Raw genomic sequence first — 72,089 nt, 5'->3', positions numbered from 1 at the left:
CCATTCATTTTATTGAAGTTTTAAGAGTTTGTGAAATTACCCTTCCTTGGTTCAAATTATACATTAACCTCCCTGAAATTTGAAAAAGAAAAATTATCATTTTACTACGCTTAAATTACTCCTTATTTGGTTTAAAGTTTTGGTTATATGATTATATATATTTGTTAAAATTATGCACAAAATTTATTAAATCGTTTTACTAAAATTTAATGAAGCATTTTGCTTCCTTGAAAATCATACAATACAAATATCCATGGTGATGGTATCAAACTTTCAAATAACTGGTTAAACGACCAGGGTAAAATAATTATAAAATTTTTTAAATGATCTACATATACAAAATATTATATTTTTATTTTGAAAATCAAAGGAGTAATTTTTTTCATATAGTGGAAATTATACGAAGGATTTTTTTTTTTTTCATAAATGAAATAAGTCATTCACAATTGCAAAAAGAAAGAAAAAATGTACATTTTCTGTTTAAAACATCAGAAAATGCCAAATGAATTATAAGACTTTTTTTTTTTTTTTAAGAAACAAAATCAAAAAAGAATTATGAGCCTCTTGGCTTAACTAAAAGAGTATTCAATGAATACAAAACAAAAATACACAAATTGCAAACACAACAATAAAAGCTAAATACTCAATTTTTTCTAAGAATAGACATTGGCGCCCTCATATATGGAAAGAATATATTTCTTCCCTCTTTTTAGAGAAAAGTAGAGACGAGTCAAACATACAAGACGTAAGTGTACGAATAAGTGCCATTGAGCTAGAAAACCGTTAGAGAATTTTACTTCTCGTCGCAGATATGCAACGTCTTACTTCTTAATCTACGGTATTGGAGAATTCGTCGAAACATATAGAGACAAAACCCGTATTTACAATGATTAAAACAATCTTAAAATAAAAGATTTTGGTTAATCCATTAAATAAAAAATTATCTGTTAATTTTAATTTCAAACAATTTTTTAAGTTCTTATTTTTTTTCCTAAGTAAATCTATATTTTTATATGTTTATTATTTAAACAATTTTTTTTTAAAGAAGATCATTATTCAAACAACATGAAATGAAAGTAAGCTCATCCAAATTTTGAATCTGGTAAAATAAAATATATAGATTTTGAAAAAAAATTAATGTATAATATTCGAAATAAATAGAAAAAATGTCATATAAAAACTCATACACAAAAATCAGTAATCTGTAAAATATTTTAGTGTTCTGATTTTTTTTTTTTCAATTTAATATTCTGAGTTTGGAAACAATATAATATATATTTTGAGATAATATTATAAAATAAAATGTGGGCCCTATTTTTGTTATCCGGCTTTTTTTTTCCTTTATCGGATTTTTCACATTTGCTGGCCAGCTAAAACTAATTCTCTCGCCCATCAAAAAAAAAAAAAAAACTAATTCTCTCTGTGAAAAAATAATAAATAAGAAAAAGAAACTCTCTCTCTCTGTTTTGTGTGTCTGTGTTTGTCACGTTCCGTCGTGGTTGGGTGGCTCTGTTTGTATCTGCTTCAAAGTGTGACACTGTGTTTTACAAAAACATTGTGCTTTGCCCTTTTTATTAACTCAGACCTACCCCTCACTTTCACATGTTCAAATAAATAATTGTTCATTTCATTTCGTTTCTACTCTCTCTCTCTCTCTCTCTCTCTCAAAGTTTCAGAAAGGACACAAAAAAGTATTACATTTTGTGTCATATAAAATCTCTCTCTCTCTCTCTCTTCTCTCCAGTCTGGCAGAATTCAGAACAGTAAAAAGAACAAGGAATAGCCATTAGATGTTTTAAACAGAAAATGTACATTTTTTTTTTCTTTTTGCAATTGTGAATGACTTATTTCATTTATGAAAAAAAAAAAATCCTTCGTATAATTTCCACTATATGAAAAAAATTACTCCTTTGATTTTCAAAATAAAAATATAATATTTTGTATATGTAGATCATTTAAAAAATTTTATAATTATTTTACCCTGGTCGTTTAACCAGTTATTTGAAAGTTTGATACCATCACCATGGATATTTGTATTGTATGATTTTCAAGGAAGCAAAATGCTTCATTAAATTTTAGTAAAACGATTTAATAAATTTTGTGCATAATTTTAACAAATATATATAATCATATAACCAAAACTTTAAACCAAATAAGGAGTAATTTAAGCGTAGTAAAATGATAATTTTTCTTTTTCAAATTTCAGGGAGGTTAATGTATAATTTGAACCAAGGAAGGGTAATTTCACAAACTCTTAAAACTTCAATAAAATGAATGGAAGCACAATCTTGCCGTTTGTTCTTCTTGCATAACAAATATTGTTATTAAAAAGAAGAAAAAAAAAATTCTTACTTTGTATAAAAAGAATTAATAGTTGTTTAAATTTATTACAAACTAGATAAGATCAAAGTGATGTTTCGATGGTTACCAAAAAAAAAAAAAGTGATGTTTCAATAAACTAATTAAGGTATTATTAATGGGTATTTAATTCTTTATTACAGTGACATGACAAAATATAGAGGATGAGGATCATCTGCATGTACCAGAAGTCTCTGAACTGAAACTATAAGTGATTCCGTAACTGTTGGGAAAAATTAAACAGGTTATTAGTTGAGGTGGCAAACTTTGCCTCATCTGAACTGAACTATTTATTAGCCATTAACAATTCAGTACAGGTGTCTTTAATCTTTAGCCATGCATGCATATATAAAAACAAAAGTAGTGATGAGAATGGTTGCAAGTTCTGGATTTTTGGTTTCACAATTCTACATGCAACTCCACATAAACATGCAGGTTGCATGTTATACATGTGTATGGAAGATGATAATTAAGAAATATACAACTTTCCTTTTCGGTTTTGGATAAGGAAGGAATTAGTGGCAACCAAAACTTTTTATCTACTTATCCTATTTCTCAATATTCCATCATTTTTGTTATACTTTTGAAGGATAGAGCACGGGAGCTATTTTAGTTAATAGAGTAGAAAAAGAAAAAGAAAAAAAAAAGGCTATGCAACCTTATGCTACTTTCCTTTATCAACCAAATTAGATTTCGGTTTTAGATTTTTTTTTCCCCCAAGGTGGATGAGAAAATAAATTATTTTGGGTTTTAGTATCACAGATTGGACAGAAGGCCTAAGTTGGTAATAATAATAATAATAATAATAATTGAAAACATAATCCTAGTTGAGACAAGTTGTTGTTTAGGAAGTTCATAATCCAAATAATTTTTTTAGTCTTTCCTTTTTTTGGGTGAGATAAGGGACTATAACGTGCTAAATTAGGCTTTACCAAATAGAGTATTTGAAATGTATCCGTATTGTATTTTCAACAATATTATTTATTATGTGAAGAAAATGTATCTTATGAGACAGTTTCATGAAATATCTCTTTTACAACATGTGAGATTATATGTGTGGGGCTTACACGTATTATGAGAGAGATGTCTTATAAAATCATCTCATAAAATAATTTTTTGTAATATAGTGAAGTTAATTTGTTTTGATTTAGAGTTTTTACTCTTGATCCACTAACTAAGCATTTCTTATATGCTAGATATTTGAGTAAAAGTCATAAATTTAACAACTATTTTTATGAAAAAAATAATTGTTATTTTTTTCTCATATCCATAATATATTTACCGTACAAGTATAATAAATATAGATTACTTTACTTCACTAATTCAAGCAAAACTGGAAAATGATCCACTCTTATGCTTTATTAATTTATTTGAGCTATTTAAAAGTATAAAAAAAAATGGTATTATACATTAAAAAAAGGGTATATGATATCCCATCAAACTCCATCTATCATAGTTTCTCCGATTGACTATATAGTATTAGTTGGGTTGTTAGAGGAGCTTTCACTATAACTCAATAGGGTTGCTGAACAGCTGAAGGAAAGGTTTCGGTTAAGCTAGGTTGGAGAACGAGACCTAAATAGGTTCTTGCACTGTTAATTGCAGTTATCTACCATAAATTATGAAGGCATTTATAATCTGCACGTATTTGTACATCATAAAGTACAAAATTTTACTAATACCACTCTTATTAGATATTAGTGGATAGATTAATATTAATTTAGTGTAGTGGCTATATAATTTTTGTAATTTTTGACTTATGTTACAATAAAGATCGTAATTTAGGATGAATATCTATTCACATATGATAGTTAATATATAGGTTAAAATGCAGAACTGACCCTCTAAATTTCATATTTTGTTATTTCAGTCTTTTAAGTTTGAGTTTTGTCATTTCAGTTCTCTAAGTTTTATGTTAGTCTTCCATTAAATGCTCTCGTTAACTTATCAAAATGATGTCGTTTTGAATTTTTTTTTTTTTTTTTTTAATTTCAAAAAACTGAAAAACGTTATTTTAAATTTATTAAAATAAATAAAAAACCTAAAGAGCTCAGGGGAACGCCGTCGTTCCCCTAGCCCACTGAATATAAAAATCATCCCCAACCCCATAGTTTTCACAAATTTCAATTTTTATCTATTTTTAGGCCCTAACGTATAGCAGCAATATCCTTTCCCAAGAAAATTAATTTGCAACATAGTGCTTACAGAGACAGCTAGCATCTTCAATTCATACATTGATAATAATGCTAACTAAAAGAAGGAACAGCAAAGCAATACAGAAGAAAAAAAGAATCGGTGGAATGTTGACTGAGTTTTATTTTTTGGAGACTTGATTTTCTCGTCTCTTTCCTATGGCTTGGATGGCCTGCACATTCTGACGTCGTTCACTGAGCCTTTTTTTTTTTTTTTTTTAATAACGCTTTTCAATTTTTTAAAATTAAAAAAAAAAAAAAAATTTCTAAACAGAGTTTTGGTAAGTTAACGGTAGCACTTGACAGAAAACTAATGGAGGACTGAATTGATAATACTTGAAACTTAAATGATTGAAATAACAAAACTCAAACTTAGAAGACTAAAATGACAAAATGTAAAACTTAGAGGATCAGTTTTGCATTTTGGCCTAATTTATACAATGATTTGGATGATGGGGTACGTGGGTATTCACACACACCTCCATCGTCCAAATCCATTCTTCTTGATGTAGTGACTGTGACTACTTAGTTTTTTTTTTTTTAATTAATGATTATGGAAATTGCCCCCATAATTAATTTTCTTCTCTTTAGTAGTCTCTTGTAATTTTTTATAAAAAAAATACAAAAATAAAATTTTACTAATTAACTTGCTCAAAAAAAAAAAAAATTTCTAACTCCACCATTGATTACATAATAGATATGATTTTTTTTAAACCATTGAATTCCGTAATTGTTGCAAAACTAAATCAAATCATCAAAATGACCAAAACTTTATACAATGAATGGAGTCCAACTAGAAAAATTTTGAACCTTTAACAATCACATGTATTTGACTAATGGAAGCCATCAGCTCAATGGTTGATTTTCCTAATACTTAATTTTGCCTCCATCCTAATCTTTAATTTGAAGAAGAGATTAAGCATTAGTTATGGACCGAATTTGAGTTGGTGAAAGCCTCCATTCTTCAAGCTATTTAATATTCAAACATTAAATCTTTTGTAGTGCATAACAAGTCAAGGTCACAACTCACAATTCATTTATGCACCAATTAAGCAAAGCTTGATGACGCATTCCAAACAATGTTTAGAAAACCTTTCTAATCCTACAGTCTCTTACCTTTTGTGTTTGGTTAACATCAAGAATACTAGGTTAGAAAAATATTGTGATTTCCAAAAGAAGATTCAACTTTTGATGCCATACCATAAAAGAAGTGGAAAAAGAGGATGCCCTATGCCCTAGCCCCTAAGCCCTAAGAGTTCAGACATTGTGGTGCATAAGATGGAAACTTTTTTGAAATTGTTTTCACAGTAAAAGGGGAAAAATGTAAAACCCCAAATTGAGCATTAGTCAAATACATTAATTTGATATCAGTTTCAGGAAAACCTTTTACAATTCTTTTTTTAATCTGAAATTTTATAATATTATATTATATGCAAGGAAACATTGGGTTACTTCAAATAATTACAAAAGACATACGAGAAAATTCCCATAAAATTACAATGGCTAGTCAAATCTATTTAAGACCTTATATTAATTATATAATATCTAAAGTTGAAAAGCTTTCTACTAATTACGTTTACTTACGTCAATTATTTCTAGAGGACACTGTTGATGAAAAGGGGAAAGGCTTGCAATAATCTAAATTAATATGGCCGCGTCATGTATCCTTTATCTAGCTAGTAGGTAGGAAAATTTTGATAACCCAAAAACCAAAAAATAAAAAATAAATCACCTAGAACTTTACTGCCCAATAGTCCTCCTCTAGGCAAAAAAGTATCCAAAGACCAATCACCAACATTAATTGAAAAAACAAAACACCTTTATTGCATAAACCAAAAACAAACCAAATTACAAAAAGAGTATCTTCGAAGATATTGCAAGAAAAACTTGAAAGGCAATGACTAAAAACTCTAAAATAAACTGTTTTAGAGATCATTTAACAAGGTCATGAATACAAATATAAATACACGTGTACAAATATGTTACGGAAAATAATACATTTGACCAATTTTGATTAATCTGTGTTATGGATTTTGGATTAAAATTTCGATGTTATAGTTATATATTCATGTGTATATAAATGCGCCCATATATACGTGTACGGCATTCAATAGATGTATGTCCTTTTTTTTTCCCGTTTGTCCTTTGTGAGATGCTCCTGGTCCATCCTCATATGTATACTGATGCTTCACGAATTGGATACTAAATGGCACAATTTGCTAAAACAATTTATGTTTAATGATTTAATTGAAATTTTAATGGTATCTTTATCACTTATCAGTGTGTAGACGAGTTTTTGATGGAGAGCATGAGTGCATGACCATTTATCTTTTAAATTTTTTTTTTTAAATTTACTTTTTACCTTTTTTTTAATGGCTAAGAATCAATAAGATAAAAGAGGTTAGATTAATTTCCTTGTTTGAGAATCTCCTCCCTTCTTCTATTTCACCTCCAAAAAAAAAAATCTCGGAGAATAAGAAATGAACAAATAGCCATATATTTCTCCAAAAAAAAAAAAAAAACAAATAGCCATATGAGACTTTATGGATAAAATAAGTGGTGGCTCAAGTCAATGTCGTACCACAAGATATATGGTTTAAGTGATAGCCGAGGCCATTTTAGTGTGGGGGGATACACTACCAAAAGGTAGGATGGGTACCACATGCAAAATAGCAACTTCTTCTAATTACAAAATTATTAATGAATTCGGCTTTCATAACCACACTATAATAACACTATAATAGCAACAATAGGAATAGGTATCATCATTTCAAGTATTTTCTTTATAGGGTTTTATTAACGGGTGTCATTAAAATATTTGTTAACTAATCATTTTTAAAAAAATTTAATATTACTTGTAGGGACTAAGTTTGAGCGCTTCTTCTATTGAATGAGTGAATTCAAGCCCAACTAACCCAATACAATAAATTTATAGAGAATGGGTTTAAGAACTAGGCCTTAGTGAGAGTTGCAACAACTAGACATGGCTATGAGTTGATTGAATAACAAGGACATGGACTAAAGTATGAAATTCTGTCCTCGGCCCTCATCTGAGGAGCTTGTTGTTCTTAATATCTTTTTAGTGCTTGGTTACAAAGGTTTCAAAGATAATACAGATTGCTATCGTATTCTTTTTCCTGGAGGATTTCTTACATTATATACCCTATTTCCGTTGATCTTGGCCCTCCATTTATTAATCATGCAGGTTACTACTTGAGTGTTTGTCCCATCAGCCGCCTTCCTAAGCCTTTTGTAAGTTGCAGCAACTAAGGCAGCACTGTTTATGGGTCATTTCCTCATTAATGCGGCCAAAACGTTAGTTGTGGGCATTTAATGCGAAGATGACAGTTTCTCCTTGAATTGCTCATCCACCGTGCTCCTATGGCTGACCCATTGTACTTGTCATTTTTCTTGGGATGCTCTGGGAAGCTACCTTTGATGGCGTGTCGTTCTTCCCTTCTATGATCTCAGTTGGCCAAGAATAGGATCGTCCTCGGCAATGTTTCTTGGCAATTTGGATTTTCTTCGTTCGTTCTCGGACATTTCTTCCTCCTCGGCGTAGGCCTTGGGCTTAGTATAAAATGGGTCGGGACTGCCAAATTCTTTGACCCCACATTACTTTTATGAAATAAAAAACCGTTAAAAAAATCAATATTTTTTTTATTTTATTAAAAAAATTTATAAACCAATTAATGATCTTAGTCAAGTATTTGTTGACTCTTTCTTCTTTTCTTTTTAAATACATAAAAAAATCAATTAAAGTTCATTTTTTTTTGGTGAATCATCCATGAAAGTTTGAACCTAAAACCAAGCAACACCATCCCATCATTAAAAAAAAAAAAGACGAGTGCAAAAGGATAAAGGGGTTTATTCGAAGCATACAAAGTTTACACTTCATAGACCCATGTTCATGTGAGTTCTGTCAAAATTTTAAAAGATGGTAAGATAACCCCATGTGGGAATCCATAATCCATTAACCATAAAAAAAGACATCATATCATTTCTGTTCTCAATATATGGGCTTTGCTTTCTTGAACCTTGGAGGCCATCTATTATGGTTCGTTTGGATAGAGGGGGAGAGAAGGAGAGTAGAGTAGAGTAAATTTAGCATAAAATTAATTTATTTTTAACCTACTTTACTTTACTCCCATCTACTCTCCTTCCTTCCCCCCTCTATTCAAGGAAAATTATTAGGTACTTTTGGAGTATCATAAATGTATACTCTCTCCTCTCATGTACACAATAATTTTCCTCTATTCAAACATACCATAAATTTATGTTTCTTATTAGGATTAATTTTTTTTTTTTAAATGTAAGAACATTTCCAATAGAGAAGCTAAACCCAAAATTCTCTCTAAAATAGAGAATGAAACCTAAAAAAAGCTCTTCAGTGGATTCTCTAAATCCTGATTTTTTTTTTTTTTTTTTGGGCTTATGAATAGTATCTCATCAAATCTAATGGGCTACTGTACATTAGCAATTGAATTTTTTTGAGTAAAAAATCATACAAGCTACTATTATATCAATTCTTTCTCTCTTCTCTGGATTTCTTTTTTTCTCTCACACTTTCTCTCAGTTGCTTCTCAGTGTTCTCACATCACAGAACAAGCAAATGAAAAAAAAAAAAAAAGAACAAGCAAGCCGATTTGACCAGCTTGGTGGTGGGGAGGAGGACAAGTGAGGGTGGGGCGGCGAACGTGGTAGTGCTGCACCGGCTTTGTCCTCTCAGCGACCTCTCTCTCTCTCTCTGATGTCTGGAATGTTCTTGAGGAGAAAAAGAAAATAAAAGAAGGAGGTAGAGATAGGACATTGGACAGTGGACATGTGGAGGAGAAAAACAAGTAAAAAAGAAGAAGAAGAAATGAACATACGGATGAAAATGAAATGAAAGAAAGAAAAATAATATAAAGAATAAAAAATCCTAATTGAGAAATTTTGCTACAATATTTTCACAATAAATTTTAAATAATAGATTGTTATTAGTTAATATTAGCGAGTAAAAAAATAATTTCAATGGTAGGTTCAAATTAGAACTAGTAACAACTTTCTACATAAATTTTTTTATGAAAGTATTGCATAAAATGTTGTGGACATAACACTTCTAATTGAAAAATATAGTTGTTAAAAAAAGAATAAAGAATGAATGAAGAAATAATATTTAAATGAGATAGAGAAAATCAGAAAATGATAGAGAATCTGTTGGAAAGTGTATTTAGAAAAATAAGCAAGTAAAAGTTAAATGTCACTGTTTATTTTCCAAACAGTACAAAAATTTGATGAATTTGTTGAAAATGATATAAAGGAGGTAGGTTATTAGGATTAAATTATTACCATTATGATTGTTGCAAGTAATTAATAACACTAACTCCAAGGACGTTTAAGTCATTAAGATCGGGAAGTAATCGACACCCCCTGTGGTGATGAAAGGAGAGCACGTGGATGGTCAGGAAAAAAGTTTTTGACCTTGTAAGTATCTTTTTATATTTTTATTGATTATATAAAAAAATATTTTTATTCTTGGGTCTAGGCACTTACATTAGTTAATAGGTCATTTTATGAAAATTTTAATATAATTTTAATGAAAAATGTAAAAAACCATAAAAAAAAATCAATTATTTTTTTTTCATAAAAATTTTCAAAAAATAATGGTTAAATTAATGCCCTTAGGCACGTATTAACTTTTTCATTTTATTTTTTTACGAGATTTTAATGTCTAAGTCCTTCTGCCACCAACTTTTGAATTATAGATTTATAAAAAAATACTAAATATTTATTAAAGAATAATAAATATTCAAATATGAAGGATGATGCACTCTTTTTGTAAAGAAAAATATATTTTTTAATAATTTTTTACTTGGGTTTGCTCTTATGAATAATTGGTGCATCAGGGATTTGAATCCTTGAAATATCTGTAAAAAAGTAGAAAGTAAAAACACAAAAAAAATATCGGTTAAGTTAGAAGACACTTGGCTACAATTATTTAGATCTTTCACGGATATTTATGTATCCTTCCCATGTGAGCATAAATGTTGGTGACTTTTATTTTTTTAATAAAAATTCAGGAATCGATAAAGTTGAAAATAGAGTAAAAAGTCCTTGAACCTACACTAGTAATAAACTTATTATTATAATTGTGGAAAAGTGAGAACGGGGTGCAAATGCAATTTGACTGTGATCGAAAACTATATTATATAAAAGTGGTCAGTTGGTATGACGTTGCTTTTGCCTCGAAAATTAGACAAAGAGGTATAATTGACCATAAATAGAAAGAAAACTATTGGCGTGTTTGGAAGTTATTAACTTCGTGAGATTCTACTAGAAAACTCCGAAAAGATTTCGTACTTTGCATTTAGAATTTTAGATCTCCAATGGGAATATAATTAGATATTTGTGCAATTTCTTTCCCAAAAAAATTATAAAAAAAAAAATCTTCAAGGGGCAAAAAAATATAAAAAATATATAATATACATCTTATCGTGTTAAAAATTATGAGTTATGCTTAGGAAAATAATATAATTGTTAATATAAACTGTTGTGGTTGAAGTAATATTATTTTCAGCTAAGTTCACAATTAATATGATTTTTATTATCTACCAATTATAACAGATTATTTCTATGATATAGTTATGAATAAAAGTTTGCGAATTATTAGCAAAAGAATTGAAAAATGGTTTGTGAAAATTGTTGCCTTTCTATTCTTATTGAAATTTTTTTATTTATTTCCTTGACTATATTAGAGTTTCCTATAAGCAGATGGATTTTGAAGAAACACCCAATTTGAGATTTTAACAAAAACTTTACTTTGGCACAAAACAATTTCTTGTTTTATTCTTACCCATGAAAACAATAAAAAAGAAAAAGAAAAATGGTGCTTCTTCTAAGAAAAAGAAAATGATCAATGGAAGTGGGGACGTACGATTTTTTGAACACATTAAATTTGAGTTGGGATGGGACCATTAATAAAGAGGCAAGAAATAGACTAAGGAGTTAATTGGCCCTATGTGTAGCTTGCGAGGATAGGGCACACTCAGGTTGTACATCCATGCACGGATATATACCATTGCTTCATGAATCATTGTCTGGTCTTTTCAAAACTATAGACTCCTTCAATAACTTTTGTATAAGGTATTGTTTTGTGGGGTATAAGATAAGCTTTGGTTGCTTTTCAAATGTAAAGTGATGATAACGATATTAAACCAGCTAATAATGCTTATCTCTAATGGCTTCCAAAAATAAATAAATAAATAAAAGTAATGGATATATATGGCTTATAGAAGTTCTGAAAGGACAATTAATTAATGTGGCATTTTTATTGATTGAAAATTTTTTATTTAAAAAATATATGTATAATGTGGCGCTAGATATTTTTTTTTTCTTCTTTCTCTCCAATACAAAATAAGCTCCCAAAAAAATTACAAAAATAATGTTCAATTTAAAAAAAAAAATTTAATTCAACCAAATTTGTCATGAAATTTGCCAAAGATTTAACTAGTGCCGAGAATGTTGAAAAGTCTGCATCAACATGTTATTTTCAGCATACTGTTATTCGCATATGCATAAATTAATTCATAGAAAATTAATGGAGGGATTAAATTGTTATTTTATAAAAATTTGAGAGACCAAAATCAAGTTTATCCTAAATTTTAAATACAGAAAAATAATTCAATTATTTTTTAAGTTTGCTGGGCAGAGCTTATTTCTAATATTAAGTTTCTTCGAGTGGGCATTATTATACTCTTTGTGGGGCGTTTTCATTCTAGAAAAGTTCTTTTGATCGAAGCATTTTCAATGGAAGACTTTGAAATTTCTCCCAGAAGGCATACGTGCAAGAAATAACATAATCTATATAAATAATAATATGTGAAATTAAGAGAAATTCAAATTAAAACTTCAAATTAGAGTTCTAATTTTGCGTTATGTATCATAAATTATTTATTCTTAAAAAGTTTTATTTCTTAATTTTAGAATCAAATGTGGGACGACATCATATATATTTATTTAAGTGAGTTATTAAGTATAAAAATCAAAGAGTCTAGAATAAATGAATCTTTAAAAAAAAAAAAAAAAGGTGCTTCACAATAATAATAAAAAAAATTATAAAAATCAAAGAGTCTAGAATAAATGAATCTTTAAAAAAAAAAAAAAAAGGGTGCTTCACAATAATAATAAAAAAAACATGGACAATTTACATTTTATACTTAATAATATCCTTACAAAATTTTTTTTTTAAAGAGTTAACAAAATAAAAAAATGACTATAAAAAGTATTTAAATTATATATAGGAATTATATTATGCATCTTATTGTATATCTTTAAGTGTATCCATACATATATATATATGGGGTTATAAGTTAATTTTCTTGTAAAGCAAAAACCTTCTTTTATTTTTTATTTTTTATTTCTTAGTCTGTTGAGTATAAGCTTTTCAATGAATGTTACGAGTTATTTTGTTTAGCTATTTGTTTATTTTTTTTTAATGTTTAACATTTTAAAATTTCACTTTTTCAAGTATAAGTATATTTTATCCCCTTTAAATAAAAGACAATCAATAAAAAGTCAAATAAGCTGAAGCCAAACGGACACGACACCAACCTTACTCTTAATTTGAAGGGTTGTGCAAGAAACATTCTTGGAGTCAAAATTTAGTGGTCCCTACTTATATTATACACATTTTATTAAGAAAAAAATGACATCAAGACTTATGACTTTTAAGTTTCCTTAATAGGCCATATGATTCTTAATTATATTGTGCATCTCTGAAATTGGGCAGCAAAGGGTTTAGTTTAGGTAGAACAAAACCAAAGAAAAACTCTATTTAGGTGCTATATCTTAAAATTTTCAATTAAATTCAATTATATGATGGTATTGATCACATAATTGAATTTAATTGTCTTTATAGAAAAATTTTGAATTTAATTGTTGTGGGGATGAGAACCCAAATTTGTATATTGGGCCTTAGGCCCTATTCGAGGATATAGACATGTCTGAAGAGGAGCAAATGATTAGAGGAAACCCTAAAGTTGAGAATCATAAAAGAAAAGAATGGAAGCATATAGTCCGAAAAGTAGCTCATTCTCGGATATGATGAATATCAGTCAAGCAGGTACTTGGGCGGTTTAGGTGACCTTCCAGGAAGTTCCAACGATAAAGATGAACTTTAGGCACGTACAAAGGTGATAAGAATACAGAAATATCTAAAAGAAAATCTACTACCACTGCATTAAATGCACTGCAGCAACTTTTCTTGTCGCATTTATGTGGAGAATACCACTGAACAGTGCAATCTCAATTACCACAATTCACAGAGAGTCAAAGAAGATGTCTGATGGGACATGTGCTAAAGTGAAGGTTTAGATGATTAACAAGTGTACGATCAAGACAGTCTGAAAGGGAACTATATAATGTAAAAGACCTCTCATAAGAATGGGATCGAAAGATAGAGGAAGAGAGGTGAGAAAAAGAAATATTGCAACACTAAGGACTGTATTAGTTTTCAGGGAATAGTGGTTTAATTCATAGTTCATCTCCTCGGATACCAATTTACTTGGGTTTTAAGTGTGCTTTTGTGCTTGGTCATTTTTTAAATCATTTCTAGCTGTTGTTTAATTCTCAAATAGTCCCGCTCTTTCATACTCTCTACAAATTCATTGTATTGGGCTCACATCCCATATCTTTTGGGCTTGGGTTGCAAATCGTAACCTTCCAATTGTCCTTAGGGAAAATGATTCATTTTTGTACAATATTGGACAATATGTATAATCATATTGTTAAATGTAAGATATATTACTTCATAAGTTATAGCTATGTAAGAAATGGCGTTCTAGTCTTTTGATGAGACTATTCCACTCATGCTCATGAGACATTGGGAAAACTTCATGAATTGTTAGTCTATTAGTTTAGTGAATAGAACTTAAAATCCCCAAATTTACGGTACACTCTTCAAATCCATCGAGTCCCACTAACTAGGTTTAGCGACTCAACTTTAATTAGCACATTTGTGGATGAATTATTTTTATCTCTAATTTTGTCCCATATTATGTGTACCATGCATTACTCTCTCTCTCTCTCTCTCTCTCTCTGGTACATGAATCCTTTTGTGTGTACGTTGTTGTTATTGTTGTTTTTTTTTTTCAATAAACCAAAATAGATTCAACAAATGGAGTTCATTTTAAGGAATCAAACCTTTTTTGAGAGAAAAGATAGAAATGAATCAACTTTAATTAGTACATTTGGTTTAACTTATTTGCTTAAAGTCACATTTTGTCTCATGATGTTTAAACGAATGAACTAATATCAAATGAGTTAATTAAATGCATCAACCTCTTACTCAGAATAGGATGCCATCCTTCAAGGGATTTTTAACATTTCCCCATGTTTGGTTTTATATTACAATTCTCTTTGTGCTGTTTTCTTTCCCTATCTTCATGGGGTTTCTTTCTTTCTTTATTATCTTTCATTAGTTGCAAGGCTAGCTCTTCTGTTTTTCTTTATATAACAAAGATTAGAATATATAGATGATGTACATTTCAAAATTCTTAGTTTGACCAGTTGCTGTTTGATCCCTTAAAATGCCGTACAAACGGTCAAAATTATACACTAGTTAGCTAGCAAAAAAGTCCAAAATTAAGGCTTAAGAGCCACGCTACAACTATACTTGGGATACTCAGTATAGTCAGTAAATCTTGCTCTTGGCTCAAATTCATAGAGATTATGACTTCTATGTATAAAATAATCGTTCATACATATATCAACTTTCTGTACCCTAACTAGTTGTTTATTCATTGAAGCCAATGACCAATACTCTAAGAAACAAACAAAGAAAAAAAAAATCGACAAAGCTATTTGATTAAGAGAGGTTTGAAGTTCTAGAGGACTTGAAAGCAGTCTGCTTCAAAGGGTGCAAATTCAAGTGATAATAATCGGTAAAGCAATTCAAGCTGAGGTATGGTAAACATGTATGTTGCGTAACGTGGCCTTTGTTTTATTTATTGAATTCTTAGTATTCTAAACTTGGATTCACATTCATATAATTAGGTGTTACTATATAACTATATACGCTATCTCTTCGAATTAAAAGTTGACTTGTTTATAGGTAATCATAGTTAGGAAGACGAGAGTTGTATTATCATCATCTTGTATGAAAGAAAGAACATTGAATTTTAACCCTGCTTCATTCAACAAATTTTAATTTTGCATCATATTGTTCAATCTTCAAAACATTTATTATAAGAATTTTCTTTTGAGGCAACCTTATAAGATTTGGAAGGTGCTTTTACTGGTTATTTATTTTTATTTTTTACTAGTGAAAAGTGAAAACTGATAAGCAGTGACGTAGGTTCATTTTATCTTATTTTTCTAAAAAAAAGAAGGTTCATTTTTATCTTATAGTAATAATGGCCTAATGGGAGCTTAAGGTGTTTGGTAAACTACCAAATTGGTTTGATTTTGATATAAACTAAACCAAAAACAAAACCAGTTCTAATTTTTAAATTGATTTTATTTTATATCATTGGTTTTAGACTTTAGATTCAAATTAGAATCAGTCTTAGGCTTTTAGCCAACAGATGCATATACAAATTTCAAATTTAAAACTAGAAAATTTGATTCCAACAGGAGTGTATATTTAAAATAACCAAAGTTAAACAAGTTTTCTTAAGGGAATATATTTTATCTCATTTTGAACTTCGTTTTCTGTTAAAAAAAAAATATATTATCAACAAAAAATAAAATAAAATAAAATAAAACCAGTTATATTGTTTTTCTTCGCACGATTTCACCATTTCGTAATGAGAAAATTTCTTAGAAACCAAGCAATGGTGTCATGATTTTGATTAGGATTGTTACCTCAGGAGATGAATGAATGATGGACTTCCTGTAATGTGTGCGACTTCTAGCTATGCAAATAGTCAATATATTGTCCGTTTCACTCGGTGAATGGCCATTTGGGCAGACCAATATTGCTGCTAGCTAGCTAGGCCATCAGTCATTCTCAATATTTTTTACATTTTCAATATTTTTTTAACCTATGTGATGTTTCTTGCCAGTAGTTTTAATTTCAAAGATAACACTCATCAGTATTTTTCAACACTAACTAATTTTTAACAATTTAAGTCAAGTTGAAGTGAAGTAAAAAAGTAGGACAAGACATAAATTAACATGGGAAAAAGTAGTGAAAGAATTCGATCAAAAAACAAAAGTAGAGAATTATTATATTATGATGTTGAATATATAACAAAGTAGTGAGAAGAAATTTGTGACGTTCATTAAAAAAAAGAAAAAGAAAAGAGGAAGAAATTTGTGACAGATGATCATACTTGTTTTTTTTTTCTCGAGAAGAAGATAATACTCTAATTAAGTAGGATTATTTGTTAAAAAAAAAAGAAGAAGAAAAAAGATGGGTTTCACTTTGTTTTTCTCTCCTTTTGTTGCTTCATTTTTCCGTCGGTATCCATAAAAAACAATTGTAATGAGAATTAATATGGTATGATTTTTGATATATAAAAAAAATAGAGAAAAATTACGTGACAGATCCCAATTAGTTGATTAGGATCCACAAAACATACTCTAATTAAGTGAGATCAAGGTTTGGTTAAGCAGAGCTATAGTACACTAAACTAGCTGAATTCCACTCCCACTTATAAAAAACAAAGGTTAGGATTTCACTATATTTTTGTCCCCTTTGTTCCTTTATTTATGTCGGTATCTATATGATTATATGACTCTGAGTATGTTTGGCATAAACTTATAATCTCAGCTTTTTAACTTCTAGTTTTTTTTAGTTTTTATATACAACTTTTTAAAATCTCAAAATTTCCTGCTTTTTCTTACATTTTCAATTTTTTTTTCAAGGTACAAGCATACTTTAGCACACTTTCAGTAAAAATTTTTCAGTTTCAGCTAAATAAACTGTTCCCAAATGGAGCTTCTAATTCTTCCATATGTTTCCCCGATTATCAAAGATATTTACTTTGATCAATCGTTTTATACCAGGATGATACTTTCCGCTCCTAATGTATAAATTGCTTGAGGTTTTAAGGAGGAGAGATTCGAGTTGTAGGGTTAACCAATTGCTGTGGAATCTGTGTATCAGGACTCAATTTTGATGAATAGATAAATGCTAATTCCCCTTTCAAAAAAAAAAAAAAAAAGAATATTGCAAATACTACAGATTTAAACTTTCTAAAAAATAATTTTGATGAATAGATAAATGCTAATTCCCCTTTCAAAAAAAAAAAAAAAAAGAATATTGCAAATACTACAGATTTAAACTTTCTAAAAAAAATTATTGACAATATAGATTTAAACTCTCTAAAAAAAAAAACATTATAAAGGATATCTTACACACCATAACTATTGAAATGCCAAAAGTTGTGCTACCAAACTCGTACCAAAAACACCCAACAAACCACATTTATATGAAATGTGTTAAGGTAGGCTCGGTAGCACGGCATTCTGGCTCACGGCCCTTTGTTGCTATAGGCCAATGTTTTATCTTGCAGGGCTGCCAAGATTTTTTTCCCCCTATGTAGCAAACAATGCGGTGGTTTTTTTTAATAACTTTCCAAAAAAATTGTACGGGTAATTGAAATTTCAACGTGCGATGAGACTAGGACATGTGTGGTGTTTGTAGTTTGGGGCACATTGATACCAAACAAAACATTGATTCACATGCTTTCATATGTACAAGAGCCAAGTGGGATCCTATGCATTACTTCCACCTATGTCATCAAGTTTATCTCTTTTTGCAATAATCCCTCAAATCCCTAGCTGGCTAATGTGTTTTCTACCAAAAAACAAAAAAAAAGAAGATATTAGTACTCAGAAATCCAATGAACCTAAATCAAACCCAACACCCATACATGTCTTACCTACCTTTATAAAAAATAAAAATATACTTGTCATGCAAATGGATATGCCTTAACTACATGACCATTTGGAACTAAAAAACAATATTGAATTTTCATACAAATTGAACCTAATGGTATCTGGTGTATACTTTTAAGTAGAGGAGAGTCCAATAGGTTGTTTGTGTTCTTTGTCTTTGGATGGAAGTTTATATAAGTAGAAATAGTTTATAAATAATAGATATAAAGCTTAGATTGAAAATTTGAAATTACTAATGTAAACTTGCTTGATGTAATTCACATGCAGCTTGGTATTCAGAAAGGGAATTTCTAGCTAATAGGACTTCATTTGCGATTGAAACCTTAAAAGAGATAGAGAAGAAATTAATCTGTGATTGAAACTTTTTTTTTTTTTTTTGGAGAAACCTGAGATTTTTTTTTTCCTTTTTTTGAAGACGGAGAAACCTGAGATTGAAACTTGATAATAATATATATACTTTATTAACCCTATTGATCTGTATGTATTGCACAAGCAGGGTTGATTGCAATATACGGAAATTAATAAAACTTTGTAAAAGGACAAAAACAGTGAGTTCAATACCTAGTGAATAGTGACCAATTAGGTAACGAGTTGAGATCGATTGTGTTGTGTTCTAAATGAAATTAAATAAACAAGTTTAAACTTTTGATACTAGCTTCATCTCACCTCAGTTTGTGATGCGATGTAAGTTATTGATTTTCACATGCCTACAACATTACTTTAATATCAATAAATATAAACTTGTCACTTCAACATTAGTGAAATATGTTTCTAGACTTACTGATCCTAACTCCCATGCAATTGTAGGTGATTGTTGAGTATATGAATCTGGGCTTTCGGTTTTTACCCACATGGAAATGCAACACTTGCGCTCTAGGTTGTGTGCAATTCTAGCAAAGATTGTTCTACATAACGAGGTGAAATTATTCAAATTATTAAGCATTGTACTACAACTTTCTTTTACAAAAATATAAATCTCATATTTGGGTTCGTACATAAGATCCACATTTATGTGAAAGAAATATATATATATATATATATATATATATATATATATAATACATTGAGCGTATTGAATAATTATATATATATATATAATACATTGAGCTTATTGAATAATTTATCCTAGAGTAGAGGGCCCAAATGGAATTGCATTATTGATAGTATAGATTGTGTGCAACTTCTGCAATGCTTGTTCTACCTACTTTAGTGAAATAATTCAAATTTACATGTCATCAAAATTCGACTCTCTTAAACATTGAAACTTGAAAGTGTGTTTGTCGATATCTAAATAAGTTTGAATACCGCGAAAGAGGTTGGGCTGTTCCTGTACACTCCATTTATTGGCTACAAGCCTACAATACCCATGGAGAGGGCCCAGGCCCAACATTGGAAGACCCAGGCCCAACACTATTAATTGTGCTTTAGGAGTTGGGCACCAATGCAATGATTAGGATGCACAAGCATGTAAAGAAGGTTTCGAGCTCAAGAAAGACTTTGATTAGCGTCGCCCTGGGTACTCATCCAAGAAGAATCCAAACAAGAAAATATATTTTCAAAATAGAGCAGACACATTAACAAATTTGAAGCATAGTCGATTGCATAATTTTATGTTTATTGGTATATAATACAATAGAAAGAGGTCATCACGTAAACTATAAATCAAATTACCTTAAAAGTTTTATCCAAATCATCAAAAAAAAAATCACATACCTTTAGTTCCAAATCTTCTGTTTATCAACTATGCATGATTCCATCATTTCTTTTAAATAAACCAGAAAAAAAGGTGCTCGATTCCATCATTCTTGTAAATAAATCAAAAACAATTTTTTTCCGGTAAAATTTGGCAATCTATAAAATTCTGATATTTCGTATATGTTCTAGAATATAAACTAAATATTACATATATGTTGATAAAAAAAAAAAGAGGGACTAAATTGCTATCTGATCACTACAGTCAGATATGAATTAACTAAGACCCTATGAAAAAAAAAAAAGAATTAACAAACTAATATTTAGTTTGAAGGTTAAAGTGCAAAATACACCTTTGAAGTTTGGAATCATTTTGATTTTGTCTCCTAAGATTTAAAACTTTTAATCCGCTTCTCTAACGTTGGGGGTCATTTTGATTGAAAGCACTTTCATTAATGGCTATGTTTCTTTTTTTTTGGTTGAGAATCTCGTTAATGGATATGCTTATGTGTTTGTTAAGTACCAACTAAGTTTGTCACATATACTAGTTGGCCCAATATAACTAAGCCTGACATTTATGCAAGTTGGCACACACATGCGAGCACACTCCTACACACATAAACTATTGAGGTTAAAAAAGATCAATGTTTTCCATGCTTGCATTTCTATGTTCTCCATGCTTGCAAGATATTAAAATAATAAAAGATCAATAACTATTTTAAATTATAATCAAAACTCGAGTTTGCTAAGTAAATAATAAATAATATCTGATTAACACAAAATTTTCCATATATGTTTAGGACAATGAAAACATGTAATCCGGCATTATGATTTTGAATATACGTATTCAATAAAAAATTATTAAGGGGCATAATATTAACAAAAACAGAAATTTCCACAAATTTCAAAGTGTTAGAAAATTGTGAATTCTATGATTTAATTAGTGTGATTTTTTTTTATTACAATAGCAAAAGTTTAAAGTATTAGAAAATTGTGAATTTAATAATTTAATTAGTATTTTAACTCCTTTTTCAAGCGTGGACCCAAAATCTTCCTTACTAAATGTAATTTAAAACATGAGATTTTCAACTTTTAAATAGAAGGAAGAATGGACACAAAGTCGAATACAAAATCGCCTACTATGATATTATGATAAATTACTAATTTTCCAGAAAATTAAAGTATTGGAAAATAATGAATTTAATATTTTCACAATAATAAATCTTTTTATTTTATTTTTAATTTTTTTATAAGATATTAGAAAAACAATAACCAATCTTAGAATAAAAAACTAATTCAATAGTAAAGTTATTTTCATGTATATATATATCTAGACCATTCATAATTGTTTCTCATTATTTTTATAAAAATATGAATATGTATGTTTTTAAAAATCTAACTGTTAGATTACATGTTTTTTTAAAGTTTGGATCCAAAAATTTGGCTCTCTTAAAATTTGAAATTGTTTGTCAATCTCAAGAAATGTTGAGTGCCGTGAAGCGAGGGGGACAGAGAGCAGCTGATAGATCCTCCAATTTGCCATGGTTTACAATAAATGTCCGTTTAAGAATAACTTATCAAATTTTTTACTGAAAAACTTTAAATAAATGTTAAAAGCTAAATAAAATAAGCTAATTGATGTTTTGGTGAAAGTATTGTAGGAAAAAAGGGGTAAAAGTTAGCATATAATCTAATCCTAAATGCACGCTAAATACACTCCATTTGTATCTCCTGTGTGACAATTTCTAATTAAAACATAATAAAAGCATTATATATACATAGATAGATAAGGAAAAGCTTCAAACAAAGAGGTTGCATTTCATTTATTGGCTGCAATAGTGCAATGAATACCCATGGAGAGGGTCAAGGCCCAACCTTGGAGGACCCAAACCCAACACCATGGGCCCCCGGCCAAGGACTGGGGGGCAGCCCAGTAAACCAAACAAGAAAATTTAGTGGGAAAATTTTGAAAGAATTTCTTTGAAAATATTCAACTATAAGTATTCACTTTAATAATATTTTAGTATAACAATGCCATACTAGTCCTCACATATGATCCGAGAACATTTTATGTCCCAACTAACAGTTTTATTCAAACATATTTTATGCATATACTATGATCAGAATCTGAAGCCTTAATAATATCTTATTTAGGCATCAGACATAACATAGCATTAGCATGCATATACAAATACAATATCTGATAGATTTGTCTTCAAATAGTAAATAGCATAGATCTTTTGCCTCTAATTTGTTAAAGAACCAGCTGATTAGTCTCTATACGCTCTCAGCAATTATGGGTGCGTTGGGGCAACATAGCCTCCTCCTCCAACTGGTTGATAGGTAGGCATAGGCATGTTATAATCGGCAAGAAGTCTTCGTCCTGCAACATATAAACCATGCATCTATAATCTGTTCTACAAGATATATAATTACAACATGCTTTTGATCAAGCTTAGTTCTTACTAATTACCACACACATATGTATTTAAAGACTTCATGAATTAAATCATGCATTCTTATTATGAGAAAAAGTAAAAAAAGTTATGGAAAAATCAGATTTCATATAAAGTTCAATGAGAGAGCAAAGAAGAAGAAATATTCAAAGTGATAATATAGTCTTAGATAGCAAATGAAGTACATTTTTGCACAACAGAAAAATGATTTAAAACAATATATCCAAGAAAGGTTTCTACAAACCGAGTTTGAAATTTGTTGTTGCATCATCATGGATTATTGCACCACAGGACACGAGCAACACCACTGCTAAAATAATGGTCATTGCCAACACTTTGAAGGCGGTTGAGGACATGGTTTTGTTTACTGATATTATTATAAGATCGATGAAGGGAGGAGAAACTCAAGCCAAGGTTATTAGAAGCTGAGTGAGGATGAGAATGGATCGTTTTAGAAAGATCATTATATCTACTTATAGAAAAAGGTTTTGGAACTAATTTTTCCTCTAGCTATGAATTTTGGACTAGTCAAGCACGACAAGGAAGAATGTTACATCAGAAAAGAAAACACCTAATATATATGAATTTTCTTAATTTTAGATTTCCCTTCGACTCAAACTGCTTGACGGAGTCAAAAGGCTCACCTCCGCCGTGATCGAGTGGAATTGTAATTTGTCAAACATATATATTCAATGGATTCCTGTGATTTCATTTCTACCTAATTTACTTCATGTGATTTCATTTCTCTTTGAGCATTTTAATAAAGAAAAAAAAAATCTTTTTAGCATATGTAATAACGTGAGATTCAATGACGAGCTCTTTATTCCATAACAAAATATACATATATACACACACATGCACTTGTTGAATGTGAACAAATTCGAGCATGTTCAACCAAAAAAAAAAGAACTAAACTTGAACACATAATCTTTTTTGGTGATAAGCTCGAAATTGACTTGTACTCAAAATTAAATAAAATGAGTAAGCTTGAACTTTTACTATTAAACTTAGTTTGACTTGTTTACAATTATATAAAGATTTGGATGCCACTTGACCTACAAAGTATTGGCAAGTATATAAAAGACGGGTCCGGTTAGTGTGTACCCTTAGAACATCTATTATTATACTATTTTAGGAAAGTTTTGCGATTTTTTTTTTCCTCTATGGCATCGTTATGTGACAAGTTTGCAAGCTAATTAGTTAAGTAGCATCGCAAGTCTCTAAGACTCAATATCACGGATAGAAATTGAGTCTCTAAGGCTTGAGTTCTAGAAAATGGCAAAACCTGATGTGGAAAAAATCCCAAGCGTAACTTGAGTCTTCCTTAAATAAAGAAATACATAGGAGGACTGTTTATTCTTTTGGGTGGTCTTGTGATACTTGCCCTTGATCCAATGAAAGCCCAAGGTAGTCTCTTCCTTCATCTTCTTCACGTCTGTTGAAGCCACAACTTTGGTCTTTCCAAGTCCTTCTCCAACCCTATGCTTATACTTTGCAGTACTAGGTCTGTTTCTATAAGGAAAGGACTTAAGTTCCATGTGTGATTTTTTCCACATCAGATTTTGCTATCTCCTAAAACTTAGGTCTTAGAGACTCGGTTTCCATTAATAAAATTGAGTTTTACACATTCAAGATGATACTTAACCAATTAGTTTGCAAACTTGTCACACAATAAAATTGTTTGGAAAAGCATCTCAAAGAATAAAAAATTTTAAAGTTTTGATACCACTTTCATTGAACATATAAAAACTGAAAGAAAAAAAAAAATCAGTTTTTTTTTTCTTTTCTTATAAAAATTTCTAAAAATAAATTTTAAACAAATGCCCATTAATTAACTTTTATCATAAAAGAATTATATAACAACATATAACCACAATAAAGGAAGTTTATTTAATTAATTCAACATTACCAGCGGCAGCATTTGACCGCCATGGCGCCATCTATACTTTGTTACTCACCGGGTCAAAGCAGGGACAAGAAGTTGCACCGCGTAGAGACATAAGACATTTTAATGTCAAAAGCTTCAAAGCCTTGACCGTCACCTATTTTATTTATTTACTGTTTTCAACTCTTAAAAACAAGGGACAGCGACGAACGTTGTTGACTAGTTAATGGTATTTTATTTTTAAGAATAATAATGATTAATCCTATAACCTTATTAATGAAAAGTATGCTGATGTCAAAATTTCCCTTCAAATATATGAAAATTCAAAAGTCCTAATGCTAATGCGGTATGCTTTATTCTAAGTTATGACCTCTTTCCTACTAAATGGTACATTCATCTAAAAATCATGATAAACTATTAAACTATTACTCCTAAAAAGTTGGAATCCTAAGAGCTTTCCATTGTGTGCTAGATGGTTCCGCCAACGGCCACAGTATTAGTACTCACCTAATGTACTTGACCACTAGACTCTCACACTGATTTAATTTTTATAGGTGTTAAAAACCGAGATAAACTGTCAAGATATTAAACTCCTAACAAGATATTATACTCCTGATGTGACTACGTTTGGAAGTTCAAAGTACAATCACATGCTAATTATTTTTTTCTTTTTGTGAGCATGGACTCCATTGGATGAGGCTTATACGCGTTACTTTCAAGCCCACTTGAAAAAGAATATTCTAACGGTAACTTCCAAAGTTGCATAGACTCCGACACTAATAAACACCGACCTTGACTCAAATGCGATGTTTATTGTTTACCGTTTACTTATGTGTAACAAATGATATCCATCTAATATATCATGACTCGTGAGTTATGACTTGTCCTAATAACCCTTTCCAAAATCCAAAGTCAAATGTGAGCTGCAGTTTGAAAATTCAATTTTTGTTAGGGAGAAAAACATCAATAATCATAACAAAGTTATGTCTACTTGCTTCTGCTTTTTATGAAAAATATATAAAGGGACTGCGCTTACCAATGGTTGAACAGACATTGCCTACCATTTGTGCACAAATATTATTTTCTACATTTTTAGTCCCTGTGTTCTGGGAGGGAACACATTGTTCTTTCATACATTAAAATATGAAGCATTTCCGTTTCTTATTGCTTCTTCTTTCCCTCTTTCAAATCATTGCAAGTTATAGCATGAAAATGGTGGGAGGCGTTGACTCCAGCACTGACAGAGAAGCCCTTCTAGCTTTCAAATCCTTAGTTTCTGATCCTCAGAATGCTCTCTCTGGATGGAACATTAGTTCATCTCATTGTACTTGGTTTGGTGTGAACTGCACCAGCAATGGAACACAAGTCCAATCACTAAGCCTTACAAATCTTGCGCTCTTTGGCAATATTCCTCCTCAGCTCTCCAATCTCACTTCACTTAAGACTCTAAACCTTTATAACAACTCTTTTTTTGGTCAAATTCCTTCTGAGCTTTCCCGTCTTACTAGCCTTCAGCGTATAATTCTCGCAACAAACAACATCAGTGGCACCATTCCTGTTAGTCTATCTGATTGTCTTATGCTTGAACAGATGAGTTTTGAGAACAACAAACTTACCGGTCTCCTTCCTAGTGAACTAGGCCAACTTCCTAGACTGAAAATCCTTGATGTGTCCATGAACAATCTTACTGGTGCAATCCCCTCTACTTTTGGCGATCTCTCCACTATCACCAATCTCAGCATAGCAAGAACCAACATATCTGGTAAAATTCCAAATGAGTTGGGTCGTCTACATAATCTTGTCGTGCTTCAACTCTCGGAGAATCAATTAAGTGGTGAGATACCCTTTTTGATTTTCAACATATCCTCATTAGAGTACTTATCCCTTACACAAAACAGGCTTGTTGGAAAGCTGCCCTCCAATATAGGTCTTACCCTTCCCAACATAAGGGAACTCTACTTGGGGCGCAATGGTCTGGAAGGACCAATACCAACTTCTTTATCCAATGCTTCACATATAGAATTCCTTGATCTCTCTTCAAATAATTTCACAGGGCCTATTCCTTTACTTGGTAACTTGAAAAATCTTGTAAAATTATTCCTTGGCTCAAACAAATTATCTTCTACAACAGAGCTGAATTTTCAAGTGTTTGATTCCCTCACTAACTGTACCCAGTTAGAAGATATCTTTCTCAATGCCAACCAATTATCTGGTGAACTTCCCAGTTCTGCTGCAAATCTCTCAGTCAAACTCCAAGAATTTTGTATTGATGATAATTTGTTGACCGGTAGCTTCCCTCAAGGATTTGAGAGGTACCAAAACCTTGTAGCCTTATCAATTCAACAAAACTCATTCAAGGGCCAAATACCAAAGTCCATTGGAAAGCTTCAGAAACTACAAAGACTAATGGTACATGAAAACCTCTTCTCCGGAGAAATTCCAGATATATTTAGCAATCTTACACAACTATATCTGCTCAATATGGGAAACAACCAGTTATCTGGTAGAATTCCTATGAGTTTAGCAACTTGCCAGCAATTAAAGATACTTTATCTAGCACAGACTGGGCTCAATGGGAGCATTCCAAACCAAATTTTTGAGCTTCCTGATTTGAACTTTTTGCAATTGGCAAATAACTCTTTGATCAGTTCTCTACCTGACAAATTTGGCAATTTGAGACAGCTTGAATTCATGGATGTTTCTGGAAACCAGTTGTCCGGAAATATTCCACCAATAACCCAGAGATACTCAAGTTTGCGCAGTCTCAACATTGCTAGAAACGAGATAACTGGCTCAATACCGAAGTCACTGGAAAATCTAGCAGCACTGGAGAGCTTGGATCTTTCTTCCAACAATCTTTCAGGCCTAATCCCCAGAGAGTTGCAGAACCTTCAAGTTTTGCAGATGTTAAATTTGTCTTTCAACAGCTTCGAAGGAGAAGTACCAACAAATGGTGTCTTTGCAAACATCAGCTGGGATTCTCTCCAGGGAAACTCCAGGCTCTGTGCATTTGACCATGATGCTGCAGAAAAGCTAAGAGTCACTACTTGTGTCACAAAAAAGGTGTCAAATTCTCATTTAGTACTCAAAGTCACTATTCCAATTTCTGCTATCATTGTGCTTGTCTGTGCGTTGTGTTTAGTGTGGGCACTAGTCACTAAAAAGAAGAGCAAGATAAGAAACAATGGAACTTCAATTGTAGTCAAGGGTTTACCCCCCAGGCTATCTTACTCAGAAATCCAGCTTGGTACAAATGGGTTTGCCACAGAAAATTTGTTAGGGAAGGGAGCGTTTGGGTCTGTTTATAGAGCTGTTTTAAGTACTGGTGAGAATGGAACCCAGACCACAGTTGCAGTGAAGGTTCTAGACTTGACACAAAGCAAAGCTTCCAAGAGTTTTGATGCAGAATGTGAAGCTCTAAGAAACATCCGGCATCGGAACCTTGTTAAGGTGTTCACTTCTTGCTCTAGCATTGATCATACAGGAGCTGCATTCAAGGGTTTGATTATGGAATTCATGTCTAATGGTAACTTGGATAAGTGGTTGTATCCAGATGATGTTGAGTGTGGCTCAACTCTGGCTTTAACCCAGAGACTGAATATTGCCATTGATGTCGCTACTGCCTTAGATTACCTACATCATGACTGTGATCCACCAGTAGTACATTGTGATTTGAAACCCGGAAATGTGCTTTTGGATGAAGATATGACTGCTCATGTTGGAGATTTTGGGTTAGCAAGGTTTCTCTCTCATGATTCATTGCGGAATGAGAGTAGCACAATTGGACTAAAAGGTTCAATTGGTTACATTGCTCCAGGTACGTAAATCTTATTGTATGGAACTTGAAAGGAATTGATGATTGAATTCACCATTTCCTAATAGATTAAGCTTTTAGGACAAATTATAGTTTATCATAGTATCAGCCAACTGGTTTCAAGTTCTGACCATGTTTTTACTCTACCTCTCTTGCTACATTTGACCCCAAAGAATGTATTAGAAAGGAAGACAATGGAAAATTTAACATTGTGTTTCCTACATTTTTTCTTTAGGCTTTCATAATTTCTTGATCCTAATATCCTGAATTCTTTTGTAGAGTATGGCTTGGGTGTAAAAGCTTCAACTAGTGGGGATGTCTATAGTTTTGGAATACTGCTGCTTGAGATGATCATTGTAAAGAAGCCCACAGATAGGATGTTCCAGGAAGGTTTAAGCCTAAACAAGTTCGTATCTGAAGTGCACCAGAGTAAAATCTTGGATATTACTGATCCAAGGCTTTTCAAGGATATTGAATCTTTAACTCGAAGCAGCAGTGCTAGTTATTCTATTAGTGGAGAGGGCAGCAGCAGCAGCAGCAACAACAGTGCTTTCAGAGGTGAGGAGTGTGTGGCTGCAATGGTGAGAGTTGGATTGTCTTGTGCTGCTCATTCATCAAAAGAACGTTTTACCATGAGAGAATCCTTATCCAAGTTGCTAGAGATTAAAAGGAGTTTTATTGGATTTTGAAGCATTACCTTAACACTTTTGTACAGAGTTTATGTTTATTGCTCAAGCAATTTAAGCTTATATATTTCTTAGGATTAGAGCTGAAAATTGATGTTAGCCTCTTCAATGGCCAGTTAATGTGATCATATGTCAAATTGTATTGCATTTTCTTTGTCAAACCCCAAATTGAGACAGTTCAGAAATTTCTCATGTGTATATTTGCTAAAATAAGATAAGATAAAAGCTTAGACCGAATGCAAATTTGAGCTATCTTGTTTTCATTTTCCTTTGACCTTACTGCTTCACATGCTCTACTGCTCTAGGAAACATTTTCTCTGGTTTTTGTAAGAAATCAATCGATGTCTTTCCTATTCCCTGTTCAATCTGATTCAGCTTGTCTCCTGTTTTTTCAACATTAGCATAACCCAAAGTGTAACATTTTATGCCATAGAAGTTTCCTGCTTCCCTTACTGCTCTATTTCCATCCATCAAGAACATACTCTCGTATACATACTTGCCTAAGATCCCATGGTAGAGTCAAATCCCCAAGGCAAGCCTACATATCCATAAATGGGTTAGCAAGTATTTTCAGATGATGAATTTCACTATGCTATAATATATATAGATATATATATATATATATATATGTATGTATATCTGTGTGTGTAGGCTAGGAAGGAAAGCCAAAAGGATATTGAATTATTGATACTTGCATTGGGCTGCCTGGATCCAAAACAGGTGTTAAATATTGACCCATTCTCATACCTTAAAAATAAAGAAAATAAAATAAAAAAAACTGTATTGATTACAAAAAATTCCTATTAACGTTTTCAAAATACAGCAGAAACATCAACAAAATTTCAACCATACTCCATTGACAAACTGTGTGGTAATTTCGTTTTTGACGAAGAAAAGGTAATTTCCTAACTATAAATCAAAATACTTGTAGTTCCAAATCTTCTATTTATGCATGATTCCATCATTTCTTAAAAAAAAAAAAAACATATATATATATATATATAGATGGGTTTAAGTTACACCTAGTGTAACTTGACAAGAGTTACACCATTTATAGACCGTAGATTTGTAATTGATCTAATGGTTAAAAAAATAGCATTAAATGCTAATTGACTTACACTTCATTCACTTAATTAATAGCAATTTTGTTTCTCTTTCCTTATTTATTATTTAAAACCTTTTACATATATTCCTTTTTTTGCCAATGACTTTACAAATATATTTGCAATACTTAGCCATTCCATGTGTGTGTATATATATATATATATATAGTTTTGAGTTATTCATAAAGTAAGCATCATGTTACTTTTTTTTTTTTTGGGGGAGGGGGGGTGGGGGGTGTTGAATCATCACGTCAATTGTTAAGCCTAAACCAATGATTTGAATTTTTCTTCCTCATATTGAATGAATTTAAAATAAGATAAAAAACACATATACATAGGATTTGAATTATTCAAAGATCATATAGCTATAAATAGATTATTACTATTTTTAATATAACGTTGTCAACTGATCAGATTTGAATATATATATATATATATATATATGATCAGGTCCAACTGTTAATTCAATTATAAATTTGCACCGAATCAATTTATTCAAGCATTTGACTTCTATAATCAAACAATAAACTTGGGATCTAGAAACCAAAAAAAGAAAATGACATGAGTATTACAAACTCAGGCACACCCAAAAAAAGAAGAAAAGAGAATTGCAAATATAATTGTAAAGCCATTCAACCAAAAAAAAAAAAAAGTATATGTGTTAATTATTATTTGAGAAACTTATTATTTAAAACCTCATTAAACAACACATAGCCATTTATTTATTTTTAAGGAGACAAGATATATATTCACAATTGATAAGACTATAAGAGTATGACCGGCTTAAATAATAAATAACAAAAAGGAATATATGTAAAAAGTTTTAAATAAAAAGAAAAGAGTCGTATGAACTCAAAAAAAAAAAAGTATTGCAAATATATTTGTAAAGTCATTGGCAAAAAAAGGAATATATGTAAAAGGTTTTAAATAATAAATAAGGAGAGAAAAACAAATTGCTATTAATTAAGTGAATGAGGTGTAAGTCAATTAATATTTAATTCTATTTTTTTATCTATTAGATCAATTACAAATTTACGGTCTACAAATAGTGTAACTTTTGTCAAGTTAAATGTAACTTGAACCCATCCCACATATATATATATATATATAGTGCTTGATTCCATCATTCTTTGGGATAAATAAAAAACAATATTATTCTGGAAAATTTTGGCATACTATAAAATATGAGATACCATTGCTATCTGATCCTTGAAAAGCACCAAACCTACTTTAGAAGATCAGCACTCCTTTAAAATTATTAAACGATATGAATTCACTAAGACCGATAAGTACCTATGCTACCGAGATCGACAAGTGCTCTATCACTCATAGCAAACTGAATCATTGGAACATGTTTTGGGTGCCAAGATCACATCGCATCATACAAGAATTTTGTGGACCGAGTCTCAGTCATGCTAGAATTTCAAGAATTCATGTGATGTGATGTAGAACAGATGGCTATGACTTTTCTAGACTCTTACGTGTGACTAAAATCATTGCGCAAGGCAAAAAGGTATTAATAGAAATCATGGGCCCCAGGATCGGAATTGCATGAAATTTGGCAAACTAGAGCAAAATAGCTTTCTGAGCAATAGTCATTGCTTTGTTATGAGGTGCCCTCTAAAATTGAAGAATTCCTCCGTTTAGTCCCTAAAAACTGCGATTTTGCTGTTTGTAGTAATTTTTGTTTCCTTGGAGCATTCTCATCAGCTCTCTCATATAAAATACCATTTTAACATACTAAAAACTTACTTTATCATTTTACAACATACTATTTATCAGATGTTCTATACTTCAATTCTATATATTAAAATAATATTTACTACATATTAAAATAATATATTACCTCCTCTCTATCCCTATCACTATCATCTTCATCATCATCATCACCAACAACAGCACAACCACCACTGCTGCAACAACGGCCACCAACAACCACTACCGCAACAACACCGACGGCCACCACCGGCACAAACCCACATCCACCAACGCCACCTCAAAAAAAAAAAAAAAAACCCACAACCAGAGAGATGCCGTGTTTGGGTGTTCCACCAACGCCACCTCAAAAAAAAAAAAAAAAACCCACAACCAGAGAGATCGGCACAAACCCACATCCCAAAACCACCACCGGCACAAACCCACATCCATCACCGGCACAAACCCACATCCACCACTGGACATCCACCACTGGCACAAACCCAAATCAAACAAACCCACATCCCAAATCCACCAAATCAATTATAAAATTCAACAAACCGCATCCCATCCACCAAATCAAACAAACCCACATCCCAAACGGCCTCCGTCACCGTCGCTGATGGAAGTTTTCACTTCCGGCCACCGTGTCCTTCACACTAGAGTTCCTCTTCATCGTAAAGTGGGTCAGTGATCAGTGGCGAGCCTGGGCGGTCTCTGTCTTTTGGCGTGGCAAGATTGGTCTGGCGAGATCGGCGTGGTGAGATTGCAATGGCAAGAGGGCATGGCAAGAGGGTGTGGCAAGAATGCCAGACAGAGAGAGCGAGAGATGTAGACGGAGAGAGACATTTGATAGGAGGAGAGAGAAAAAAGGAATTAAATAAGCCAAACAGTGTTTGGCGTTGATGTCTGTACCGTCTTATATTTGAGACGGTACTGTAGCCATGTCTCAAATTTTTTGAGATTTGGAAGAGTTGATGAGGGGCTATTTTTGGTGCTTGGTGTGCCAAATGCCAAATATTTGGCATTTGGCACACCTGATGAGAGTGCTCTTAATAACTTTTTACTCAAAAGTCAGAATAAAGCCCCATTTGTTTTAGAATGACCCTTAAGGCTAGAAGTTTATGATTTTGCATTTAACTTAGTTTTGCCATTTTTGGTAAATTTCGTTATTTTTTCACCTAATCACGTAATTAGTGCTAATTAGGGTTTTAGACGTTTTCCTAATCGCCCTAAGGTTTTACTTTCTTAGAATTTATATGTTTTGTAGCCGTCAAAGGCAAGGGTGATTATTAATAAAATATAGACTTTTTTCAAATTCATTCTCTGGTAGATTCTAGTTTACCACCTTGTGGATTCAAGGAATCCCTCGTGGATTTGAGGTTTACTACCCATAAACTAACAGTTTAGTTTCTGTCCATCAAAGAGAGCATTGTGTGTGCTTTCTTTAGGCTTCTGCGACATTAGTTAGTATCAGAGCCTTGACATACCCTGGTTTGATGGCTAACCGGTGAGACGATGACCACCACAACAATGACAGCAATGACAACGTCAACAACCCAACCCTCACTAGGGCTGAGTTCTACCAGTTTCGTGAAGAGACTCAAAAATTTCGAGAAAACAATCAACAGTTTCACGAAGAGACCCAACAAGAACTGTGTGGGATTCAGGATTCATTCGCTACCCTTCTTGCTCAAAATTGTGATGACCAAGCACGTGGGCCTCCCCATCATGGTCTAAATCAAAATAGGTAGTAATACCATAACGAGGGATAATGGTCTTGTGGGGATGAAGAGTATGCAGAAGGAGTCCTTGGGAATCATCATAGTCCTACAAGGGATAATGGTCGAGATTATCAAGAGCAAAGGGACTATTGTATGAAGGTATAATTACCATCCCTTATTGGTAATGTCTTTATTGAAGAGTATCTGGATTGGGTCAGTGAGGTTGAGAAGTTTTTCGATTATATGGATACTCCAGATGACAAGTAGGTGTGTTTACTGGCATACAAGTTAATGGGTAGAGCATCTGCCTAGTGGGATCGTGTTCAGTTAAATCGTACCCATGAGAGAAAGCTTCAGATACGATCATGGAAGAGGATGAAGAGGCTAATGGCCTAAAGGTTCTTGCTACCAAATTACCAGCAGGAGTTGTTCAAACAGTGCTAGGATTGCAAACAGGGTACCCGGACAATTAATGAGTACATGAAAGAGTCTAACTAGTTTGCAAATTGCAATGGTCTGAAAGAGACTAAAGATCAACTAATATCCAGATTTGTACACAGGTTGCGGTGTCCATCCGAGATCAGGCAGCCTTACAAACTCTATATTCTTTAAATGAGGTTGTAACACTTGCAAAGAAAATATAATATCAGCATCTCAAGGCAGGTTCGAAGTTTTCTAACTGCAGTTCAGAGTTATCTAGTTCCACAGCCAATTAAGGAAAATAGCCCATGTTTACGCCATGATCACAATCTGTGGTTAGGGAGAATAATGGTGTTAGCTAGTCCAAGGTTGCAGTAGTGGGTTCCACTATACATCGATAGCAAACAACAAACCCTAAGCTAAGCCATCTGGAAATAAGTGCTATAGGTGTGGGGAACCAAGGCATTATTCTAGTACTTGCCCTAAGCGAGCCGCAGTGAATCTGGTGGTTACTAAAGAGGGCGAGGCAAAGGATGAACAGGAGGGTGAAGAAGAGTATAGTGATGTTGATCCATATGTTTAGACCCTAATGAGATCCAAGAAGATGAAGAAGGTGTGCTATTAGGGAGATCCTAGTGACCTAGAGGTTATTGCTTACACCAAGGGTAAAATACATTGGTTTGCAGAACAAGATCATCTGAGCACGTTGCACCATTAGTAAGAGGATTTGTGATTTGATCATTAACAATGACAGTATGAAGAATATTGCATCGAAGAGTTTGGTTGCCAAGTTGGGGCTGAAGATAGAGAAACACCTTTCTCTGTACAAAATAGGTTGGATTAAGAAAGGTACGAAAACTCTTGTCACTCAACAATGTCATGTTACTTTTTCTATGAGTAAATGTTATGTAGATGAAGTAGTTTGTGATGTTGAAATGGATGCATGTCATTTAATATTGGGTTGATCCTGGTAGTATGATATAGATGTTACTTATCAGTGTAAGGATAGTGTATATGTGTTCTTTAAAAATGGTAGAAAAATTGTCCTTGGTCCTATTAAGGAAAGTAGTGTACCCTAAACTTCTAAAGTGGAGGGGAAGCCATCCCTTCTCATAGTCAATAATGAGGATGAGTTTGACAAAGAGTGTAGGGAGTTGAAATAGGTTTATGCAGTAGTGGTGACGGATGGGGAGTCAAAGAAGGTTGCTGAGATACCTAATGCATTACAACCATTGATCAAGCAGTTTGAGGAGCTTTTTCTAGAGGAATTGCCTGCAGGTTTACCACCAACGCGAGATATCTAGCATTGCACTGATATAGTTCCTGGAGCTAGTCTACTAAGTTTGCCACACTATAGGTGAATCCTTAAGAGTGTCAGATTTTACAGGAGCAGGTGGATGAGCTTTTGAGCAAGGGGTAGATTAGGGAGAGTATGAGTCCATGTGCAGTATCGACATTATTAAAACTGAGGAAGGATGAGAGGTGGCATATGTGTGTGGATAGTTGAGCCATCAACAAGATCATAGTTAGGTATTGATTCCTTATTCCTTGACTAGATGACATGTTTGATATGCTAAGTGGGTCCAAGTGTTATACCAAGCTGGATCTTAGAGTAGGTATCACCAGATTCGGATATGACCTAGAAATGAGTGGAAGACATCTTTCAAGAAAAATGAGGGGTTGTATGAATGGATGGTAATGCCTTTTGGACTGTCCAACCCTCTCAGCACTTTCATAAGGCTTATAAATCAGGCATTGAAACCATTTACTTGGAATTTTGTGGTAGTTTATTTTGATGATATCTTGATTTACAATAAATAGAAGCAACCTACTATAATCATGTGCAAGAAGTAATGACAGTGTTGCAAGCCAAGGAGTTGTATATCAACTTGAAGAAGTGCAGCTTCTTGATTGATAAGTTGTTGTTCTTAGGGTATGTGGTTCGCATGGATAGTATTTATGTTAATGAAGACAAGGTTCGTGCAGTTAAAGAACGGCCAACCCTTAAGACAGCAAGTGATTGCGAAGCTTCCATGACCCGGCAGCCTTCTATCAAAGGTTTGTTGGAGATTTCAATAGCATAGTAACCCCCATTACTGAGTGTCTAAAGAAGGGAGGTACTCGTGAGGAAAGGAGGCAAAGAAAATTTTTGCATTGATCAATGAGAAGTTGAGCACCACTCCAGTTTTGGCAGCCAACTTTGAGAAGGTGCTTCAGGTTTAATGTGATGCATTTATGGTTAGGATAGGTGCTGTTACTTCATAAGACAACATACCAGTAACATTCTTTGGTGAGAAAGTTTGTGAAGCTTGGAGTAAATGGTCGGCCTATGAATTGGAGTTTATTTCTGTAGTATGAACACTTAAGCATTGGGAGCATTACCTGATTCAGAGGGAGTTTGTGTTACAAACAGATCACTAACCGAATGCATGCTAGGTAGGTAGCTTATATATAGCACTTCCATTTCACATTGAAGCACAAGTCTGGTGTCACTAATAAGGTGGCAGATGCGCTCAGTAGGCGAGCATCTTTGTTGATCGCGCTACGTACTAAAGTCGTAGGATTTGATTGCCTTAAGAGTTGTACAAGGATGATGAGGATTTTTGAGATATTTGGGGTAAGTGTTAAGAAACTCATACTGCTGTCAACAGTTTCTACATCCAAGATGGTTTCCTTTTTCGGGGGTAATCAACTGTGTATCCCTCAAAGTTCATTATGGGAACAGATTATTAGAGAGTTACATGGTGGAGGTTTGGGTGGACATATGGGCAAAGATAAGACGATAGCACTAGTGGAGGAGAGGTATTATTAACTACAACTCAAGTGGGATGTTAGCAATCATGTGAGGAAGTGTCCAATCTGCCAAACTACCAAGGGTCAATTTTTGAATACTAGTTTATACATGCCATTACTAGTTCCACAAGTACCATGGGAGGATCTAGTTATGAATTTTATACTGGGTCTTCCTTGAACCCAGCGAGGTATGAATTTTGTTTTTGTTGTGGTTGTTAAGCACTCAAAGATATCCCATTTCATAGCATGCAAGAAGACCTCAAATGCTACTCGAGTGGCCAGTCTGTTCTTTAAAGAAGTTATGCATTTGCATGGAGTGCCAAAATCCACCACCTCTGACAGGGATACTAAGTTCACCAGTCACTTTTGGCTGACCTTGTGGAAGTGTTTTGACCTTTTTCTGAATTATAGTAGCACCAGTCATCCTTAGACTGATGGCCAAATAGAATTAGTTAACTTTAAGGAATTTGATTTGGTGTATCTCAGGAGCGAAGCCTAAGCAGTGGGATCTTGCACTGTCCAAAGTGGAGTTTGCTTACAATAGCTCATTTAGCAGAAGCACTAGTAAGTCTTCATTTGCCATCGTTTACTGCGTGCCTCCAAAACACGCTTTGGACTTGGTACCTTTACTTAAACTTCCAAGAGTGAGTCAAGCTACAGAGAATATGGTTGATCGTATTCAGGCCATGCAAGAGGAGGTAAAGCAGAAACTTGAAGCTACAAATGCCAAGTATAAGGAAGCTGTTGATAAGAAGAGACGTGAGAAGATCTTCAGTGTTGGGGATTTAGTGCTAGTTTACCTTAGAAAGGAGAGGTTTCCCATTGGTACCTACAACAAGTTGAAGGACAATAAATATGGGTCATTCCAAATTACAAAGAAGATCAACAACAATTTTTATGTGATTGCTCTTCTAATAGACATGAAGATTTCTTCCGCCTTCAATGTTGCTGACTTGTATGACTATCATCCTTCTAATGCGCCATATAGTGGGAACTCGGGGTTGAGTTCTTTTCAAGTTGGGGAGACCAATTTAGAACAGATTGCCATGGACTTGCTAGACTCTCTTATGTGACTGAAATCATTACGCAAGGCAAAAAGAAATTAGTAGAAATCATAGGCCCTGAAGTTGGAATCGCACGAAATTTGGCAGGCTAAAGCAAAACAACCTTCTGAGAAATAATCGTCGCCTTGCCACAAGGTACCCCTTGAAATTAGCGAATTTCTCCATTTAGGCCCTAAAAACTACAATTTTGCTGTTTATAGTAATTTTGTTTCCTTAATAACTTTTTTCTCAAAAGTCAGAATAAGGTCTCACTTGTTTTAGGTAATTTTTGTTTCCTTAATAACTTTTTACTCAAAAGTCAGAATAAGGTCTTGCTTGTTTTGAAACGACCCTTAAGGTCAGTAGTTTATGATTTTGCATCTAACTCAATTTTTTCATTTTTAGTAAATTTCGGTATTTTGTCACCTAATCATGTAATTAGAGCAAATTAAGACTTTCAGACGTTTTCCTAATCATCCTAGGGCTTTACTTTCTTAGTATTTATATGTTTTGTAACAATAAAAGGCAAGGGTTATTATTAATAAAATATAGACTTTGTCTAATTCTTTCTTTGGTGGATTCCAGTTTATCGCCTTATAAATTTAAGAAACCCTCATAGATTTGAGGTTTAGTACCCAAAAACTAACAGTTTAATTTCTATCTATCAAAGAGAGCATCATATGTGCTTTCTTCAGGCTTCACCGACATCATGATGTGGGGTAGCCATCTTGTTAGTTCTTGTGCAAGAATTCTATGCTAACTTCATATGTAATACAGAATAAAAGAACATATATCTCTCAGCTTTTATTTCTATGGATTCAGAGATGGATGACAGTCAATATTAGAAGCGGACAAACCCTGCTCTTAATAATGCTCTCACTAAGCTCAATGGCGAGCATTGTGAATGGTCCTTTTCTTTCTCTTATCATCAAGCTTTTGCTCTTTTAGCATGTCTCCTTTCCAACTGAATTGTTTATTTTAAACTCCATGCCGCCATTGATGCTAGCTTGCACCTATAACTTGAGTTATGGTCACTAGCACCAAGCTTTCATTCCATTCCCCATTTACTGTAAAGGATGACTTGGAGCGATAGATCAATGATGTAGCTACTATAGTGGCTGCTGAGGATGCTCTAGCATAAGGTGCTCAAGCTAATGTTCTTCTACTTCCCTATCAAATTTTACAGTGCATTGATCACATTAAGCAGTGGCAAGAGAGGAATACACCCTCATTTCACATAAATGTGTGATATGTGACCTAATGAGGGATCTACTTTTAATATTTCAAACGGGTTGGGTAGGGTAAAAAAGGGGTTGTCCTTAATGGGTTGGAGGGTTGCCGTGGTGGGTTTGTGTGTGTGTATGTGTTTTGCTTGCTAGTTTGATTGGCAATGGTGGATTGGGATGTGGGTTTGCTTTGTGTATTTTTTTGCTTGGTGGGTTTGCTCTGTGTGTGTGTTTTTTTCGCTTGGTGGGTTTGCTGGTGGTGGCGATGGTGGAGGTTTTTTTTTTTTTTTTTGGCTATGGTTTATGGTGGTGGGTGGATGTGGTGGTTGTGGAGTGGATGTGGATGTGGAGGTTTCTTTTTTCTTTTTTTTTTTTTTTTTTGGTAGTTGTGGTTGTGGCATGGGTGGTAGGTTTGTGGTGGTTGTGGTGTGGGTGGTGGGTTTTTGGTGGTGGTGGGTTTTGTGGTGATTGTGTAGTGGGTGNGTAAAAAAGGGGTTGTCCTTAATGGGTGGGAGGGTTGCCGTGGTGGGTTTGTGTGTGTGTATGTGTTTTGCTTGCTAGTTTGATTGGCAATGGTGGATTGGGATGTGGGTTTGCTTTGTGTATTTTTTTGCTTGGTGGGTTTGCTCTGTGTGTGTGTTTTTTTCGCTTGGTGGGTTTGCTGGTGGTGGCGATGGTGGAGGTTTTTTTTTTTTTTTTTGGCTATGGTTTATGGTGGTGGGTGGATGTGGTGGTTGTGGAGTGGATGTGGATGTGGAGGTTTCTTTTTTCTTTTTTTTTTTTTTTTTTGGTAGTTGTGGTTGTGGCATGGGTGGTAGGTTTGTGGTGGTTGTGGTGTGGGTGGTGGGTTTTTGGTGGTGGTGGGTTTTGTGGTGATTGTTGGTAGTGTGGTGGCTAGCGGTGCTGAGAATAGTTGAGTTGAGAAAGAGAGAGATAGAGGAGAGAGAGATAGGAGGAGAGAGGAAGAATAAAAAATAATAATGAAAGAATATTTAAATGAAGTGGTAAAAAAATAGAAGTTCTGATGTAAGTTGTATTATAAAGTGATGTGTTAAATATTATAAAGTTGGTTTTTGAGATGTTAAATGCTAAATTTTTTAGAACTTTTGATAGGAATGCTCAAACGTAGCAACAAAAGTTAAAAGAAAGGCAAAGGCCAAATATATTACAAATGGATTGCATTCGAAAATTTAAATATGTGTGCCAAAGCATATTCTAAAGAGAGCCATGAACTGGCGTTATTATAAATCATCTAAAACATACATTCAACCTCTCTTTTTTTCTTTTTCTTTTTTTTTCTTTTTTTTTTTATATAATAATAAACATACAATCAACTTTTTATTGAGATATTTAAGGTATCACAACGAAAAAAAAGTAAGTGTAGTCATTGAACATATTAGAGATATATTAACCCAATAGTTTTGGCTTAAGTTTAATCATGTTTGGTGTACAAGTTAAAAATACTACTTGTACTACAATTAAGCCAATTAATTAATTGTGATTAGTCTAGGGTTCATTGTAAGACAGAAATTGTACTTCACTCATATAGTAAAGATGTAGTCCTTAAAGAGTTTCTTACATGGATTCTCAAAAAAAAAAAAATGCTTCTTACATGGACTTAGGCTATTAAACTGAACCACATAATTCTTGTGTGTTCTTTTATTACTTACTAGTAAGTTACCCGTGCGATGCACGGATAATGTTATAATGTTTTATGTAAGATGATTTTAGAGAATGTTGTACTTGTATTATAGTAAAATTATTATAGAACTTTATTAATAATGAGTTCATCATAAAAAATCATAATTATAAATTGCATACATATATCCATTATAATTATTGAATTGAAATAATGAGAAATAAAAAATAAATTAAAAATATAAAAAAATACTCCTATTTCAATGTCAATGTTTAATCAAATCCTATTAAAGCTCAAAACTAAAACTAAAAATTCTAGTGAGTGCAGTTAGTGCCAAATTTGCCAAGTTTAGATTTGAAAACTCTCTATTATTTTTTGTAAGTATCCCAAACTAATATCAACACATGACCATTTGCAATATGCAATCATTTGAAAGTCACAAACCACAATGGTTAAAAAGTAATTCCAACATATAAATTTGGATGATCCCTTAAAACTTTCAAATCTTGAATCCTTCATCATACATAGAAAACTTCATTAATTTTGCATGCCTTAAAGTTATAAATTATTATTAATTAAAAAAGAAAAGTTCCTTCTAGCTGGAAAACATTAAAAATAACATCTCAAAGGAAACAACAGGGAAAAATAAAACTGGCCTTAAAGGGACATTCCAATTTTGATGATACATTTGTGATTTTGGCAAAGGTGTGAATTGTGGAAAGAGAGAGCAATTGGATATGATTGGATCCTTTGCCATTGCCTTTGTCATAGGATTTCGTAAACCACTTTTTTTTTTATTTGTTTGTAATTCCAACAAAAAAACCCAACACGTCAAAATTGAAAACTCTAATGTTAGATTGATAACGACATAATTAAAACCTATCCCTCTATTGATTTATACAAACAAATTTTATAATAAATCAATTTAGTTAATTTTTTTTAAAGAATTGTATTTGTATTACCTCTTATTTACCCAAGAATGCAATCACTTTTCTATAATAAAATTTCAAAAAGGGAAAAAGAATAAAATTTCAAACCCTTACTCATCATGTTTGAACTTCACAGAGTCTAGAGATTTGCCTTAGGAGTACCCATTTGAAGCACAATCCATCAAGATTTTGAGTTATAAGAACGTGTTGCTAAAGATTTTAGAAAAAATAAAATAAAAGGAGAAATGTAAAAAAGAAAAGAAGAGAAGTGATTGTAAAAGGTTGTACCTCGAATCTCTCAGTTCCTCTCTTTCTCAACCACGTAACTCCAAAACTTTCACAACAAACAAATCACCGCCACATCCAAATGAATTGGGCCATTAAAGCAAGACACTGCTAGGATTATAAAATGGAGCACAACATTCATAAAAAATTGAATACAAAGTGTTGTGACTTTTGAATCTACATATAAGGATTGGTTGGATCCCTAAAATAGTACAATTCTTTTTTCTTCTTTCTTGTCTATTTAATACATGATGATTGATGTACAGAATACTGCAGTCTGCAGAATGTTTGTACATACACGTCATGTTAAGATCTTAATCTTAGGACTAAGGAGGTACTCACATTTGCCATATTCAAATGCGATGAGAGGTTAGTACTGCCCCTCAAATCAGTTCATTGTGGAATCCTCCTAGAGGGGGTCGTTACAAAATTAATGTCGATGGTGCGGTTTTTAAGGAGTTGAACTGCTGCGGTGTGGGTGTAGTTATAAGGAATGAAAGGGGGCAGCTAATGGGAGCAATGAGCAAGCGGATTAACCTACCTCTGCAGGCTATAGCAATGGAGGCGAAGGCAGTGGAACAGGGCATTTTGCTCACGTGGGATCTGAGCTTAAAGAGCATCATAGTGGAAAGTGACTCTCAAATGCTTGTTAAGGCACTTACGGACCAGGTTCAGTGTTCGAGCTATCCACAAAATTGTTGAAGGCACAACTATGGAACTTAGGAGTTTTGATTCATGGGAGATAAATTATGTTAGCAGAAAATGCAATTTTGCAGCACACATTATGGCTAGATATGCCAAGAATGTTAGTGACTTTGTGATTTGGGTGAAGACACCCCACCTGTTATTGCTAATCAGGTGTTGTTAGATGTACATCATTTGAATATTAGTTCAGTTTAATGAAAGGTCAGATGTTTTACTATCAAAAAAAAAAAAAAAAAAAAATTTTTTTTTTTTTTTTAATATATATATTCAACAATGAAGAACTGCGCATTGCTAACATAGATTTCCGTCAATACCTTATCATCTTATTGAGAAGAATAATTGAAAAGATTTCACAAACCCACCGTATTAGCCAAACTGAAATCCCAAAAAATTATAGAGCATCAACATGCGAGAAGGTAATGAAAGAAAATTTTCCAAAACAAAGATTAAAGACTTCTTTCTTGGCCATAAACTTCACCTTTTGAACCACAAAACAAAGAGATCCCCACCCTTTTTCAGATCACTGTCCATCTCCTCAGGTCAAAAGCATCGGCTTTGGGTGGTGGTGTTGCGAGTCCGGGTTTGAGTTGTAGATCGGCGGCGGCGTGGGTGACAATGGTGGAGATTTGGGCTGTCTGGTGGCGGTGGTATTTAGGATTTCAGTTTGGCTAAAATGGTGGGTTTTGGGTTTTCAGTTTCTGCTGTGAAATTTTTTCAGTTTGGCTCAAGAGATGATGGTGAAGTTGCAGATTTGTTTGGCGATGGTGATGAAGATATGGTGGTGATGTTGCAGAGTGAAGAGGAGAGGCAAGAGAGATGAAAAAATTATATAAATTGTTAAGACTTAGGGCTGGAAGTATGGTAAAGCCTAAAATGTAACTTGGATAATTGCAAGGGGTGAGCAAATGAAGGGTTAGATGCAGGGCTGAATTAATGGTATACTTGAAAGTTTAAACGTTAGAGGAGTGAGGAGTAATAACAGATGAGGTGTAATAACTTGAAAAAAAAAACAAAAAAACAAAAAAGATGGAGAGCTTAAATAAAAGAGCTATATAAAGTGCCACTTGGCAGCACATCATGCTCTCAAGCACGAGGTCTCTGCTTTTATATATATATTGATTGATTTTCATACTTCCGCTTTTGCATCTATCTTAGCATCTTTAACAGAACATGTCAACTAACAATTTGTTATTGCAAAATAATTAATCAGTATAGAAAATTTAATTCTTGATACTATGCAAGTGTTCATAAGATTAATAACCAATAAGCTTTTTTATAAAGTGGCTGTACTTGTGCTTACTATTTTTGTTTATATTGTGATTACAAGACAAGCATTTTTAGTCATAAAAATTAGATTTTAAAACAAAAAGGAAGATAATTATATGAATAATATAAAGAACAGTCTTGCATAGTCACAAGGCCGGTTCAAGGCCTACACCTAAGGCCTCACAACAACAACAACAACAAAATTCTCTAGGAAAAAAGGGCCCCATCCCCCATAGTAAAAGACCCAAAATTTTATAAAAATATAAAAAAATTTTAAATGATTGAACACTTTTTTTTTAAACGAATGATGTTAAAGATACCACAAATTTTACTATAGGCTTACAAACTGGCATGTTACCAATTACCTAAAGAAGAAATTCAAACACTCATTAATTAGGTTATTAAAGTTCATGAATCACAGTCATTATCACATTATATTGTGAACATTTTGTAGTATCTTCAGTATTTCTCTTTTTCTTATCTAACAAGGCTTCCAAAATAAGAGACTAATAGAAATTTAACCCAATTGAAATCTTAAAATGTTTCAAAAAAAAATGTTGCAAATATGTTAGATCATCAATGATGACTAATCTCCCATAATAGTTTGAGACTTTAATTTTTGTAAACTAATCACCTACAAAGTCACACAGTAGATAATATCTATTTATCTCTTCCACTTAAAAAGAAGATATAAAATTAAAATTTAGATTACAACTTTAATTAACTATTCAAAGTCATGTATCTAAATTAAAAGTAAGCTTTTTTTTTTTTTTTTAAATAATATATTTTTAGTTCTTTTTGTTCAAATTTATGCTTCAACTATAATATTTAATCCTCTATATGAAAGACCCCACATAAATTTTTCACTTTAGGCCTACTCAAATTATGTTAGGCCCACCAGGCATAGTCTAGCAGCGTGCTGAAAACTGATGATGACCTGGTTGTTTCTGTTAAATCAAATGATTTTTTACCGAACCTCGTGGGCAGTTTTGAGCCATTCGGCTACATGTGCTATATGGCTTTGGTAAGAATTCTGTTCAACTTGTTACCGTTTTTTAGTGGACTTGGTCATATGTAGTAATCAAGGCTGAAGCTGGATATGAGTGAAGGCAATATCTAAACCTTACGTGAATCTAAAAAATTAGTTGCTCCTATAGAAGAAAACCAGTAATGAAATAATATTATTTTGTAAACTTTTATCAACATAGCAAGTCTGTTTTAGTCTCTGAAATTGAGTGGGAGATAATTTTTAGAAATGGAAAAAACTAAAAGCTATTTTTAGCATCAAGAGTACTAATCACTGACCTCATTGTAGTAGCAATCTTTTTAACCGAGTTTTCAGGCAATGGCATGACGGTCCTATATATGATAATATAATTTGTACACACTATATGGGTCCAATACTCCAAGTAGCTCAACTTGTACAATTTTTTTTTTTTTTTAATCTTAAATAAAAGATTTACATTCAAAATTCTCATACATGAAAAACTAATTTATGTCTTTAGCTTGATAAAAAAGAATAATTATCATGGACCTGTTGTCATAGGATCACATGTATGCATCTATATTCCTTCACGTTGAATTTTCTACAGACGTTTATAGAGAATGGTCTTCCTGGTGCCATACTAAAGAAGTTTATCTGTCTATATCTTCAATCTTCATTGATATGCAGCGTCTAGGAAACTTATGATGACTTGGTCATTTCTATCAAAATTTGTTTTTTATCAAACCTCCGTCAAGAATTGTCTCATCAACTTTTTGCAGTGAAATGCACGCAGGCTGATATTTTCAAATTCAAGTTCTGTACAATTAGGAGGAAAAAGCCATAGTCCAATTACCAATGATGATTTCTGTCTGCATAATGGTAGAGAAAGAAAGTGACTTCTCTCACCAGACCAATGTTCCAGCAAACATTATAAGAACATAATCCAGGTGGGCTCAAAACATCAAACCATCAAAACTGGTGGTTGCAGCATACTTCATTTGCTGCATTCTACAATTAATACATACATTGAAAAACAATGAGGCATTTTCATTTCTCCTTAATGCTTTTCATCCTCTTTTTTCAAAATTTCGCTTGCTATATAGCGCAAGAAAGGTAGGGGGTCATGACTCTGGCACTGAAACAGAAGTACTCTTATCTTTCAAATCCTTGTGTCTGATCCCCAAAATGCTGTCTGGGTGGAATATAAGTTATTCTCACTGTACTTGGTTTGGGATCAACTGCACTAGCAGTACAACAAAAGTCCAATCACTGCACCTTAGTAGTCTGGGACTCTTTGGTATTATTCCCCCTTCGTTCTCCAACCTCACTTCCCTCAAAACTCTAGACCCTTCAAACAACTCCTTTTTTGGTCAAATTCCTTCTGAGCTTGGCCATCTTACTAGCCTTCAGCATATAATTCTCTTGGGGAACATAATTAATGGCACGATTCCTATCAGTCTATCTCATTGTCGTAGGCTTGAAAGTATAATGTTTCAGAACAACAAACTTACTGGTCATCTTTCTCATGAACTAGGCCGACTTCATAGACTGAAATTTCTTGACGTGTCCATGAACAATCTTACCGGTGTAATTCCCTCTACTTTTGGCAATCTCTCGACTCTTACCATTCTCAACATAGCAAGAACTCAGATATCTGGCAAAATTCCAAATGAGTTGGGTCGTCTCCATAATCTTGTCACTCTTCAACTCTCGGAGAATCAATTAAGTGCTGAGATTCCCATTTCGATTTTCAACATTTCCTCTCTGAAGTTCTTATCTCTCACACTAAACAGGCTAGTTGGAAAGCTTCCCTCCAATATAGGCCTTACCCTTCCCAAAAATAAGGGAACTCTGCTTGGCCAGCAATCATCTGGAAGGACCAATACCAAGTTCTTTATCCAATGCTTCATATATTGAACTCCTTGATCTCTCTTCCAATAATTTCACTGGACATATTCCTTTACTTAGTAACTTGAAACATCTTGTCCAGTTACTCCTTGGTGTGAACAGCTTATCTTCTACAACAAAACTGAATTTCCAAGTATTTGATTCTCTTACAAACTGTACCCTGCTAAGGAAAATCCTTCTGAATTCTAACCAATTAGCTGGTGAGCTTCCCCCTTCTGTCGCAAATCTCTCGGTCAATCTCCAACATTTTTGTGTTTCTGATAATTTCTTGACTGGTAGCTTCCCTCAAACATTGGAAAGGTACCAAAACCTTGTGTCCTTATCAATTGAGAAAAAAAATTTCAAAGGCAAAACACCAAACTCCATTGGAAAACTTCAGAAACTAGAAAGACTTATGGTTCATGACAACTTGTTCTCTGGAGAAATTCTGGATATCTTTAGCAATCTTACGTGGCTATATGAGCTAGACATGGCAAACAACCTGTTATCTGGTAGAATTCCCATGAGTATAGCAATATGCCAGCGATTAGAGATGCTTGATCTAGCAAGGACAGCCCTCAATGGCAGCATTCCAAAGCAAATTTTTGAGCTTCCCCAGCTAAAATTTTTGTTGTTGGCAAATAACAGTTTAAGCGGTTTTCTGCCCGATGAATTTGGCCATTTGAGACAGCTTGAATTCATGGACATTTCTGGAAACCAGCTATCCGGAAATATTCCTGCAATAACCGAGAGATACTCAATTTTGCAATATCTCAACATTGCAAGAAACAGGATAACTGGCTCAATAACAAAGTCACTGGAAAATCTAGCAGCAGTGGAGACCTTGGATCTTTCTTCCAACAATCACTCTGGCCTAATCCTGACAGAATTGGAGAACCTCAATGCTTTGCAGATGTTAAATTTTTCTTTCAATAGCTTGGAAGGAGAAGTGCTGAAAAATGGTGTCTTTGCCAACATCAGCTGGGATTCTCTCCAGGGAAACAATCAGCTCTGTGTATTTGACCATGAGACTACAGAAAAGCTAAGAGTCACTACTTGTGTGACAAAAACAAAATCGAACTCAGATTTAGCGGTCAAAGTCATTATTCCAACCTCTTCTTTCATTGTGCTTGTGTGTGCATTGTGTTTAGTATGTGCAGTGATCACCAAAAAGAAGAGAGACAATAAACAATCAAAGTTCATCATCTGAACTGAAGGGTTTACCGCCAAGGCTATCTTACTCTAAAATCCAGCTTGCAACAAACGGGTTTGACACAAAAAATTTGATGGGAAGGGGAGCTTTTGGGTCTATATATAGAGCTGTTTTCAGTACTGGTGAAAGTGGAATCCACACCACAGTTGCAGTCAAGGTTCTTGACTTGACACAAAGCAAAGCTTCCAAGAGTTTTGTCACAGAATGTGAAGCTCTCAGAAACATCCGGCATCGGAACCTTGTTAAGGTCTTCACCTCTTGCTCCAGCATTGATCACACAGGAGCTGAATTCAAGGCTTTAGCTATGGAATTCATGTCTAATGGTAACTTGGATATGGTTGTACCCAGAGGATGTTGAGTGTGGATCAACTCTGACCTTGACCCAGAGACTGAATATTGCCATTGATGTAGCACGATTGTGATCCACCTGTAGTCCATTGCAACTTGAAACCTGGAAATGTGCTTTTAGATGAAGATATGACTGCTCATGTAGGAGATTTTGGGTTAGCAAGGTTTCTCTCCCATGATTCATCACAGAATGGGAGTAGCACAATTGGACTAAAAGGCTCAATTGGTTATATTGCTCCAGGTATGTTGTGGATGTTACTTTATGAAACTTAAAAAGATTTAGTGATTACATTCACGGTTCAAACAATGTTCTACTCTACCTCGCTTGCTACATTCGACCCTAAGAACATATTAGTAAAAAAAATTTAAAAATTAACACCCTATGTTTCTACATTTTTTCCTCAAGCTTTTATCATTTCTGGTTGGAAATACTTGATCCTAATATCCAGAAATACTGTTATCAAGTATGGCTTGGGTGGAAAGGCTTCAACAAGTGGGGATGTCTATAGTTTTGGGATACTGCTACTTGAGATGATCATTGCCAAGAAGCCCACAGATGGGATTTTCCAGGAAGGTTTAAGCATAAACAAGTTCATCTCCAAAGTGCATGAGAGTAAAATCTTGGATATTGCTGATCCAAGGCTTTTCAAGGATAATGAATCTTTTTTGCAAAGCAGCAGTACTAATTATTCTTCTGGTGAAGATAGCAGCAGCAAGAACAAAAACAACATTGCTTTTAGAGGTGAAGAGTGCGTGACTTCTATGGTGAGAGTTGGACTGTCTTGTGCTGCTGATTCATCGAAAGAACGTTTTACTATGAGAGAAGCCTTATCGAAGATGCAAGAGATTAAAAGATGTTCTAGTGGATGAAGCATTGCATTAAATCTATTTTGTGTATTTATGTTTGTTTCCCAAGCCATTTGAAGCTATAAGTTCTTATGATTAGAACTGCAAATTGATATGAGGATCTCTTTAATGGCCAGTTAATTTGATCATATGTCAAATTTTATCAATTCTATTTTCTTTATCAGTCCCCCATATTAAGAAAGTTAAATTTTATGCAAATATATGCTAAAACGCGTGAATGCAAGAAGATAATTGCTTAGGCCATGTTATATAGGCATCATATTCTTCATTCACAAGTGCACCAGTGTGGGAATTGGGCTGCAATTTTATATGAGGGGGGTTATGTGGTATAGTAATGAAGTTACCGCAGGATGTTTGTTTGTGCCTGATAAGGATGTAGTATGAGAAGGTTCTGGTTGGGAAATATCTGGTGTAGAAGTGGCTGGTGGAGAAGGATATGCATGCTGGGAACTAGTTTCTGCAGAAACTAGTGGAACTGAGGGTAAAGGTGAAGGTTTCAGTACAGGTAGAGTAGAAGAGGATTGTGCAGTGGAATTAGATTGAGTAAAGGGCTGAAGAATTGATTGACAACAAGAGTGCAATAAAAAGCCGAAGAGTAGGTGAGGAAGAATTTGAGGGAGGAGCACTAAATTGTGAGGATGAAACTTGTGTTAATGCAGAAAAATCATGTTGATTAAGCAAAACATGCCTGGTAACATAAATTCTGTGAGAGTGAGGTTCAAGACATCTGTAACCTTTTGAGTAGGGAGGGTAATCTAAAAATACACAAGGAGAAGTGTGAGGTCGAAATTTATGGGCATTATAAGGCTTAAGAAGAGGAAAACAAGTACACCCAAAAACTTTCAAGTGTAATAAATCTGGTTTGGCCTTAAAGAGGAGCTCCCAAGGTGAAAGATTATGGAGTAAAGGAGTGGGTAGTCAGTTTATGAGATGCACAACAGTAGAAATAGCATATAACCAATAAGTGGTAGGTAATTTTGAGTGAGAAAGCATGGTCAAAGCACACGCAACAAGATGCCTATGTTTCCTTTCAGCCACTCCATTTTGTTGGGGGTGTGTGAGGGCATGATAATTGGTGAGTAATACAATGATTAGAGAAAAAATAATTAAAGGCATTAGAAGTGAATTCACCCCCACAATTCAGATCTAAGAATTTTGATTATATGATTAAGAAGATTTTCAATGGTTCCTGTAAAATGTTTGAAAGTAAATAGGAAATTAGATTTCAATTTCAACAAGAAAATCCAAGTAAACTTGGTGAAATCATCAATAAGTACGAGATAGTATTTAAAACTATTGATAATTGTACTGGAGCTGGACCACATACTTCAATGTGGATTAATTCTAAAGGTTTAGAAAACTGAAAAATCAGATTTAGCAAAGGTAGTGTCTACAATGCACATCAGAGTTATTTGCAGTACATGATTTTGAAAGAAAAGGAACTGCTAGAGCAAGAACTTTATGACTAGGGTGTTTTAGTCTGTGATGGCATGGCACCCACTTTTTGGAAAGAAACCTATTTATAGAATTTACACAAAGTCTGATTCTTTGATTGGGTAGATGAACCAGGACATGTATTGAGATGTGAAGGTGATGAAGATGCAGTTGATGCTTAGGGTTTTGAGTAGATTGGATAGACTCCATTTTCACTCAAATTCTCGTAGAATATTCTGCCAACTGAATATCCTAACACCGGAAATTATAGCATCAAAATGACAATTGTTACACAAGCATAATTTGTGAATTGAGAGTAGATTAGAAGCAATACTAGGCACATGTAGCACATTTCTAAGTTGGAAATTATGGTATTTAGTGCTAAGAGAGGCATTACCTATATGAACCTTCCTCTACCACGGTTATGTGAATTTCTTGCTCGACCTCGATTTCCTCCTGAATTCAGACACATCTGTACCTGTGAATGATTCACATTCTGCTTCTGGTTTGATGAGGCATACATTGCCATAGAATGCAAATTTCCTTCAGCATTTTCAATCAGAGTTTTTTCATATGAATGATTAACATCGAGCCCTGATTGCAGAAGAAAAGTGAGCATACTCCTTAGGCAAGCCTCTGAGGACTATGCAGATTGCCTCTTAGTTATCCACTGTAACACAAACTACTAGTAATCGATCTCTTACAGCTTTAATTCTCTGTAAGAATTCATTGATAGTTTCAGTGCCTTTTTTATATTTTGTAGTTCAATCTTCATATTCAAGATATTAACCCTCAAAGTTGAAGTGTCGTTGCTCCAAAGTATTCCAAACTTCCCTAGCATTGTTGATTCCAACCACCAAAGAGAATTCTAAAGGCTCTGCTACCATGTGAGATTCAACGAAGGAATAGAGAAATATAAAAGAAAATATCTTAATGATTGTATTAGCTTAGAAACGCTGTGTTAGATTCATTTTTATATAGTCATTTGCAAGATTAGAGTCAGTTATAGATCTAACAAACTATTAGAGATTGAAACAGTAATCTTAGAATTAGTTAGTACACTTGGATCTCGCATGTTGTAAGTTAATTAATATCCAAGACTGAAATGGCATTGTTCTCTTAAATCATTCTTTCATTTAATGAAACGGTGTCGCATGGCTCTTAGCTTTAGTAGGAATGCAGTGCCATTTGTGCTGTTTAAGTTGACTGTCATTTATCTCTTTCTCTATCACAAGATTCATGCTTCCCTAAATGCTAATTTGGTTCTTGACTAAACAGCCTTGAAACTGAAAGCATAAGGCATAGATTCAAGTAAACCACACGGACCTATGAATATCTTTACTGCTACATTTCCATGCATCAAGACTCCAAGGTAGTGTCAAATCCCTAAGGCAGTCATACAATTTCGCAAATTGGTGTACAAGTACTTTCAAATGTTTAATTTCACTATAGGTTTTTTTTTTTTTTTAATGAAAGTATTCATGAGTATCTCAAAACTAGGAAGGAAAACCAAAAAACTATCTGGTCACAGGCAAAGGCCTCCTGCATGAGAACTTTTTAGTTCAACTCAATTCAGTAATGTAGAAAAAGGAAGAAGTTAAAAGAGGAAAATGAGATATGAAGAAATTGGAATGATTTGCATTATTTGAATGGATGAAGTACATACAGATATTTTTACATCTTCGCCAATTCAATTACACACAAGAAGAGGAAGGATTGCTACTGCACATCTTCAACTTTAATAACATATGGCATTTTCAACTGTAAACTTCATTAACAGAAATATAATTATTCTATTGATGAGCATAGGTTGGTTTTGCTGAGCAAGTGGCAGGATTGCAAACACTGCATACAAAATAGGTGTTAAATATTGACCCATTCTCATAGCTCACAAACAAAGCAAGTTGTAGATTTTTTGAAAATTGAGCAAACACTTTAGCAAATTTCAACCATAATCTATTGCCATAATATTATGTTGGTGCCAATCAGTACGAAAACTCACCTGAAAAAGGTTTTTACAGTTATCTCTTTAAAGCAGATTAGGACACCCCTGTTATGTCTTTGAAAGTCTCCATACTCTCTTGGCCTTTCGTATCGAACAGCATGGCTGGAAAGATGGGTAGTGTCATGGTGGGAGTATTATTGTTGCTGACTTTCCGATTGTTGCTGTTTTTGCTGTCCATAACTTCAAGAAATCTATGAAATTTGAAAAGTAGAGAAATTGTGGTGGACATAATTAGGGATTTTCAGCACCAACATATTTCAACGCACCTGTTGGTGTTGTCTCTCCATTAGTCACAATTGTGGTGGTGGCAATTTTAGGTGTGCCTCTGGCTATTACTCTGCTTTGGCTTATTCTTTGAAATGCATGATGGATGATCATGCTTGCCTCGACACCTCCTTGCCTGTGAGACACTGGGTTAAACATAACAATCTGCACTGACAGAATAGACACCCTTACATTAAACAAGATCAAGGTAACATAGTTTTTTCCTTAAAGAAGCAATGAGAGAAGATACTTCCACATAATAGTATTAAATGTTCTTGATATAATGCAAGAAGCAGTTGGTTTAAACACAAGTAGTACTATTTACAACATTGATTCTGAATTGCCTGTGAATATTTCTGGGAGCCCTACCAACAAAGTAATACTTTCTTGGGATGTTTTTGATTTGAATATGAATATGAATGAAATCTATAATCCATGTTGAAACCTTTAATTCATGGAAAAATATAAGTGGAATCTTGGCGAAGAGGAAGAGTAAGAAGGCTATTCACACCCACAAGAAGGGTTGTGAGACTAAGGATAAAAATTCAGGGGACTGCTTCTATCTAGCCTTTAACATGACATGAGGGTAAAAAAAAGAGTGCCTCCCTGCCCTCCCTCCCCCACCCCTGGCCCCCAGGTGGCCAATTCGTAAAATAAGACCAACCCAATTAAAAGTTAAGAAGCTACTTCAAAGTAATTATTAGTTTTACTATGTATTATTTATGTATGAATAAGTGTGACTGTGTGAATCAATAATTAATATAGTGCTAGTGGGTTGAGTTTTGTTATTTAGTTCAAAATATTTTTATATAAACAACAACAAATGCATAAAAATAAAAATTTTATATAAATTTAACAAAATTAAATGTTCACACCTACCCACATTAAAACAAATAATGACAATTGATAATAAACCATAATATAATGATTTCGAAATATGAAAACTTGTAGAAGGAAATTGTAAAACTTCTTGTATTTACATGTTCTCTTTTTTAATTAAATTTTATCTCTTTTTTATTAAATTTAAGTTTCTTAAATTCTTGAAGCTGCCACTACCATCATGTGAATGAGACATTTGATTTGAGAAAGAACTAAAAGATGCAAATGAAACAACAAAACTAAGGAAGGAGACATACCTTGAGAAAATGTTTCAATGTACCTTGGCATATTCTTAAAAGTTCAATCAAGAGGTTCTCATTTCTTCAAAAGTAGATAGAGATTGAATTCAGCATCCTACACGCAGCATAGATGGTCAAGGCCATCTTTGCTGTTGTCAGAAAGTTTACAGGCAAAATCAGACTAGGGTAATTATCAAACCCCATCCATATATACAGGGAAGAAGCCAAAGCAGAAATATCCTTCATTATGTTCATCCATTCCCAGCGTCTTTGCAATGAAGTTGATGATGCTTGCTGTGTCACCTTCTATTATTGGCGCAGAATATGATGACAAAATTCAAACAGATCAACCAACGAGAAATCCTCAACAAGAAGCTAACAAGATAAAAATTATCACTAGATCAGTTTCATCCAACTACACCAAGGAAGAGAGATAGCAATCAAATTGTGTGATGTTTACTGAATTTTACCATTATATATATATACAAGTAAATACTGAAACACATCTCTCAAAAAGCAAGAGCGTGAGGTTATTCATTGAGTAACATTTTGTCAAATACTTGGAGTGCATACCTTTATACTCTCTATCACAACTTGCTCAAGTCTGTCCTGTTTGGCCAATGGCATTGCCCATCTTGCCGTTGATTTTTATGCCACGTCTGATTGCTCTGCCATTCCCACGTTCATCTTTGAGAATCGCAGCCAACCCTACATTCTTTTGATCATATGACCCATCAAAATTAAGCTTTACCAATCGGTCAGGTGGCTTGAACCAAGCCCTTCCCCTATTTTGCCCTTCAAGTGATCTCACGTAAGAGTCATACTGATTGTTAAGACGATGCGCTAGCTGGTTTATGCTGTCTTTAGCGTTTGAAAACAGAGCATCCTCCCGTGTATCCAAAAGAATATTCATAGCCAATACTGCATACAGTGTGAATTCATCTTTGTTCACTCTTTCTGCCAGTAATTCCTTTGGGGGCTCAATTATATGTTCAACGAATTCCCTTATAGATTGAGCTTGGATCATTTCGACACGAAAACCCCATCTACCACCATACCACAATCCTTTGGCGAAGGGACAACATTGAAATAGATGTAAAACTGAATCTTCTGCTATCTCACAAAGAGGACAATAATAGCCATCTTGAGCATTGGACAATCGGTCCAGCTTTTGCTTAAAGGGGAGGACATCTACAGCCACTCTTGATAAAAACATCTTTAATCTTTCATCAATACTCACGTTTATTCTTTCATGAATTCTTATGCTGGCCACCTTTTCTGCAGCGGAGTTCTGAGGAGAACATGCGCATGCTACATGGACCCCACACTTTTCTACAGTAATTTCTGGATTATTATTTGAAATTTGAAATTGAAGCTTAACTTCAGTCCCTTCATTTAGAATTATGCCTTCCAATGAACTATCCCTTACATAGAATACCCATAGATAATAAGATGATGATGATGATCGTTCAATTGGAGAATATAAAAAATTATCTGACTGCAATCCTTTATAACCATCAACGAAAATGTTGATAGCATAGTAACCTAATATATAATGCTTATACCTATCCTTCGGTTGCACTTGTATAACAACACAGAAAGCAAATGATGGAAGAAGTTTCCGACTGACCGAGAATGATATGGAACTTCCACCAATTTGATGGTTGAACCATTTTGGAATCTTACTTCCTTGAATTAAGACTTCTCCATCAATTTTAAATGAAAACCCCTTTTTATGAGGAAAGTCAGTTTCAGATGCATAGTCCCGGTGCGATGATCCCCTTGGACATACAATATTCTGTGGAAGCCCTACCTTTTCTGCGAACTGCATGCATTTAGCAAATTAAAGAAACCACAGTTTAGCAAATCTAGTAATATATTTGGGAAAGTTAACCAAAATTGAATCTTTGAGAGAGATGAACCTGACTCAATAATCTTCTGCTTGGTTGTGAATCCAACGATTTGCATCCTCTTACTTCTACTCTATCCGTACATGATGGAAGTCTTGGAATTTTCTGAAGATTACAGCAGTTGACAATATAAAGACTCTGTAATTGAGGAAATCTACTAGAGATGTCCGGGAGTGTAGTAATGTTGCTGTACCCAACAAATAACGTTTTCAATTTGGGGAAGCAATCAGGAATATCCAGGTTCTTTGGAAAATTTTCAAAATCACACATACAGAGGAGATTAAGATTTGGTAATGACGAAGGTAGAGCTAATCTTTCCGTATTTTGCCCAATATCGGGGAACTTCCAAAGACCTCCACAGCCTCGGATATATAAACTTTCAAGAGATTTCAACTTGAGATTCCTCGGAATAATTTTAAGACTTCCACATCCATAGAGATCCCAATATTCAAGCTCTTCAAGAAGTCCAACAGATTGATGAATCTCAACTAAATTTTCACAACTTACAAGTTTCAGCCCCTTTATGTTTGGGGCAATCACCGATAAGTCAGGTAATTTGGTAATGTTTTTACAGTAACTGAAATCCATATATTTCAAAGCTGGGAGCCGGCATCTCTGTAGAGGATGGAAAAAAAAATCAATAAATATAGCTTAAAAATATAATAATTTATAAATGGTAATGGTCATACCTCAAATTGCTCATCCAATTTAATGTGGCTTCCTGGCACCTTAAGTTCAACAAGCTTTTGAAGATTAACGGTGGCTGGCAAGGAAGGTAAAGGAAATTCACTCCAATCAATTAGCCTTAACTCATTTGAAAGATATTTAACATCTTCACAAATTAAATTACGAGCTGTCAAGTATTTGAGTTTTTTCATCCTTCCAAAATCTATTTGCATGTTTCTTGGTTGTGGGAAGCACAATGTTATGCCTTCAACTTCTTCTAATCCCTAAATGGACAAAGAATTACAATAATTACATTATACAACAAAATTTACAATTATTAAGTTGTAAACAAAATAAATGTGGATAAACCTATATTTTCTTCAGCATTAAACGAAATAAAAAACAAAGAAATGAGAAAAATATTCACTACAAAAGTACATATGCTTGGTGAGAAAAAGGAAAAGATAAATCAAAATAATTTATACCTTATCTGGTAGTTCGTAAGCATCTTCATAGCACAACAATCTTTTACGTTTCTCTTGTTTGATAATTTCTGAACCCATTTGTTGTATCAAGTCATGCATCGATAATTTGCCATTTTTATCAACAAATATGAGAGACTTATCTTTAAGTATTTCAATATCACAATATGGGTCATAAGAATAGCAACTTTCTACAACATCCATGTGTAATCCCTTGAGAAAACATGCAATATCAAGGAAAATATGTTGTTGAGTTTGGTCCAATCCATCGTAGCTTATTTTGAGTACTTCTAGAATATTTGGATTAAGAATTCTTTTGTACTTCTTTAATGTACTTTCCCAATAGCGTCGATCTCTTTGATACAAATTAGAGCCTATTATTTCCAAAGCTAATGGAAGACCTTTGGCATAGCTTATAAATAGGTCTACGAGCTCTAAATAACCTTCCTTAGGCTTGTTTTCTTTGAATGCATGTTGACAAAAGAGTTCACAAGATTCATGTTTATCTAATTCCTTGAGCCTGTAGTTATAGTAGGTTAAACGATAATCTTTTCGAAGGGTAGATAGTAATTTTTTATCCGTTGTTGTGATAATAATTCTACTTCCAGAAGCAAAACAATTGCGTTCACCAAGCAAATCTGTTACTTGGATTAATTTGTCCACATTATCAAGAATTAAAAGAATTGTTCTGTCTTTAGGCATTTCCATTCTCATATCAATTCTTTTAATTGTACCAAGCTCCTTCAAAGTTTCACCTCCGAAGATCCCGGAATAAAGTGTCTCTCTTAATTGGAGTTTGCCTTCATTTGTTCTTGAGTTTTCTTTAACATTCCCTAGAAAGCTGCTTCCTTCAAAACGATATGCAATTAAATCATAAATAGCTTTGGCAATTGTTGTCTTACCTATTCCAGGAAGGCCATGAATCACTACCATACGCACATCATTTGAATCAATATCTAAAAAACAATTTATATCCTCCACACAGGAATCTATTCCAACGGGGTATTTGACATCAAATATTTTCGTATAATTTAATTTAAGTCTTGAGATCACTTCAAAAACTTCTTTGATAAGAGTAAATTGAGGGTGGCTGCCAATTGCAAAGCATTAAAAACTTGTTAGAAAATAGAATATAAAGATGAACTAAAATTCAAAATGTTTAGCATGTGTACTATGACTGAAATATTGTTAATACAAGTTAATGGCGAGTAACTCATAGATCTAAGAACTATTAGTATGAACCATTTTTTCCTCAGCTAGAAAATCAAATTTTGGCTTTTAGCACGAAGACTCGTGAAAAACTAGTTAGGTAGGGAAACAAGCTTCTTGAATATCCACTTCTAATTGACAGACACTAGCTTGAATGCATTCGTTAAGATATTTTAGGGATCGAAGTTTGGTAAACATTACATGGGTGTGCAGTGAATTCATAATGGGTCCTAAGACTCTCCATTACATTAAAGAAAAAAAAAATCTAAAATTGTAGAATTACAACTGATTTTCTTTTTTAATGGGAAAAATAAATAGTTTTGCATTCTTTCACCAATTCCAAGAAGGCCACAAAATATTAAACCATAGAAATCTAACTCAATTGAAACAGTAAATTGTTTGACAAAAAAAAAAAATGTTATGAGTACTGAATAATTATTGATAAGTTAATAAAACTTAAATACAAAAACTTAATAAGCAATTTTGCATCTTAAAAAAAAAATTTAAACAATATATATAAATATATAGAAAGATGAATAAATAATATTTAATTGATATTGAAATATTTTAAAAAAAAACCCTAAAAACCTCAAATTATATAGAGCTGCCTAAAGTGAGAAAATCTTATAATTAATTGATAAGATAATCAGTTATATGTGCTTACCTTTCTATCTAGCCTAACTAGCACATTATTAAAAGATATGAACTTTCAAATTTTCAAAAAATAAGGCAAAAAATAAGACTTCACTAGAGAGTTGTTTAACGTTAAAATTTGTTGGTGATAACAAAAATAGTGATAGAATGCATACTCTTTTGTGCAATGCCATCCTCCTATATTACCAGCTTCATGTAGAGCTATCCTCCATTTTTGCACTTCCATTTTATCCTTGCACTCTGTTTCATGTTTTGTCAAAGCTTCTCCGAACTTTCCCTTTTGGTTACGTACTTCTGATGGATCCACCATATAAAAAATTGGTAGCACAATTTGGCCTTTCTTTTCACACTCAAGAATTTTGACAAGTTCTTTCAAACACCAAGTGGAAAATGTGTAGTTTTCAGAGAATACAATGATTGAAATTCTTGAACTTTCAATGGCTTCGAAAAGTTTGTCTAAAATTTTTTTACTCCTTAAGTGCTCATCATCAAGGAAGATGTTGATACCATGATGATTCAAAATGCCTCTCAAAATATTCGTAAAATTATTGCGGGTATCCTTACCTCCAAAACTCACAAATACATCATATCTACACTGGTGGGTGAAAGAAGAAGAAGAGACTCCTTTGTTGATTGGAGAAGCCATGGTGATTTGGATAGACAGTAGAACAGATTTGAAAGGAAGAGGAGAGTTTAAGTGATGAAATTGGAATTGTAAGAGTTTAAGTGAGAGTTTTCTGAATGGGTTTTTGTGAGAGAGAGAGAGAGAGAGAGAGAGAAATGGCAATGGTAGAGTAAAGGAATTGAATGTTAGTTAAGTTCCTGTGACTGTGAGGTCATAAGACTATATGTTAGTCTATTATGAAAATACTAGTAGTGAGAGTTGGTGGCCCAAACGCGGAGAAGACTAATGTGAAAATGCTAATTGGAAAATTGCTTACCATTCATTTTCAAACTTGGGACCCAGAAGAAAAGTGGAGAGAAATTTCTTGGGTACACACTTATTTTTGGAGTGTAGTGTGTTACCCTTCATGCATTCTGAATTCGTATTCAAAGTTTAAAGAAAGGAGACACAATTTCTTTCTCTCTCTTTTCTCTCTTTCCCTTTTCTTCAAAATTTCCTTTTTCTTCTTTTCTCTCCCTCCATCACCATCATCTCTCTATCCCTTTTTCTTTTTCATTTTTCTTTTTTGATTTCTTCTTTTATCTATATATGTGTTTTAATATTTTCTTTCTTTCTCTGTTTCTTCTAGGATCTCGCTCGTTCTCACGCGTTTAATATTTATCTCTACTATATTAAACGCGAGAAGTAGACAAAAAAGATAAAGAAGCATTAAATTTGTGTATTTAAATTAATCAATATAAGCATATTGAATTTAATTGGAAAAATATTAAAAATATTAAAAAATTTATTACATAACTTTCATAAATTGAAGTTGTAATGAGTGTGATTAATAAATTTCAAGAAATATAAATTTTTTTTTTGGTGACATATCAAATTAGAAAAAATGTAAAATAAATTTTGTAATATCTTTCGTTTAATTCTATTTTGAAAAAAATAACACTATCTGTGTTTTATCATATATGTGAATATAATTTTAAAAAAAAAAAAAAAGGGGGTAAGTTTTGCTGATTATTTATTATTGAAATTTCAATGTACTAAAAAACAATCAACACACTGGTGCCAACTACTACCATACATTATCTCATCCTCATTTATTTACTTTTTTTTTTCCGCCAAATTGTTAGAGTTACAATACACAAGAAAATTGGTAGCTGTAGCAGAAGTCGCGGCAACAACAAGCTTTTTGATTCTTGACTATATTTGTGGTTATGCTTTTTCTTTATTAATTTTTTTTTCAAATTTCAGAATCATAACATCACAAGATATCCAGCTGTCCCACTCAAACATATATAGAATAGTTCTTCAGTAAAGATAAATATTAAACATAGTTTGAGAAAGAAAACTTAGGGCGTCAATTCCGATTAAGGTGTCGGATTCGTGTCATGTCAAGGTAGGGGTATCTGACTAAATAGTTCAACTCTAACCCGACCTATTTAATAATCGTGTCATGATCCTTCAACCCTAACCTGATCTATTAATAAGGTGGGTTGACCTAACCCAACCCATTTGACACGCTATTAAACGAGTTGTGTTGGGTTAACACGAATGTAACACAACCCATTTCAACCTGCATAATATTAAATATAATGTCCATCTAGAAATAATTTTTTTTGTTAGTGTGGGTGTGTGTTCCAAACACTTTTATTCTTATTTATTTTCTAGCTGTTGGGTAATTATGAGAAAAATAACCGTTGGGCAATTATGTAAAAAATAGCCATTAGGCAATAATTGATAATATAACCGTTGGACTTTTAAGGGTTATTAGTAACCAATAACTATAGACTATTATCTTCATAAGTAGCCTATATAATACTCATCATAACATATTTTCTAAAGAGTCTTTTTACTATTCTATGTTTTAGATATACACAATTCTACTATCTTTCTCTCCCACATATTTTTCTACAAGAATATTTGTTCTAAGGAAAGGCAATAGAGGGTTGTTCTTAGACCTTTTGTGAGTAGAAGTATGTACATCACAAAGGTCAACGCTATAGTCTAATCTTGGGGGGTTGTTTGGCCAAGAGAACCAATCGCACCAGGTTTTACTTTTGGTGGCACGAATCAACCTTTAAGGACAACGCTTTCGCAGCGTGATTCTATAGCATTGTGAGATTGTTCTAAATTCCTTTTATTTTATTTTATGTTCTTGCTAATTATTTGGGATATTAATTTTGTAGCAAAACTTGTTTATTCACTAAAATATTTCCAACAATCTTAAAGGTTGATTTCTTGCTTCAAAATAGATAAACAAGTTATTGATCATGAAATTTTATATTGTGATATGATATTATGTTTATAAAGAAAAAAATGCTAGTTGTTATATTCTTAGATATAATCACTTATATCTTTTGTGGAGTTTATTTTGCTATCTGGTTTATCTAAACAATTTGGTGGACTAATATTTTAGTAGAAAAAAATAAATGACGTCCATCCAAATGTGATTTTAATTCTCTAATCTAAATTAATATGCGAATAATAACGTTGTCTTGATATGTGGATATCAACTTATTGCATTTGCAATTATGTGATACTATATGTGTATTGTATTTTGTGAAATTGTTTTATGTCTATTAAAATCTGAGGAACATGAGATTGAAGAAAACGTATGTGTTTTGAGAAATGTTTTTTGGAATTCAAAAAATAAAATAAAAATGTTAGCAATAATTTTTATGAGAAATGAGGTAAAATTTTATTTTTTGGTAGAATTCTGAAGAGAAAAAAAAAATGGTGTAGACTTATGGTGAAAGCATTTCTATTGTTAAGTGGAATCAATAGTGCTGTATCAACTTGGTACTCCTTTTATATAATGAAGATACAATGATACTATAATTTAATTAAATTTTATTTTCCTTGCTAAAGTATTCAAGTAATCATTTTTGGCCATGTGAAAAAGAAATTGTGGATGATTAAACATTTGCATTATACAATTGCGGTATAATGATGTCAAATTTTACAAAATATTAAGTGTCTTATTCTTGTAAAATTTTGGACGTTCCTAAGAGTGGTTTCTAGTAGCTAGAGGCTATTGGCTCTATGTACAAAAGCTATTAGTTTTACATCTCTTGACACAAATATATGAAATGAGAAATTATGGAAAATAATTAAAATTTTCTTTATATATATTAAATAAATAAATAAAATGATCCAACTAGTATTTTGGGCTAGTGGATAAGATTAGGGGGAATAAATATTCCTTTTATCCACCAAGTGCAAGAGTGATATTGGAAAAAAAATTATATATATATATATATACACACATATTTTTATTGGCTATATGTGATGTTTTGAGATGGTGGATAGGTTTTTATGAATTTGAAACAAAAAGACCTTGCAAACTCATAACAAGAGTAACCAAACTCCTTAGTTTGGTACATAATAATTTGGATGATTTAAAACACACAACGACTAGATATGGTAAAAGATTTTATGCAATTTTTGTTGATGACCATTCTATATTTATTTAACTTTGTGTATTAGGAACCGAAGATAAGGTATTGGCAATTTTTATAAAATATAAAAAATGAAGTTGAGAACGGAATAAGCCTAACTTGGTATACCTCGAATTGTGGGGGTGGTTGGCTAAGATGTTACCCAAATCTAAAAGGAGAATACCTTAAAGTATGGGGGTACTTGCCTAAGGTCATGCTACATGAACCTAAAAGGAGGAAACTTGATTCTTAAATATGTGATTGTGTGTTTATTGGTTATGTTTGTTATAATTCATGATATAAAATTATTTTCATCAATTTTGATGTATTTAGAATTTAATACTATTGTTGAATCTTAAAAATACTTTTTTTTTTAAGTATGAGGTTCCTTTGAAAAATAAGGAAAATATGTTTCATGAACCTATTGATATTTCTAATGATCTTGTTATGATATGCAAGAATTGAGAAGAAGTAAGCGAACTAGGAAGAAAAAGAGTTACGGTAACACTTTTCTTACCTATATTGTTGAAGATGAACATGTAAGTTATTATGCAATAAAATTTGTTGATGTACCATTAGTGTTGGAAGCTTTTAACAAATTATTAGATTATGTCTAATCACACTGCTTCCACCTAAGGTTAAGCCTATTGGTTGCAAGTGGCTATTTAAAACAAAATTGTATGGTTGCAAGTGGGTTTCTAAAAGAAAATTATAACTGAATGGGATCACAGATAAGTATAAGGCATACTCAGTAGCTAAAGGGTATAAGCAAAAATATCATGTTGATTATTTTATACTTATTTTTCGATTATTAGAATTGCATCTATAAGAATGTTGTTTGTCATTGTATCTATTTACAAACCAATTATACATCATATGGATGTTAAAACTGTTTTTCTAATAAGTGAATTAGAAGAAAAAAAAAAATATATATATATATATATATTCACTTGTGCCTATTGTTAACTCAGAATGCTAAATTAGATAAATTTATAAATTGAAAAGAAGTGAGAAATACTAAATTTTCAACTATGAAAGTTGTCAAAACTAACATTCAAAACAAAGTGGAAAAAGATTTTTTGGAGGACTCTTTGATGTTATACATTGAAAATGATACAGTTTTGACATTTAGTTTGGATTCAATTATAGATGATTTTGAAGATTTGAAAGAGCAATGAGTTCCCTTTTCATAGATGATTGTATTAAGAAACAATAGTGTTTCGTGTCTTTTGTTTTTGTTGATAGATGATTGCATCTTAATAAATTAGAAACAATGATTTTTGGGTATTTGTCTTGGTTGATAGTTTATTAATACTATATGGATACGTATTTGAATTTCTTTTTTCGCTTATGTCTGCACACCCCCCCCTAGCTTGAAATCCTAGGTCCGTCCCTGTCCACTTTTAATGACTTATTATCATCAAACTAAGATATCAATCGGTTTCTAGTGTAGGTGGGGATTGAACCCTAAATCTCTTATTCAACAATTAGAAATTTTACCAATTGAACTAACTGAAACCCTCTTGTTTTATCCTAATCTAATACCCACCTTTATATATATATATATATATTTATTTATTTATTTATTTATTTCCTTAATTTTTTTCTTCACAATACTGATTAGTTTTTAGTTAGAAGAATAATGGATATATAATGTGTTGGTGTGGGTGTGTGTTCCAAATACTTTTATTTTCTAGCTGTTGGAAATTTATGAGTAAAATAGCCGTTAGACAATTATGAGAAAAATAGCCGTTGGGCAATTATGAGAAAAATAGCCGTTAGGCAATAATTGATAATATAGCCGTTGGACTTTTAAGGGTCATTAGTAACCAATAACTATAGACTATTATCTTCATAAGTAGCCTATATAATACTCATCATAACATATTTTCCAAAAGGGGTCTTTTTACTACATTATGTTTTTTATATATACACAATTCCACTATCTTTCTCTCCCACATATTTTTCTACAAGAATATTTGTTCTAAGGAAAGGCAATAGAGGGTTGTTCTTAAACCTTTTATGAGTGGAAGTGCGTATATCACAAAAGTCAACGCTATAGTCTAACCTTGGGGGATTGTTTGGCCAAGAGAACCAATCACACCAAGTTTTACTTTGGGTGGCACGAATCAACCTTTAAGGACACGCTTTCGCAGCGTAATTCTATAACACTGTGAGATTGTTACTTAAATTTATATTATCATTGCTTATTTACATTCTTGCTAATTATTTGGGATATTGTTTGTTGTATCAAACTTGTTTATTCACTATTAATTTTTCCAACAATCTTAAAGATTGATTTGTTTCTCAAAATGGATAAACAAGTTGTTGATTCTCTTAAAGTCATTTCAGAAATTACCAAGCTTGAACCTTTTGATGGAAATAATTTTAAACGTTGGAAGGAAAGGGTTTTGCCCATCTTGGAATTTACTGAAATTGATAGTGTTTTTCATGAACCCAAACCTGATGATCCTGAAAAATTAGCAAAGTGGTTAAAAATAAATAAATTATGTACACATATTATTAAGTGTGGTTTAGCTAATAAGTTATTTGATAATTTTTGTCATTTTACTTGTGCTAAAGATTTATGGAATGAACTTAATGGTTGTTATGGGTTTGAGGATGAGGGTGCTAAAAAATTTTCTATAGCTAAATATATGTCTTTTCAAATGTGTGAAGAAAAAACTGTTTCTAGCCAAATTGAAGATTTTCAAAAATTAGTTGCTGACTTAGCCAAAGAGGGTGATAATTTACTCGAAAGGTTTGTGGCTCATGGCCTTGTTTATAAGTTGCCGGACTCTTGGAAAGAATATAAGCACCGGTATAAATATCATAGAACTTATTTAAATCTCCAACAAACTATTGTCGATATTCAAATAGAAGAGACCAATAGAATGTCCGAAATTTCTTCTAAGGCTAAGGAATTTACTTCCAAGGCTAATATTGTAGAGGAAGGACCCTTTAGACCTCCACAAAACAATAAGAAATATGATCCTAGAGGCAAAGGAAAGTTTTATAACAAAAATAACCCAAATCCTCAAATCCAAAAGAAAAAGGGTAATTGTTTCAATTGTGGTAAGACAGGTCACCATGCAGCAACTTGTAGAGTGAGAGGCAACTTCAAAACCAATAACAACAACAAGGGCTCAACATCAAACAAAGCAAATGTGGCGGAAACTGAAGAGGTCATTGCAGTAGTGGTGTCTGAGGCACACTTAGTCTCAAGTGTGAAAGGATGGGTAGTAGATTCGGCTTGCACAAGACTTATTGGTGAATTCAAAGAGGAGTTTACTTCCTACACTCCAATAATGGAAGGCACCGAGTTTGTTTATGTTGGGGACAATAGGCCTATACTAGTGAGTGGCAAAGGGAAGGTACTCTTAAAGCTAACTTCTGGTAAAACCCTTTCACTCACCAATGTCCTCCATATACCTCATTTTTGACACAATCTCATCTCGATACGTTTGCTTGGTAAAGCTGGTATTAAAGTTCTATTTGATGGTGGCATATTTACTTTATCTAAAAATGAAATCTTTGTTGGTAAGGGTTATGATAATGATGGTCTTTTTGTACTTAATATTGATCAAGTAATTAATGAAAATGGTTCATCTTCTTATGCTTACTTGGTTGATTCTATTGATGTGTGGCATGGTAGACTTGTACATATAAATCTTGGTTACATAAAGAAAATGAAAGAATGTGGAATCATAAACTCACTAAGTGAAGCAAACATGGAAAAATGTGAAGTTTGTGCCGAAACTAAAATCACCAAGAAACCTTGTAAATCTGTAACAAGAGAATCCAAACTCCTTAGTTTGGTACATAGTGACTTGGGTGATTTAAAACACACTATGACTAGAGGTGGTAAAATTTTTTATGTAATCTTTGATGATGACCATTCTAGATTCACTAAACTTTATTTACTAAGAACCAAAGATGAAGCTTTGGAAATGTTTATAAAGTATAAAAATGAAGTTGAGAACCAAAAGAATAAAAGGATTAAAAGACTTAAAACTAATGGAGGAGGTGAATATGAGTTTAACTCTTTTAAAGAATTTTGTGAACAAAATGGCATAATTCATGAGGTAACTCCTCCTTATTCACCTGAATCTAATGGAATAGCTGAATGGAAAAATAAAACTCTTAAAGAGATGATGAATGTTATGCTTGTTAGTTCTGGACTATCTTCCAATATGTGGGGGGAAGCCATTCTTTCGGCCTGCCATATACAGAATAAGGTACCTCATAAGAAAACTGGTAAAACTCCTTATGAACTTTGGGAAAGACGTAAGCCTAACTTGGAATACCTTAAAGTGTGAGGGTGTTTGGCTAAGGTTATGCTACCTGAGCCTAAAAAGAGAAAACTTGGTTCTCAAACATGTGATTGTGCGTTTATTGGATATGCTAGCAATAGTTCATGTTATAGATTTTTAGTTATCAAGAGTGATATTTTAGAATCTTACACTATTATTGAATCTGAAAATGCTATATTCTTTGAACGTTTTTTCCTTTAAAAAATAAGGAAAAAGTATTGCATAAATCTATTGATTCTTCTAATAATCTTGTTGATGACATGCAAGAATTAAGAAGGAGTAAGCAAGCTAGGAAGGAAAAGAGTTACGGTAACGACTTCCTTGCCTATATTGTTGAAGATGAACCTGTAAGTTATTATGATGCAATTAAATCTATTGATGCACCATTTTGGTTGGAAGCTATTAATAGTGAATTAGATTCTATTATGTCTAATCATACTTGGGAAATAGTTGAGCTTTCTTCTAAGGTTAAGCCTATTGGTTGCAAATGGATATTTAAAAGGAAATTAAAACTGGATCGTACAATAGATAAGTATAAAGCATGCTTACTAGCTAAGGGCTATAAGCAAAAACATAATGTTGATTATTTTGATATTTATTCTTTGGTTACTAGAATTGCATCTATAAAAATTTTGTTTGCCATTGCATCTATTCACAAACTTGTTATACATCAAATGGATGTTAAAATTGCTTTTTTAAATGGTGATTTAGAGGAAGAAATTTATATGGAGCAACCCGAGGGTTATGTTATCCATGGACAAGAACACAAAGTTTGCAAATTGGTTAAATCCTTGTATGGATTAAAACAAGTACCTAAACAATGGCATGAGAAATTTGATAATGCTTATACATGGATATGTGATTAATGATGCAGATAAATGCATATATAGTAAGTTTAATAATAATGAAGGTGTCATTATTTGTTTATATGTTGATGACTTGCTTATATTTGGAACTAGCCATAATGTTGTGCATGATACTAAAAGCTTTCTTGCCTCTAAATTTGATATGAAAGATTTAGGCGAGGCAAATGTTATTTTGGGCATTAAGATCCTCAGGGACAATGATTGCATTATACTATCGCAATCTCATTATGTGGAGAAAATTCTTAAAAAATTTGAACATTTTGATATGTCACCTATGTCTACTCCATATGGCTCAAAGGTGCGCTTGGTTAAAAATCGTGGTGATAGTGTTTCACAAAATAAATATGCACAAATTATTGGTAGTCTAATGTTTTTGACAAATTGTACTCGTCCTGATATTGCATATGCTGTTGGTAGATTGAGTAGATACACTCATAATCCTAGTATTGAGCATTAGGATGCACTATCTAAATTATTGAGATATTTAAAGGGGACCTTTGATTTTGGTTTGTCATATTGTGGCTGTCCTACTGTTTTAGAAGGATATTGTGATGCTAACTGGATCTCTGATATAGATGAGGTGAAGCCCACTAGTGGATATGTGTTTATACTAGCTGGAGGGGTTGTCTCTTGGAAGTTAACCAAGCAGACTTGCATAACGAGATCTACCATGGAAGCAGAGTTAGTGGCCTTAGAGAAGGCTGGGTCTGAAGCCGAATGGCTTAGGAGTTTATTAATTGATATACCTCTTTTTACTAACTCTATTGCTTCTGTTTGTATTCATTGTGATTGTTAGGCTGCCATAGCATGTGCTAAGAAAAAAATTTATAATGGGAAAAGTCGACATATCCGATTGAGGCACAATATTGTGAGGCAGCTTATTGGTAATGGTGTTACGTCCTTGGACATTGTGAGGTCAGAAAGGAACTTGGCCGATCCTTTGACCAAACCACTAGCAAGAAGGCTAGTGAGTGAGACATCTAGGGGGATTGGACTAATATCTAAGTTGTGACACTATGACTAATGCTCAACCTCTATAATGGGTGATTCCATGTAAGGGGTTAAATAGGTAGAGGTCATTACTGGTCCATATGTGGGCACTGTCATTTATTATATGTTTTCTGCTATCTTGTTAAGGAGATTAGTGATGAGTCCATCCCTATGGTGTGAGACAATGCTAAGTTGTAGAATTTGGTGAGGATGAGCTTAGGCTCTTAATGGATCCATATCCCTACCTGTTGGGATGGGGTGTATCTGCACGCACTCTTGATGGATGCCACCGATTAAGTTGCAGATTGTTGGAGGTTGAGCTTTAGGCTCTTAATGGATTCATACTCCCTACTTGTTGGGATGGGGTGTTCTGCACACACTCCAGATGGATGCCACCTATGTGTGAGTGGAAGTTGTGCCGCTTCCTATGAGACTTTTTGGGTAGGTCTTTAGAGCTCTCATGAAACCTAGTGGTGCATGGCCTGGATAAGGCGCAAACCCGCTCAAGAACAACCTTGATAAAGAAAGTTATGTGGGTGATAAGTTTGGTTTACTAATAGCTTGGTTAAAAGAGTTTTAACTCCACCATTGTCTTTTAGTTCCTACTTATTTATCTTGCGTATGGTTAAAACCTTCTGGTACCATATTGATGCATGCTTTCTTTAGTTGCATGCCTTTCCTATTTTGTGTTTGTAAAATGTGGGGGATTGTTGGTGTGGGTGTGTGTTCCAAACACTTTTATTTTCTACCTGTTGGAAATTTATGAGTAAAATAGCCATTGGGCAATTATGAGAAAAATAGCCGTTGGGCAATTATGAGAAAAATAGTCGTTAGGCAATAATTGATAATATAGCTGTTGGAATTTTAAGGGTCATTAGTAACCAATAACTATAGACTATTATCTTCATAAGTAGCCTATATAATACTCATCATAACATATTTTCCAAAAGGGGTCTTTTTACTACATTATGTTTTTTTTATATATACACAATTCTACTATCTTTCTCTCCCACATATTTTTCTACAAGAATATTTGTTCTAAGGAAAGGCAATAGAGGGTTGTTCTTAAATCTTTTGTGAGTGGAAGTGTGTATATCACAAAGGTTGACGCTATAGTCTAATCCTAGGGGCTTGTTTGGCCAAGAGAACCAATCGCGTCAAGTTTTACTTTGGGTGGCACGACTCAACCTTTAATGACAACGCTTTCGCCGTGTGATTCTATAGCACTGTGAGATTGTTCCTGATTTTACTTAAATTTATATTATCATTGCTTATTTACATTCTTGCTAATTATTTGGGATATTGTTTGTTGTATCAAACTTGTTTATTCACTATTAATTTTTCCAACATAATGATAGTATAAAGATACTCTATCTTTGATTTGTAGATGATGGAAAAATCAACTACAATATTTGACATTTTCAGTTATGAATATTGTCAAAACTATTTTTTACTAAAATATAAAAGATGAATTTTTTTTAATGTTCTCTATGATTTTTTTTCTTAAGAAAATATTGAAAAGGAATTGTAGCCAAATTTATTATAGAATCAATCATAGATAATTTTTTTAGGTTCAAAATTAATAACATTGAGTTATATTTCAATAATTTATTGAGTTAAAACTTAAAATGTATATGGAAAGTAGAAACAATTATTTTATGCTTTTTCTTTTATTTACATTTTATTAATAAAATGCTAATGTAGATTTTCATATATTGATTTAGTTTTTGAATCTTAATATATCTCTTGTTCATGAAAGTTTCTTATTTCATGTTGTGGCCCTAAAAGCGAAAATCTAGCTTTGTCCCTTGCTCAAACTTAATACTTAAAATTTGGTATGTAAACAAGTATGAATAAAGTTTGGCTACAAACTTGGTTGTAGCCTAAGAGTGCAACTTCACTCAATATTTTTTATTGGATCTGAATTTTGATAAATCTACAATTGGATTATATTTTCTTCTTATATCCTCTATGCTTGTAAAATTTCCAGAAGATCAAAGACCAATATTTATGTCATCAATTAATTATTTAATTGCAAGTTTTTATAGTATAAAATTATGTGTAAAAAATATGTTTATGGATTATATAGTGAATAACATTCGATTGACATAAAATTTGGCATATGTGTTAAGAGTGTAATCCATGTGGATACTTTTTCAACTAGGTTTAAAATGTTATATTACATTCTTTAACTTTTTTGGGTTACCTGGGTCAAATAATGACATTAATGTATTAGAGCGGTTACATATATTTTTTGATCTTGTTGAAGGACGTGATCCTACAGTACATTACTCAATCAATGGTTATGACTACACAATTGATATTACCTTACTGATGGCATATATCCAAAGTGGGCAACATTTGTGAAAACAATTCCAGCTCCACAAGGACAAAAGCCAAATTTATTTGCAGTAGCTCAAGAGGCGTATAGGAAGGATGTTGAGCGTGCATTTGGAGTGCTTCAAGCACGTTTCATAATTGTTTGTGGACCTGCATGATTTTTCCATCTTGAAACACTCCAAAAAGATCATGAAAGCATGTATAATTCTCTATAACATGATTGTTGAAGATGAACGAGATGATAATGAAGTGGTAGACTTGAATTATGAACAAATTGATGGAGTGGATAATCCTCCTATACAAGTGTCATGTAAACAAAGTGATGGATTTATGGCATACATTTAGAGTTAGGGATGCATTAGAGATCCAGAAATTCATTCTCAACTCTAGTTGGACCTCATTGAACATTTATGGCAATTGAAAGGTGAGTCGTATGAACTTTTTATTTATTTATTTATTTTTATATGTTGAGAAGCATGAGTCATAGAAACTTGTGCAAATGTATGAGTTTTATTGTAACTTGATTTGAGTTATGTATGTGAGTAATCTATGGACTATATTGTTCCAGCTATAATGTGTTCCATTTTATATGTTTTCTTATAAGGTTCCTTTATTTCATAGTTCACATTGTTCCAAGATTGCTTCCGGACTTTAGTAAAAAAAAAAAAAATTTATATATATATTTTG

At 32.9% G+C, this 72,089-nt stretch overlaps 4 protein-coding genes and 1 long non-coding RNA gene across 15 annotated transcripts; 3 read left to right on the top strand and 2 right to left on the bottom strand.

Moving 5' to 3' along the window:
• Window positions 1–22,115: 22,115 nt before the first annotated feature.
• Window positions 22,116–23,029, bottom strand: LOC136062641 (uncharacterized). Its single transcript, XR_010624370.1, has 2 exons — window positions 22,827–23,029; window positions 22,116–22,509 (listed from the first exon to the last, which is right to left on the bottom strand). It is a non-coding gene; the product is annotated as an uncharacterized LOC136062641 (long non-coding RNA).
• Window positions 23,030–25,679: 2,650 nt separating this feature from the next.
• Window positions 25,680–29,210, top strand: LOC136062632 (probable LRR receptor-like serine/threonine-protein kinase At3g47570). Its single transcript, XM_065761931.1, has 2 exons — window positions 25,680–28,284; window positions 28,561–29,210. The coding sequence occupies exons 1-2, from the start codon at window positions 25,680–25,682 to the stop codon at window positions 28,968–28,970; spliced, it is 3,015 nt and encodes a 1,004-aa protein (XP_065618003.1). The 3' UTR covers window positions 28,971–29,210.
• A 13,124-nt stretch (window positions 29,211–42,334) lies between these two features.
• LOC112015888 (LRR receptor-like serine/threonine-protein kinase EFR) lies at window positions 42,335–47,877 on the top strand. The gene is made up of 4 exons (XM_065761930.1): window positions 42,335–42,493; window positions 43,248–43,336; window positions 45,884–46,669; window positions 46,791–47,877. The coding sequence occupies exons 1-4, from the start codon at window positions 42,335–42,337 to the stop codon at window positions 47,875–47,877; spliced, it is 2,121 nt and encodes a 706-aa protein (XP_065618002.1).
• On the bottom strand, window positions 47,028–59,676 carry LOC112015885 (disease resistance protein RML1B). 11 transcript variants are annotated; one of them, XM_065761945.1, is made up of 9 exons: window positions 58,993–59,676; window positions 56,978–58,064; window positions 56,516–56,776; window positions 55,839–56,441; window positions 54,490–55,741; window positions 53,935–54,291; window positions 52,532–52,963; window positions 47,511–47,698; window positions 47,028–47,404 (listed from the first exon to the last, which is right to left on the bottom strand). In XM_065761945.1, the coding sequence occupies exons 1-5, from the start codon at window positions 59,481–59,483 to the stop codon at window positions 54,515–54,517; spliced, it is 3,669 nt and encodes a 1,222-aa protein (XP_065618017.1). In that variant the 5' UTR covers window positions 59,484–59,676; the 3' UTR covers window positions 47,028–47,404; window positions 47,511–47,698; window positions 52,532–52,963; window positions 53,935–54,291; window positions 54,490–54,514. The 11 variants fall into 11 exon arrangements, with proteins under 11 accessions (XP_065618017.1, XP_065618016.1, XP_023904105.2 ...); XM_024048337.2 differs by lacking the exons at window positions 47,028–47,404; window positions 47,511–47,698 and adding an exon at window positions 52,148–52,374 and having other exon boundaries at window positions 52,532–52,725; window positions 52,801–52,963; XM_024048338.2 differs by lacking the exons at window positions 47,028–47,404; window positions 47,511–47,698 and adding an exon at window positions 52,148–52,374 and having other exon boundaries at window positions 52,532–52,714; window positions 52,801–52,963.
• Window positions 47,954–49,098, top strand: LOC136061248 (receptor kinase-like protein Xa21). The gene is made up of 3 exons (XM_065761929.1): window positions 47,954–48,203; window positions 48,314–48,469; window positions 48,635–49,098. The coding sequence occupies exons 1-3, from the start codon at window positions 47,954–47,956 to the stop codon at window positions 49,096–49,098; spliced, it is 870 nt and encodes a 289-aa protein (XP_065618001.1).
• Window positions 59,677–72,089: the final 12,413 nt, after the last annotated feature.

Source organism: Quercus suber, unplaced genomic scaffold, assembly GCF_002906115.3.
Source record: "Quercus suber isolate HL8 unplaced genomic scaffold, Cork oak 2.0 scaffold_435, whole genome shotgun sequence".
Classification (NCBI taxonomy): domain Eukaryota; kingdom Viridiplantae; phylum Streptophyta; class Magnoliopsida; order Fagales; family Fagaceae; genus Quercus; species Quercus suber.
This window is presented reverse-complemented; position numbering and strand designations above follow the sequence as displayed.

Bases quoted from the DNA above. Each gene is read 5' to 3' on its own strand.
- LOC136062632 (XM_065761931.1), top strand. From the start codon at position 25,680: ATGGTGGGAGGCGTTGACTCCAGCACTGACAGAGAAGCCCTTCTAGCT. The intron at 28,285-28,560 runs GTACGTAAATCT...ATTCTTTTGTAG, and splicing joins AATTGGTTACATTGCTCCAG to AGTATGGCTTGGGTGTAAAA.
- LOC112015888 (XM_065761930.1), top strand. From the start codon at position 42,335: ATGGGAGCAATGAGCAAGCGGATTAACCTACCTCTGCAGGCTATAGCA. The intron at 42,494-43,247 runs GTTCAGTGTTCG...AAATTTTTTCAG, and splicing joins TTAAGGCACTTACGGACCAG to TTTGGCTCAAGAGATGATGG. The intron at 46,670-46,790 runs GTTCTTTATCCA...TGGTGTGAACAG, and splicing joins TCTGGAAGGACCAATACCAA to CTTATCTTCTACAACAAAAC.
- LOC136061248 (XM_065761929.1), top strand. From the start codon at position 47,954: ATGGGAAGGGGAGCTTTTGGGTCTATATATAGAGCTGTTTTCAGTACT. The intron at 48,204-48,313 runs GTAACTTGGATA...ATCCACCTGTAG, and splicing joins TATGGAATTCATGTCTAATG to TCCATTGCAACTTGAAACCT. The intron at 48,470-48,634 runs GTATGTTGTGGA...TTTTTCCTCAAG, and splicing joins AATTGGTTATATTGCTCCAG to CTTTTATCATTTCTGGTTGG.
- LOC112015885 (XM_065761944.1), bottom strand. From the start codon at position 59,483: ATGGCTTCTCCAATCAACAAAGGAGTCTCTTCTTCTTCTTTCACCCAC. The intron at 58,065-58,992 runs GTATGCATTCTA...TGCAATTGGCAG, and splicing joins GGATGGCATTGCACAAAAGA to CCACCCTCAATTTACTCTTA. The intron at 56,777-56,977 runs GTATAAATTATT...TTGTCCATTTAG, and splicing joins CTTACGAACTACCAGATAAG to GGATTAGAAGAAGTTGAAGG.